This window comes from Zea mays, chromosome 2, assembly GCF_902167145.1.
Source record: "Zea mays cultivar B73 chromosome 2, Zm-B73-REFERENCE-NAM-5.0, whole genome shotgun sequence".
In the NCBI taxonomy this organism is placed as follows: Eukaryota; Viridiplantae; Streptophyta; class Magnoliopsida; order Poales; family Poaceae; genus Zea; species Zea mays.
In genome coordinates, this window is record NC_050097.1 from 165,443,357 (window position 1) to 165,515,234 (window position 71,878).

At 45.5% G+C, this 71,878-nt stretch overlaps 2 protein-coding genes and 2 pseudogenes across 5 annotated transcripts in view; 3 read left to right on the top strand and 1 right to left on the bottom strand.

Moving 5' to 3' along the window:
* Positions 1-12,311: 12,311 nt before the first annotated feature.
* LOC100191802 (dolichyl-diphosphooligosaccharide--protein glycosyltransferase 48 kDasubunit) lies at positions 12,312-17,291 on the top strand. Of its 3 annotated transcripts, NM_001137227.1 has the most exons (13): positions 12,454-12,776; positions 13,212-13,348; positions 13,445-13,570; positions 14,498-14,551; positions 14,694-14,807; positions 15,209-15,264; positions 15,340-15,381; positions 15,849-15,924; positions 16,024-16,095; positions 16,183-16,308; positions 16,402-16,506; positions 16,647-16,730; positions 16,946-17,277. In NM_001137227.1, the coding sequence occupies exons 1-13, from the start codon at positions 12,497-12,499 to the stop codon at positions 16,991-16,993; spliced, it is 1,320 nt and encodes a 439-aa protein (NP_001130699.1). In that variant the 5' UTR covers positions 12,454-12,496; the 3' UTR covers positions 16,994-17,277. The 3 variants fall into 3 exon arrangements, with proteins under 3 accessions (XP_008667056.1, XP_035820369.1, NP_001130699.1); XM_008668834.3 differs by having other exon boundaries at positions 12,312-12,776; positions 16,647-17,291; XM_035964476.1 differs by having other exon boundaries at positions 12,412-13,063; positions 16,647-17,291.
* An 8,624-nt stretch (positions 17,292-25,915) lies between these two features.
* LOC103647228 (uncharacterized) lies at positions 25,916-26,632 on the bottom strand (annotated as a pseudogene). The gene is made up of 2 exons (NR_157333.1): positions 26,340-26,632; positions 25,916-26,253 (listed from the first exon to the last, which is right to left on the bottom strand). The product of NR_157333.1 is annotated as an uncharacterized protein (transcript).
* A 1,672-nt stretch (positions 26,633-28,304) lies between these two features.
* On the top strand, positions 28,305-29,781 carry LOC103649048 (patellin-3-like; annotated as a pseudogene).
* Positions 29,782-69,139: 39,358 nt separating this feature from the next.
* The window catches only part of LOC541807 (cellulose synthase-9), a 5,793-nt gene continuing 3,054 nt past the window's right edge, over positions 69,140-71,878 (top strand). The window contains exons 1-7 of the mRNA NM_001111489.2: positions 69,140-69,534; positions 69,635-69,827; positions 70,195-70,445; positions 70,543-70,642; positions 70,732-70,921; positions 71,374-71,640; positions 71,735-71,878. The exon at positions 71,735-71,878 is cut by the window's right edge and continues 202 nt beyond it. Coding sequence (NP_001104959.2) covers positions 69,511-69,534; positions 69,635-69,827; positions 70,195-70,445; positions 70,543-70,642; positions 70,732-70,921; positions 71,374-71,640; positions 71,735-71,878 — 1,169 coding nt within the window. The 5' untranslated portion in view covers positions 69,140-69,510. The remainder of the gene's footprint in view (positions 69,535-69,634; positions 69,828-70,194; positions 70,446-70,542; positions 70,643-70,731; positions 70,922-71,373; positions 71,641-71,734) is intronic.

The following is a 71,878-nucleotide window of genomic DNA, read 5'->3' on the forward strand; positions in this document are numbered from 1 at the left end:
CTGCGTGTCGAGGGAGAGCGGAATGGGGTCACGCCTAATCGAAACTGGCAGACCCCGTACCTGCAATATCTCCACCGAGGAGAGCTACCCCTCGATAAGGTCGAAGCTCGGCGACTGGCGCGGCGCGCCAAGTCGTTCGTCTTACTAGGTGATGAAAAGGAGCTCTACCACCGCAGCCCCTCAGGCATTCTCCAACGATGCATATCTGTCGCCGAAGGACGGGAGCTATTGCAAGAGATACACTCAGGGGCTTGCGGTCACCACGCAGCACCTCGAGCCCTCGTTGGGAACGCCTTCCGACAAGGCTTCTACTGGCCGACCGCGGTGGCCGACGCCACTAGGATTGTACGCTCTTGCCAAGGGTGCCAATTCTACGCGAGACAGACGCACCTGCTCGCTCAGGCCCTGCAAACAATACCCATCACCTGGCCATTTGTTGTACGGGGTCTAGACCTCGTCGATCCCTTGCAGAAGGCACCCGGGGGCTTCTCGCACCTGCTGGTCACCATCGACAAATTCTCCAAGTGGATCGAGGTCCGACCTCTAACAAGCATCAGGTCCGAGCAGGTGGTGGCGTTCTTCACCAACATCATCCATCGCTTCGGGGTCCCGAACTCCATCATCACCAACAATGGAACCCAGTTCACTGGGAAGAAGTTCCTGGACTTCTGCGAGGACCACCACATCTGTGTGGACTGGGCTGCCGTAGCTCACCCCATGACGAATGGGCAGGTGGAGCGCGCCAACGGCATGATTCTGCAGGGACTCAAACTGAGGATCTACAACGACCTCAACAAGTTCGACAAGCGATGGATGAAAGAGCTACCCTCGGTGGTCTGGAGTCTGAGGACGACGCCAAGCCGAGCCACGGGTTTCTCGCCATTCTTTCTAGTCTATGGGGCTGAGGCTACCTTGCCCACAGACTTAGAATACGGTTCCCCGAGGACAAAGGCGTACGATGACCGAAGCGACTAGACCAGTCGAGAAGACTCGCTGGACCAGCTAGAAGAGGCTCGGGACATGGCCTTACTACACTCGGCGCGGTATCAGCAGTCTTTGCGACGCTACCACGCCCGAGGGGTTCGGCCCCGAGACTTCCAGGTGGGAGACTTGGTACTTCGGCTGCGGCAGGACGCTCGAGGGCGCCACAAGCTTACTCCTCCCTGGGAAGGGCCGTTCATCATAGCCAAGATTTTGAAGCCCGGAACATATAAGCTGGCCAACGATCAAGGCGAGGTCTACAGCAACGCTTGGAACATCCAACAGTTCAGACATCAACAGAGGGAGCAGTAGCACCCTCGGCGTCATTTCCGCCTTTGGCAGGATCTGGCCCAGCCTCGGACGGCGACACGGGCGGAAGGATCTCCACCTCGAAGGAGGACGCCAGCACCACGCTTGGGCCATCATAGCCAAGGTCTCTGCAAGGGTCCCGGCCCGAGCAGACACCTCGACGGGCCGCTCCGTAGCCTCAGCCAGCTGTCCCCCGAGGACATCAGCCCGGCTCACGGCCTCGGCAGCATGACTCCGGGGTTGGTCCCGCTAGCGGACGACCTGGCCAAGCTCCAGCCGCCGCTGCTTCACCTCCTCGGCCAGGGAAGCCACGTGCTCCCGGGCCGACGAAGCTTCTTCTCGAGCCGACTCCGCCTCTGTCCACGCTGACACCGCTGCCTCCGGCTCTGGCTCATCGCAGAGCAGCCGAGGGTTCTATAACTGAGCAAGAGAAGCCTTAAGCGGCAAGGCCGACCAAGCCGAGGGACTCCTACGCCTCCGGGATACGGATACCTCACTCGTCACCTTCTGCACAGGGCAACTCACGCTCGGTTAAGCGGTTCAGCTAGCCGACAGGCGAGTCCTAGTGCTCGAAATGAGGAAGAAACACGGTATTACACTCAAATACCCAGATGTTCAGGCCTCGACAGCCACAATGAACAAACACCGGCACTCAAGGTGCCATTACAAATGGAACTCCGGTTCCACTCCCGCGGGTATGAACAACCTCCACATCGGAGGGCCTGCGGGACAGCAAACTCCAGGTGGCTCGCCGCCGACCGCTGCACCAGCAGCGACAACGACCTCCGCTCTGGGCGGCTAAACAGCAGCGATGACCTCAGAGCAGACGCTGCTGTGACAAGGCCCTCGGCCACGTCCCCAATTGAGGGGAGAGGACAAGCTGTCAAAGCCAAAGAGCCGGAGGTCCGGCCGCAGGTGGCGCCGACAATCTTGTCGGCGGAGAAACCTCCTCTGGTGACCAAAACCTCAGCACCGACGACAGCGGCCACCTGCGCGCCGGCGCTACGCCAACGAAATGGCTATCGCCCCAGCCTGCACCGGCAGATCCCCACTCAAGTCCTCGTGGATGGGCAGGCACCGACCTCCGTGCGGAGGCGTCGTGCCGGAGTGAGGACAAGACAATCCAAGAACACGAACACCGCCCTAGCAGCGTGCGACGTCTTGGACGGTCCCCCGGTGTGCATGGCGCAACAGGCGCCCGTACGGTGGGTGGACAGCCACGCACCGCCCCAGCGGTAGGAGGTGGCACCGGAAGCAGCGCCAGTGCCAGCTGAGCCAGCAAGCCAGGCATGCTGGAGCTGGCGACGCTTGCGGCCGACCGGCCCCGCGTTGTCGAAGTCCGCCCCCTCCGCTAGGCCGGTGAGCGCCCTCTCCCCTGAATGCTAAAGGAAGAGGTGGCCCGCCGACCCATGCGGGAGGTAGAACTCCGGCTCAACTCGCTCCCCGCCACAGCAAGGACGATGAAGATCCTTGAAGCTGAGGGCGGGGCAGAGGCCACAGCCCGACTTGCTTCTCCCCACCATCGAACTGGTGGTCACCATCCTGGGTGACCGTTGGTGAGGGAATGCAGCCAGGCTGCCTGATCAAAATCTTTGAAGCCGAGCGATGGCTGAAGGGTGCCAACCTCTGTGAGGTCGCGCTCCTCCAACAACAAGACGAAGGCAACACGGGCGCTCCCCGTCCGGGGGCTCGGAAGGTGGAAGGACGCGATGCATGAGGGGAGTGCGAAGGCATGGCTACCGCCCGGGGGGTCGATCCCTTTTTAAAGGCGGCTCTCCCCACTCGCGTCCTCAGGCGTCACGGACAAAGTCTTCACCAACGTGCTCCAGGGTCCTCCCCCTACGACACGGGGGCTGGGTCCCACACGTCATGCAAGCTGACCCGGAACGGAAGAAGCCAAACCGCCGCACGCGGAGCGTGTAACCGCCCCGCGGTTACAAGCACTCCTCCATCCTCGCCGAAACCAGCAGTTGAATGGGCGGACCGCCATGCAGGTGGCGTGCAACCACACCACGGGGACGCACCCCTTCGACTTCGTCACATACAGCATGGAGGCCCAGGCCCACATGTCATGTAACCAGCGCGCCGGTTACTACGTGCGAGAAACTACACCGCCACTTGCCCCAATGCCACGCCTTCTCGACTGCGAACCAGTGCCGCGACTCGAGGCAACCCTGCGCGTGGCCCAACAGTGTCGATCGAGCACATCGGTCATGGGCCAGTCAACCGCGGGAGAAGGCGCGACGGCCGATATGGCCAAAAGTGGACCAGCAGTAATGGCGGCAGCAGACGAGCAGAAGCGGCGGTCAAATCGTCTGCAGGCTCACGTCCCTTCCTGGAGCAGCAGGAGAACCCTCTCCCATGGCGTGAAGACGACACACCCGTGTTCCGTTCCTCGAACGGCTCACGCACGCGGCCGCCCCGCGAACCACCCGTCCCGTCGCATTAACTCCGCGGCAGGGCAAGCGCCACCTTTGGCAGGCAAAGCAGGCATCGTTTCACCTCCGCCATGATGACCACGTCAAAAAAGGTGTGCCACACCATTTAAATTCATATCCTTTTCCTCTTCCCCTTTCTCTCTCTTGCTATAGGGACCGGGAAAGGGGATATTTCGAAAGGGATCCTTCTCCGCGAAGGAAGCGGGCCCTGAGTCCTCCTACTGATCAGGGGTTCGAAGGCTGGCCCCTCGGAAGGGTTCGACGGCCGCCCCAAAGCACTCAGGCTTCAAGCTCATTACTGATCAAGGGTTCGAAGGCTGGCCCCTCGAAAGGGTTCGACAGTCGCCCCAGAGCACTCGGGCTCCGCGCCCACTACTGATTAGGGGTTCGAAGGCTGGCCCCTTGGAAGGGTTCGACAGCCGCCTTAGAGCACGCAGAGCGAGGGATGACTCTGGGTACGTTCGTTACATGGCCAAGGCTCGGGCTACTCTCCCGAGGTACCCTAGGACATTTCCGAGACCAGCAGGAGCGATTTTGTAACGGAATCCCATCAGAGGGAGGCATCGAGCCCTCGGACCCTATCGAACGGGACCAGGTCCGGCAAATCACCTGCAGGTACTTTTGGAGCGCGCCTCTGGGACACTAGCCGACCCTTATCAAACGGGGCATGGGCGTCCACTCGGATCACCCGTTAGCAACTCACTGGAGACACCATGTTCGGCACCCTTCGAGGGCAACATGGCGCTTTCCCCCCTTCCTCCTTGCGGAAAGGCAACGAAGGGGCGTATGATAAAAGTCGAGACAGTCCTTGATCGTCCTCTCGCTCCGTGCAGAGGCTCGGGGGCTGCTCTCGCAAACCCGGCTACGGCCAAACCATTGACAGCGTCAACAAACCAGCCTGAAAACTCGGAACCTGACCATGCACCCAGGCTACGATCAGATCACATGAGGGAACAACCAGACCGGCCGAGGCATAACGAAAGGCATTAAGACCTCAGAGGAGTCAAACCACTCCTTCGAGGCCTCGGGGGCTACACCCGGCGGGTGCGCTCGCGCGCACCCACCGGAACAAAGTGTAACCGAGAAGGGCCGGTCCCCTCGCAAAAAAGTGCGGCAAAGCCTCCAAGCGAGTACCAACACTCCCTTTGAGGCTCGGGGGCTACTGTCGGGTACCATAATTAGGGGTACCCCCAACACTCCTAAACACGGCTGGTAACCACCATCAGCACAAGCTGCAGAGACTGATGGGCGCAATTCAGGTTAAGGCTTCGTCTACTCAAGGGACGCGATCTCGCCTCGCCTGAGCCCAGCCTCGGGCGGGAACAGTAGTCCAGGCGAATTCACGCCTCGCCCGAGGGCCTCCTCAAGCAACGGGCGCGCCCTCAACTCACCCGAAGCCCAGCTCGGGCAGGCTTCGTTGTGAAGCAACCTTGGCCTACTCGCCTTCACCAACCGACCGCATCGCAAGCGCATTCAATACGAGGATCGCTTGACGCCTTATCCTGACACACGCGGCTCAGTCGGCAAGGTCAAAGTGACCGCAGTCACTTCGCTCTTCCACTGACCGACCTGACAGGAAAATAGCGCCGCTCGCCCCTCTCCGACTGCTGTGCCACTCGCCAGGGTGAGGCTGACAACAGCTAAGTCCAGCCTCAGGCGCAACAGGAAGCTCCGCCTCGCCCGACCTTGGGCCTCAGCCTCAGGAGGAGGTCTCCGCCTCGCCCGACCCCAGGGCTCAGCCTCACCCTCAGCCTCGGAAGGTGGTCTCCGCCTCGCCCGACCCTAGGGCTCGGCCTCAACCTCGACCTCGGGAGGAATCGCGTCCTCGCCCGACCTCGGCCTCAGGAGGAGTCTCCGCCTCGCCCGACCTAGGGCTCGGACCGACCGTGCCACAGGGGATACATCATTACCCTACCCCTAGCTAGCTCAGGCTACGGGGGAACAAGACCGGCGTCCCATCCAGGCTCGCCCCGGTAACAAGTAATGATGGCTCCCCACGTGCGTCCATGACGACGGCGGTTCTCAGCCCCTACGGAAGCAAGGAGACGTCAGCAAGGTCCCAGCAGCCCCGACAACTATGCTTCTACAGGGCTCAAGCGCTCCTCCGACGGCCACGACACCGCGTACACAGGGCTCTAGCACCTCTCCGACAGCCACGTTGGCATGTACATAGGGCTCTGGCTCCTCTCTGCCGGACACGTTAGCGTATAGCTACACCCCCATTGTACACCTGGACCCTCTCCTTGCATCTATAAAAGGAAGGTCCAGGGCCCTCATGCGAGAGGGTGGTCGTGCGGGAGGGCAGGCTGACGAACATGCTCGCTCTCTCCCTCCCTCGCGAACGCTTGTAACCCCTACTGCAAGCGCATCCCCCCTGGCGCAGGATAACACGAGCCACGTTCTTCCCCCCTTGTGTTCCATCTCGCACCAACCCATCTGGGCTGGGACACGCAGCGACAATTTTACTCGTCGGTCCAGGGACCCCCCGGGGTTGAAATGCCGACAATAAGCTACCTTTGTTCCAAAGGTGGAGGTTCCTTAAGTCTCTTTGAAATCCTTAAGGGTAATTGCTTAAAATGTTTCCAACATGCTTTCATAAGTGCATAATATGTCGTGAGCATCACACCTTTATTATGACACATTGCATTTCATCGTTTCTATGTTATAGATATGTTCTCATTAACCTAATTATGCGCACTTGGCATTTAAGGCCAAAATCAGTATTCCTCTCAAGGCACATATTTAGTGGGAGCAATATATATTATATAGAACTGTTTAAGCTTAATTGACATATCCTTTTAACCATGTCTCTTTCCTTTGGTACATTTGCATATTTCCTATCTCTCTTGTGCCAAGGCTAAGACTAATATGTTTCCATAAGTATCTTGTGTATTAAGTCTTAGATTGAAACGGAAATGGAATATTCGGCAAAGACATCGCTTCCACTCTACACCATCGGTATTATCTATCCTTTTGTTGGTATTCCGCCATCTCTCAAAATTGGTATAATCTTCACTCATATTCATTTGTACCATTGGGGAGAAAGTAAAAAGGGCTCTAAAGGACTCCATTTTGGCGATTAATGCCAAAAGGGGGAGAGAGTATTAGCCCAAAGCAAAAGGACCGCACCACCACGCCAATTTCAAAAATTTTTGAAACAAAGTTTAAGTTTAATGTTTTCAATCGGTATATTTAAAATTAGTATTCCTCTAAGAAATTCTATCTCAATTGGTATCTATATTGAGAGGAGTTTTTCAAAAATTGGTACCTAAAATATTTTGGTCTTCTTTCAATTGGTAAAACCCTCTTGAACACTAAGAGGAGAATTTCATTAAGGGGGAGTTTTGTTTAAGTCAAAGGAAAAGCATTTGAAACAGGGGGAGAAAATTTCAAATCTTGAAAATGCTTCTCGAAATCTTATTCATATACCTTTGACTATTTGCAAAAAGACTTTGAAAAGAATTTCCAAAAAGGATTTGCAAAAACAAGACAAGTGGTGCAAAAGTGGTCCAAAATGTTAAAAGAAAGAAAGCAACCTTGCATATCTAGTAGAAGTAAAATATTGGTTTAACTCTAAGCAACCTTTGGACTTACCTTATGCAAACTAGTTCAATTCTGCACTTATATATTTGCTTTGGTTTGTATTGGCATCAATCACCAAAAAGGGGGAGATTGAAAGGAAAATAGGGTCAAACCTTTTCCTAAATGATTTTGGTGGTTGAATTGCCCAACACAAATAATTGGACTAACTAGTTTGCTCTAGATTATACATTCTACATGTGCCAAAGGTTCAACACAAACCAATAAAAAGAACAAGTTAGGGTTCAAACGAAAGGAGCAAAAAGGAAACCGAAGTGTTCCCTGGTCTGGCGCACCGGACTGTCCGGTGTGCCACCAGACAGTGTCCAGTGCACCAGGGGCAGTACACTCCAAACTCTTCAACTTCGGGTTTTCCAGGCGCAACTCCGCTATAATTCACCGGACTGTTCGGTGTACCACCGGACTGTCCGGTGCACCAGCGGAGCAACGACTATCTGCGCGCAACGGTCGACTCTGACGGATGAACAGTGCATCACAGTAACGCGGCAGAAGTCAGAGCAGAAGGTCAGAGGGGCACCGGACTGTCCGGTGTGGCACCGGACTGTCTGGTGCCGCATGAGGACAAAGCCTCCAACGGTTGATCAGCTCCAAGCCCTAACGACAGGGTGACGTGGCGGCGCACCGGACACTGTCCGGTGGCGCACCGGACACTGTCCGGTGGCGCACCGGACTGTCCGGTGCGCCCATCGCCAGCAGCCTTCTCCAACGACTACAATTTGGTTGGTGGCTATAAATACCACCCCAACCGACCACTTAAAGGTGTGGGAGCCCAAGCAACATTCCAAGTCATAAAGTTGGCATATCTAAGCCCTCCCAAACACCTCTATTCATTGATCGATCCTATACACAAGATTTAGACCACTACAACCAACACAAGTGCCACAAAAGAGAGATCAAGCAAAAGATTCTCATGTGAGTTTAGCAATAGAGCCTTGTGAGAATCATTGAGAGGAAGTGTGTGCTACATCTTGTGATCATTTGTGCGTGGAGTTTTGACTCCCATTGAACTTCCTTCAAAGTTTTGGAGGCTTCTAAAGCTAGCAAGAGACACCTAAGAGTGTGGTGATCCTTGCGGGATCTTAAGTGATCCTTAAGAAGAAGAAGAGCTCGCCGGTCTTTGTGATCAGTGGAGAGAGAGAAAGGGTTGAAAAAGACTTGTCCTTAGTGGACTCCTCAACGAGGACTAGGCCTTCGAGGGCTAAACCTCGGTAAAACAAATCGCCCGTGTCTCCTGTGTTTATTGCTTGTGATTTGTTTGTTCTCTCCCCTTCTAAGTTCTCTTGCGCAACTCTTTGCTAATATTATTTTTGTGTCGCTCCAAGTTAAATTCACATTTAGAGAAGCAACCCCTTGCAAGAAAGAACTTGTGTTACTCCTCTTCTTATCTAAGCCCTCTTGCATTATTCTCCACTAACATTTCAAGTAGTATTGCTATTGATTAAATTCCGCACTCTTTGAAAACAATACTCGTTGCAAACAAAGGACTTAGTTTTATACTCCGATAATTGTGAATCTTGTTCTAACCACTAACCAAGGGATTTAGTTTGGATTTAGAATTATAATTTTCAGGTTTCGCCTATCCACCCCCCTCTAGGCGACTTTCAGCACCTTCATCAGCCAAACCAAGTACATTCAAGATATACTTACCAAGTTTAGAATGAAGGATGCCAAGCCCATCAAGACACCCATGGGAACCAATGGGCATCTTGACCTCGACACGGGAGGTAAATCCGTGGATCAAAAGGTATACCGATCGATGATAGGATCTTTACTCTATTTATGTGCATCTCGACCGGATATTATGCTTTCCGTATGCATGTGTTCAAGGTTCCAAGTCGATCCTAAGGAAGTTCACCTTAGGGCCGTGAAAAGAATCTTGAGATATTTAGTTTATACTCCTAAGTTTGGTCTTTGGTACCCCAAGGGATCCACCTTTGATTTAACAGGTTATTCAGATGCTGATTGGGCAGGGTGTAAAATTGATAGGAAGAGCACATCAGGGACTTGTCAGTTCTTGGGAAGATCCCTGGTGTCTTGGGCTTCAAAGAAACAAAACTCAGTAGCTCTTTCTACCACCGAAGCCGAGTATATTGCCGCAGGCCATTGTTGCGCGCAATTGCTTTGGATGAGGCAAACCCTTAGGGACTATGGCTACAAATTGAGCAAAGTCCCTCTCCTATGTGATAATGAGAGTGCAATCCGCATGGCGGATAATCCCGTTGAACACAGCCGCACTAAGCACATAGCCATTCGGTATCACTTTTTGAGGGATCACCAACAACGGAGGGATATCGAGATAGCCTATGTGAGCACCAAAGAACAATTAGTCAATATCTTTACCAAACCATTAGATGAGAAAACCTTTACCAAACTCAGGCATGAGCTAAACATTCTTGATTCTAGGAACTTTGATTGACACTTTGCACACATCGCTCATTTATATACCTTTGATCATATCTCTTTCATATTTGCTAACTCATATGTTTTCAAGTGTATTTTATGATAAGTCATAGATTGAAAGGGAAATAGAGTCTTCGGCGAAGACAAAGCTTCCACTCCACTCTACCGGTATCATTTACCCTTCGTCGTCACTCCACACCACTCTCACTTTGGGATAATCTTCACTCATATTGTATTTGTACCATTGGGGATAAAGTAAAAGGGCTCATATTTCACTCACAAAGTATCCATTTTTGGTGATTCATGCCAAAGGGGGAGAAAGTATTAGTCTAAAGGAAAAGGACCGCACCACCACAAATTTCAAAAGTTTTTAAGGAAATTTGTAATTAGTACAAAAGAATTTCAATTGATATCTTATTTTAGAAAGAAATCTTTCAATTGGTATCTTATTTTTGATATATTTCAAATTGATATGACCACTTTCAAAAATTAGTATCTAAAACCCTCTTGAACACTAAGAGGAGAATTTTATTGAGGGGGAGTTTTGTTTAAGTCAAAGGAAAAGCATTTAAAACAGGGGGAGAAAAATTTCAAATCTTGAAAATGCTTCTCGAAATCTTATTCATGTACCTTTGACTATTTGCAAAAAGATTTTGAAAAGATTTTCCAAAAAGAATTTGCAGAAACAAAACAAATGGTGCAATTGTGGTAAAAAATGTTAAAAGAAAGCAATCCAGACATATCTAGTATAAGTATAAAATTGGTTTAATTCCAAGCAACCTTTGCACTTACATTATGCAAACTAGTTCAATTCTGCACTTATATATTTGCTTTGGTTTGTGTTGGCATCAATCACCAAAAAGGGGGAGATTGAAAGGGAAATAGGGTCAAACCTTTTTCTAAATGATTTTGGTGGTTGAAATGCCCAACACAAATAATTGGACTAACTAGTTTGCTCTAGATTATATGTTCTACAGGTGCTAAAGGTTAAACACAAACCAATAAAAAGATACAAGTTAGGGTTCAAAAGAAAGGAGCAAAAGAAACCGAAGAGAACCCTGGTCTGGCGCACCAGACTGTCCAGTGTGCCACCGGACAGTGTCCGGTGCACCAAGGGCGATCGACTCGAACTCTTCACCTTCGGGTTTTCTGCGCGGCCACTCCACTATAAATTCACCGGACTGTCCGGTGTGCCAAGCGAAGCAACGGTCGCCAGCGCAACAGTCGACTCCAACGGTCGGCTGACAACGTGAACAGTGTGCGCAGAGTCAGAGCAGCGCCATAAGGCGCACCGGACAGTGAACAGTAACTGTCCGGTTAGGCACCGGACTGTCCGGTGGCCCAAGCTGTTAGAGCTCCAACGGTCGAAATCGTCAGAACCCTAACGGTTGGGTGACGTGGGTGGTGCACCGGACAGTGTCCGGTGCGCCCATCGACAGCAGCCCTCCCCAACGACTGTTTTGGTGGTTGGGGCTATAAATACCCCCAACCACCACAACTCAAGGCATCCAAATATTCACTACTCCCCATTCAATACAAGAGCAATACACAACACTCCAAGACACAAATCAAAGCCTCCGATCAAATCAAAGTCCACAATTCAACTCTAGTTTTTAGGACTTGTGAGAAGATCGACTTGTGTTCTTTTGTTGCTTTTGTTGCTTGATTGGCTTTCTTCTTTCTCTCATTCTTACTCTCAAAGCCTCGTAAGCGAAGCAAGAGACACCAATTATGTGGTGGTCCTTGCGGGGTCTAAGTGACCCGGGAAATCAAGGAAGAAAGCTCACTCGGTCTAGGTGACCGTTTGGGAGAGGGAAAGGGTTGAAAGAGACCCGGTCTTTGTGACCAACTCAATGGGGACTAGGTTTGCAAGAACCGAACCTCGGTAAAACAAATCACCGTGTCATCCGCTCTATTTCTTTGGTTGATTTGTTTTCGCCCTCTCTTTCGGACTCGGTTTTAATTCTAATGCTAACCCGGCTTGTAGTTGTGCTTTAAGTTTGTAAATTTCAGATTTGCCTATTCACCCCCTCTAGGCGACTTTCAAAGAGGTCATGCGCATGGTGAAGTATGCTCCACAACAACAGGTCCGCGCGACAGTGGCGGACATCCGTTGGTAGGGGGTGTTCGCGGCAGAGGAGGCAGGCGAAGGGATCACGAGCGAGGGCGGAAACGCACCCGGGCGAGGGCATGATAGCGCGGAGTCACACACATTATACTTTTAATAAAGTAGTATAGATAATTAATAATATGTACGGTTGCCTGGCAGCCGTAGGTGCTGTTTGTATTACTGCAGCTACAATTTATAGAGATAAAATACCGTAATAGATTATCATCTTGTTGACCGTGACAGCGATCACCGATCATAGTGCGGCTGATGATGTAATATTTAGTTTTCAATTCCAAGTTTTTGCATATACCTGGTTCCACTTGATTTACCGTGCATTGTATCAGAAACTATGTTTCGATTATTCAATGCATTGTGTTTTTATTAGGTATTTTAATTATTATATAATCAAATTACGCAAATAAAGAAAATGAAAACAGCTACCTGTCTCACGTGGGACTGACTGTCAGAGACAGACCCTTTGCTTCGGAACCGCAGCAAAGCTCGAACTCGATCCGGGGCTCCGAGCCATTCGATCTCCAATCGGACGGCCTAGACGGCTCCCTTCCTCTCCTTGCCACACTTGCGCTCCTCTCCGAGTTGTCGTCTCCGTCGCTGCTGGCTGCTGCGCCACTCCCCCAGCCCCGAGATCTGCTCAACAATGGCGACGCGGCGCCACATCCTCCTCCTCGCCGCTGCCTTCGTGTCCCTTCTCGCGCTCGAGGCTGTGGAGGGCCTCGAAGAGGGGCCCCGCGGGCGCCGGCTGCTGGTCCTGCTGGACGACCTGGCCGTGCGGTCGTCGCACTCGGCCTTCTTCGGCTCGCTCCAGGCGCGCGGGTTCGATCTCGAATTCCGCCTCGCCGACGACCCCAAGCTCTCGCTGCACCGCTACGGCCAGTACCTCTACGATGGCCTCGTGCTGTTCGCCCCCTCCACCCCACGTAATCGTTCATTTCCTGCCTCGCCTGTTGGAGATACGATCTGTGTTTGTCGGGGTGTTCTGGTGATAGATTGGACGGGAATAGAGATCATTTGTTGCGGAGTCTGACTGCTTTTCTGATCTGATCCGTGCTCGTGGATTGGTGTGGTTCTGTGATATGTTGCGGGTAGGGGCAAATTCGGGATTTTCGGAGTACAGTTTCCCGTGACCGGAGGATTCATGCAACAAGGCTCACCTGAAAATTGACCGTGGTCAGTTTGTTCTAGTTGAAAGCAGCGGACCTTAGGGGTATCAATTACTTCCCACCGAGATTGATTAGATTATTACAGCTCTTTGTTCGACTAAACTACTGAATGTCCCTTGATCTCTGCCCATGATGATGTAGTAGTTGATTCAACCCTATTTGTTTCTAAAGCCAGTCTTTATTCCATGGCAGGTTTTGGTGGATCAGTGGACCAGAACGCAGTCCTTGAATTTATTGATGCTGGGCTTGATATGATCCTGGCGGCAGATTCCTCTGCCTCTGATCTTATTCGTGGCATTGCGACAGAGTGTGGGGTTGATTTTGATGAGGCAAGTATTTTCTGTGGCATACTGGCCTGACATCTTCCTACAGTAACATTTCTGTTGACCTCAGTGAGCCAACAGTTTGTGTCTTGATGATTTCAGGATCCAGAGGCAATGGTTATTGACCACATTAACTATGCCGCTATGGATGTTGAAGGCGATCACACCTTGATTGTTGGTGATGATCTTATTCAGTCAGATGTCATACTGGGGTCTAAAAAGATTGAGGTTAGTAGTGACGCTAAGAATCTTCATAACCCTCTAACCTTTTACACATTTTCTAGTTCATTGGATTAAACCAAGTTGAGGCTGAATCTTTGTCTGCACTCTTATTCTGAATTTATCAATAGACAGCTCTGTTTTTCGCATGGGGCTTCATTGTATCCATAATTTCATATATAAGCAATAAGCATTTACAGTTAGCAGGCCTTCTATTGATCTTTGCTACCACAACACTACAACAGTGATAATCTTGACCTAATCTTGTTGGTCATACTGCCTAATTCAGTAAAAGCGTGCATATACATTATGTCTTCAATCTGCTGCTCCGTACATCTGTGTCGACGCCTATATTCAGCCTGATCGGAATTGCTGGCTGCAGCAGTGCTGTAGCTGCTGCTGCAGCCTGCCTGCCTGCAGCTGCAGGTACTGTGCTTTGTAGAACAAAATAAGCAGCCACAGCCGATGCAGCGCTGTGAAAATCACAGCCAAGCAGACTCAGTTCACTCTTGCTTACTTTATTGAGTTTTCCCATGATTAACCAATTGGTAGTACTCGATTTCAAATTATAAGACATTTCGGTTTTTGTGGGTACATTGGTTTCATTATGTATCTAGAATTAGTGTATATCTAAATGTATAGTAAAAACTACGTATCTAGAAAAGCCAAAACATCTTATAATTTGGAATGGAGGGAGTACTAAGATAATTATATCCAAAAATCTGTCTGTTCCTATTAAGAATTGGCTAATTATATATCTGGAGTTCATTACTGACTAGAGTAGGCTTAGCTATAATGCGATTTCTTAACATTGGGTGTTCATGAGGATATGGTGTAAACTTGCCAAGTGCTCCTTCTTAGTAGTTCCTTTTGCATTCTTGGCAGTGCTTAAATGCTAATTTTTGTTCTTTTAAATATTTCTCAACATATTTCTAGGCTCCTGTATTATTTCGTGGAATTGGACACACGGCTAATCCATCAAACAGTTTGGTACGTACTTTCAATCCTGCACAGTGATATTTGCATGTGCAACTATTAGTTTCATAACTCTGGTTTATTGCTGTCAAAGATGTACCTTTTATGTTTTTTTTTCTGTAATCCCTAATTCTCCCCTCTCTTTGTGCATTCCTAGGTTCTGAAAGTCCTATCTGCCTCTCCATCAGCATACTCAGCTAACCCAAAGACTAAGTTATCGTTGCCTCCATCGCTTACTGGGTCAGCTATATCACTGGTTTCGGTTATGCAGGTAATTAAATTTGTTTTTACTTGCTTATTATTATTAGCGGGCTAGTCATTCCATTGCTCATTGTTGTGTACTCATTAAATGTATGATTGACCTGCCAGAATCCATGTATATTACTATTTAGGCCCCGTTTGAATGCGCTGAAACATCCAAACAACCCAACTAATAGTTTAGCTATTAGCTACTTTTAGTTGGAGGCATCCAAACACCCCTCGCTAATAGTCCAGCTAACTATTAGCTACACCCTCAACTACCCATTAGTTATTAGCTGATTCAACCCAGCTAAAATTAGCTAATAGTTAGCCAACTGATCCCACTAGCAACTTTTTAGCCAGCTAATCATTAGCTCTAGTACATTCAAACATGGCCTCAATCTCTATGATAAATTTTATGTTTTCTTGCAGGCAAGAAATAATGCTCGGGTGCTGCTATCTGGATCACTTGATCTTTTTAGCAACCGGTATGCTCTCATATATGCACTGAAGTAGCATTCCCTGGTTTTCCATAAAGTGTTTATGTTGTTCCATCGATTCAGGTTCCTGAAGTCTGGTGTTCAAAAGGCTGGTAGCAAAACGAGGTTAGCTTACTTTGAAGCTTTTGTTGAGATTAATATAGATTTCTGCTAGAAAATATCAAGATCTTTTGGCTGCTATTTATGTTGGCTAATGTCTTCAATTATTTTGTAGTTAGGCCTCATCTGATTGTTAGAAGAAAAAAAATTCCACCTTTCTAAGTTCTATAAAACCTAACGTAATGCCAAATTTGAAGTTTTTATCTTGTGATTAACTCTCGGTAAGGCAACAGAGAAGCACTTGATAAAGGGGTAAACGATAACATGAGATGTTGGATGATGGCATGTTAAAAAGAATCTTTGAGCATGTTATACTGCTGTGCGCTGAAGCGTAGATTGCAAATAAGTTTCGTATTGCTGAATTTTGGATATTTGCAAATTACAGTACCACATATCCTGGAACAGAACATAACCTTCTCATACTATTATTTTTACATGTTTCTGGAGATCATTTATGATATGCTATTGTACAGATACGAGAGAGCTGGAAATGAGCAATTTGTGACAGAGACAAGCAAATGGGTCTTCCATGAGAGGGGGCACCTTAAGGTTATATTGCCATATTTTTCCATTGTAATCTTGTGAAGGGGATTGATGTTTTTTCAAATAAAATGGATGGTGTAACCTTTGTCATGTTCAAATTCACAGGCTGTTAATGTTAAGCACCACAAGGTTGGGGAGACCAATGAACCAGGCATGTACCGCATTAACGATGACCTGGTAATTCTTTTTTTTTTTGCCTTGATGTGTACTTGCTGTTGAGCTGCGACGAGGTAGAGCGTGCTAATAATAAATTTCCCCATCAAGGAATACTCTGTTGAGATCTATGAATGGTCTGGAACAAGCTGGAAGCCATATGTTGCTGATGATGTGCAACTCCAGTTTTTCATGATGAGTCCTTATGTTCTGAAAACTATGTCGAATGACAACAAGGTCCACACACTATTACAGATCTGTTCTGCATTAAAATACATTGTGAGATTGACGGATCGCTGCGGCTAAAACCACCATGTTCTCCAAATGTAGGGTTTATACTCAACATCCTTCAAAGTTCCTGATGTCTACGGAGTTTTCCAGTTCAAAGTTGAGTACCAGAGGCTGGGATATACTGGTTTGTCTTTTACAAAGCAGGTTAGTCTCATGGCATGATTTCCTTTGTAGTTTGTAAGGTACAAGGATTGCTTTAGTCAACACGCGTCCACTTGTATATTTGTTTTTGTTTGGGTGACTTTTCACATTCAATAATAATAATATGCTTTTGTCTGCTCCAGATTCCAGTGCGCCCTTACAGGCATAACGAGTATGAGAGGTTCATAACATCAGCGTACCCATACTACACTGCCTCATTTTCAACGGTAAGATCTGCCTCCATATGCTATTCAGTAGACGTGATGAAGATGTTCTTGCACCTTTTACAGCTTCACCTCCATATGAGCTTTATCATTAAATTCACTTGCGTAGAATGTGTTATAGGTAGCCTTGTTTTCCTTACGGCCTAATTTCAATATGCATTGGGAGCTTTCAATCCACATGTACTATGTATCAGCACGTCGTTTCTTCCTCGTTGCAGATGTGTGCTTTCTTCATATTCTCGCTTGTGTACCTGTACCACAAATAAAGGACTCACGGGAGCGCACAAGTTTCTGGAGGCTGCTGATGCGACCTAGATCTGTGGCCAAGTGTTACCCGGTGCAATTTTATGGAATCATATATTTGTAGTAGGCCAACTTAGCTAGAATTAGACGACCGTGACCGCAATCATGGGAAATTTACTCGTGCTAGTAGGATGTTCGATCTGCCCCACAAATTTTTTTTGTTCGGATCCTTCTGATCAGCACTTGTGAAAACGTTTACAGTCTGTAGCATTGAAAGGATGACGAAGCATGTAGTGATTTTGAAACTACTGCTCTTGCTCAGTTCTTCCTCGTTGCACGTGTTTTTTTTTTTTTGCCGTGATGAGGCCGTGAAGCCTTCTTGCGCTGAACAGGGACGGGAGGAAATTGTCCAAACGCAGCAGAGGGTTCTTCACTTCCCTTCGAATTTCAGTACACGCCGTATGCTAACTTAACTGGCGCGTCGGTGGGTCGCATTCCACCGCGTCGGCGCCATATGTTCCGTACTATTGAAGACAGAACCGCCGGGTGCCGGTGAAAGTAGGGCCGGAGGTAGCGTATATCGCCTGCCGGTGAAAAAATAAACTAATTTCTCTTACGCCCCGTTTGAATCATTGGAATTGAATTCCATTCTAATAATAGTAATTTAGGCATATATCAATTAAGCTAATTCGGTTTTATGCAAAATATATTTGTATATTATTATTAGCAAGATGTCGGAGATATTTATGTGCTACATTTTTACTATAGAGGAGTGAGACGAATAATGTCATGTAAGTTATAGATTAGAAATCAATTCTAGTAATGCATAAAATCATTTCCCACCCTCCACCCCATGAATTTTAGATAGGCTTATATCTAAACTTTGGAAAGTGGTGGAATATCAAATTCCAAAATAAATAAGTTACTTTATTGAGTGAATTCCAATTCCTCTAAAATGAAGGGATCCAAACGCCCCGTTAAGAAAATGAAAATTCTTTAGGAAAAATTGGTTCCTAAATTAGCCTTACATAAGTAACTATTAGGGATGTTTTTTTTTCTTCCTAAAATAAAGAACCGGAGTCTAAATAATAGCACAAAAGCAAACAAATCTAGTCAAACATAAAATTCCCGTTTATAAACTCTAACGCCATTACAAAAGAGTTCGTACGTAACAAGACTTCGCTAAGTATAAAAACAATAATATTTATTTGAACGAAATACAGTCTAATTAAGGGCTTGTTCAGTTAGAGAGAGATTAAAAAGGAATCAGAAGGGATTGAGGCATAATACACGCCTCACGTGTAACTAGGCCCACCACGAGATCACGTTGACCTGCATGGTCTAAATCTGTATTTGGCAATTAGGTATGAGTGTGGACATTGGGCCGATACACTCGCCGTCCTCGCGTGCAAGCGCCGCCACTGCGCTCTTCCAACTCCTCCCCCTCACGCTGCCTCCCCTCCCTCTCACCGGCATGTACGAATGGGGGAGCATGGCTCCAACGCGCACAAGGATGGAGCTCTAATCTCCCCCTTGCGTTAATTAGTGGTATAAACTATGAAATTAATCATTTTCGAGTGTAATTACCCGATAACAATATGTATTATGGTACTTCAAATATGGTAATATTTTTTAAAACTTCAAAAACTGATGTATAAAAGTCAAATAACTCAGTTAAACGGTAAAGGAGAGCCGAATATGGGGGAATGGTTGGAGAAGAGATGAAATAGAGGGAAGAATAGTTGATGGAGAGATATTTAAATATGAATAGAAATTACGAATAGGGGATTTGAATAGAATGTTCTTATATTCTTCTTCTCCAAACATCCATTATGTAAATTTTTTGTTTTTTATCTGTTGTTTTTTTGGCTGCAATTATTTTCTATTCCTATGTTTTCTTTTTTTTCCCTCTGTTTTTATTTGTCCGTTCCAATTAATTAAACATGCCTACATGCTTATGCCTTGTCTAAGTTCAGTTCTTTAATTTAGCTTAGCAACCTTAAATAAAGTTGTAGCGCTGAGGGAGCCTGGACTGTGAGTGTAGCTCAGATCTTGAGCAAGGACATGAAGTAAATGCAGAGTTTATAGAGTCCTGTGAGTGCAGCTACAAGTTGTGAAACAATTATTTGCTCATACTAGTTAGCAAATAATAATTAAGCTATAAGTTGTGAAACAGTTATTTGCTCATACAAGTTAGCAAATAATAATTAAGTGGTGAAACAGTTATTTCCAAAACCCTGAGCAAGTGATGCCCCCCTGTTCATACATGTTAGCAAAATAGCAGTAATAATTAAGTTTTGCATATACAATGGCTCTTAGCCTTTGTCTTGTTATATTCTAAAATTTATTAGTCCATTTCTTTGTTTAAGATCTACTCTTTATCCGTGATAAGTGTAATATTGGTCAGTTGTTATCTAGAAATGTTTTTAAAGAGACAGACATTGCACGAACAACTCTAATCCATTATTTAAGATCTACTCTTTATCCATGATCAGTGTAATATTGGTCAGTTGTTACCTAGAAATATTTTTTCCTCGAAATGTTTTTAAAGAGGCGGTCAATGCATGAACAACTCTAATCCATTATTTAAGATCTACTCTTTATCCGTGACTAGTGTAATATTGTTCAGTTGTTACCTAGAAATGTTTTTAATGAGGAAGTCATTGCACGAACAACTCTAATCAATTATTTAAGACCTACTCTTTATTCGTGATCAGTGTAATATTGGTCAGTTGTTGAGTTGTGAATTGTGATCTATGTAGTAGTGGCGAACTGGTGATCTCTGATCTGTGTACTGGTGCTTATTAACTGCTTATATTAATGTGTTATAGTTCTACGGTTAAGTGATCGAGCTTAACCATGACGCAGGCTGAAACGGGCCAGGCTGAATCGTGCTCGTGCCGGACCGGTTCGTGCCACCCGTTTTAGATGCGGATGGCGTGCATGGTGGTTCGCTGGGTGAACTTCGCTGTGGGCCTATGGCCACGGTAACAGATTCATATGTGAACAAGATGTTCGGATGTCAGTAGGACCTGCTGGGCTTTGAAGAAGCTGCAAGACATTGAAGGAGTCTTGGGCCACCTGCTCTCCCAGATTCACGGGCCATGGAACATTTCTTTTTCTTTAGTTAGGGACTAGTTTAGGGAACATTTGTTCTCCAGCTCTCTCTCTCTCTCTTTTATTTTTTGCCCGCTCTCTCACCTCACTTCTCAATATTTTGTTCTGAACATCTTTGCCATTCTGATTCCCTCCTCCCCACGCACAGCCTATTCTCATTCCCATTCCCCCGTACAACCGGCGCCTAGCTAAAATTTAAAAAATACACATGGCACCAAGAAGATTTGAACCCACAACCTCTCAAGCAAATGCTAGCAGTAGCTACCACTACACCACATGTATGTTTATATCTACATCTATAACAGAAAACACATCTACTACATCTCTTTCCAAGCCCACCTGCTATTATTGCACAATGCGTAGTATTAGATAAGTATCACCGAGATTCTTGAACTATATTTTTGGATGGAGTGAGTAGTATTTAAAGAAGAGTCTTACATGCAATTTCTTTTGTTTGAATAATATTTTCAACTTAAATTCCTTTTTTGTATGTGTGATATTTATTCTTTGTAATATTTTTTTCTATGGATCTGACTTGTGAGTCATTTTTATAAACCAACGCCAAACATGAATCCATGTTTCTTACTTGAAAACCCCGAACAAACATCATTAGCAGGAGGCACTCGCGTTGGGGTCGCTCATCGACGACAAGAAGAAACTTGGCGACTGCCAGTTCGACCTCTAGAAACAGCCCTACGTGACCACATGTGCCGCTATGTACGACAAGCTCTGGCGCCGCCACCGCTTGGACGCGCGGTGCAAAGCGGCTGCTCCGCGCTGTCCATAGTCAAGCAGGGGGACCTCATGGTCGTCGCCAACATCGGTGACTCTCGGGTTGTTCTGGGCACTGCATTCAACGACGACGCCATCACGCCGTCCAGCTCATCGTCCACCTGAAGCCCAACCTGCAACGTAAGTCGCTACTGACTGACCATGAATTCTGTGCGCTGAGACGATGGTCGTTGCTGACGTTGTATGAGTGTCCTTGAACACAATGTATGTAGAGGAGTAGCACATCCGGTGGTGCAACGGTTAGGGGTACTACCTTGCTGATGAGCCTGGGGTGCACTTCGTTTTACAGCCCAGCCAAGAGTCATCAGTACTCGGTATGTCGCGCGCGTTCGATGACTACTATATCGAGGACTGTGGCATCATCTTGGAGCCAGAGATGACGCAGAGGAGGACCGACAACAATGACCAGTTTGTCATCCTTACCACCGTTGGATAGCTTTTGTGTCGGCTTGCCTTTAATTCTCTTCGCAAACACACACTTGCCTTTTTGTTTAAGCAAAAGCGTATGGTGGTATGTGTCTGATGACTAACGATGTACGATGTAATTTATTCCGATATGTGTGGAACGTGCTCTATAATGATGAGACCATGCAAATCGTGACATATATCGAAGTCGGCATGATACTGATGGTTGCAATGTAGTGGTGAAACAGATAGATTATAAATAACAAAATTTATGTATGGTCAGAATCACAAATTAATTATGAAACATTTTCTCATAACGGTATAACACACATTTTGTATATAAGTTATCGTAGTATACTCGTATTATATATTCCCGTTGCAACGCACGGGCATTCAGCTAGTTTTTTTATAACGAATAATTACTTCAACAGCTCTTTAGGAGCGTGGCGTGGGCCAAAAAAATGTAGTAGTCGCTAGTGTTGCTGCATACGAATACTGTACATCATATCGACTACCAATTCGCGCCAAAATGTCAAGTGCGACAGCAGGACCTAATTGGTTTACTTGGTGGGTCCTTTTAAGCTCCTCTGTTAGTTTGTTCTGTTGGACACAGATTATTAGCGTAAAAAAGCTCAGATTTCAGCGAGTCGTGTTCAGATTTGTTGGTAGAATAAAGTATACGAGTCTATACCCTGCAACTGCTTGCATCCTACGAAGAAGATTGTCCTGCTCAGTTGCTCATCGTCATTGCCCGTTATATCCGCTGGATCGTTGGTAAATCGTCGTCATCACGACAAGCAACGGATGGATCGATCTCTATAACGGAGGGAAGAACTGCTAAATTAAATTCACCCTAAGCCCTTGACTGCGCATGCATGCAGGGCCAAGAATCTGTCAAAGATGGATGATTCGCCGTTTGATTAATTCATTTATTATTCAGCTTCTATGTTGCGTGATGTCGACGTTGCAGCGTCGGTCACCTCTCTCTCTCTATATGGGTCCTGGGATTCTAAATGGTGGAGGAAGGCCTCGCCGATCCTTCACTTTCTTTTTCCCTAATCAGTATTCCCTTCGATTTATTTTAGTTATTACTGGATAGTGCAAAATTAAACTATTCAGCGACAACTAAAAAGAAACGGAGTGAGTATATATCTTCTGACGCTTGCAGGCCGGCAACGTATGAAATCTGACGGAGAGAACAATCTCTGGCTATGGCCCTGTTTGGCACAGCTTATTTTCAGCTTCTTCACAAATTTAAGCAGAGGTTCTGCCAAACAGACAGCTTATCAGTTCAGCTGCTTCTTAGAATACACTAAAAGCAGCCAACAAGCAGAAGCTGCTTTTCACCAGCTTCTCAGATAAGCTGCTTTTTCAACAAGCACCAGCTGTGCCAAACAGGGCCTATATCTTTTTCAGGCACATGTGTATGATGGGGTCATTGGGGGTGGTTAGGAACCCAATCAACCATTTCTTAATTATTTGACAGGAAAACAAACAGGCAAATGAATCATGCACATGAGTCAGGCAGGCGCTGCCCCTCTGATTCTGAGCTGAGCTGTCCCATGCATAAAGTTACCATCAGCTTGACACACGCTGCCGTTCAGGCATTCCAATCAACTTTGGGTTTTTTACATTGGTCCCCTTAGTATCGCCACACTACTTGTTACTACCCTTAGTTTTTCTTGTTACTCAGTTTTACCCAACACTTTCCCTTTGCTCACAAATGCGCCTGGACGCCGTCTCCGTCCACTTTAACGTTACTTACAGGATGGACCCACTACAAACTTTCACTATCTTCTGCGCAGCAGCCTCTTCTTCCCCGATCCCGACTCCAACTCTCCCTCTCTCCTTCGCCTCGGCGGCACGGCAGCCTGCTTCTTCACTGGGGTGGCTGCTTCTTCACCGGCGCGTTTCAGCAATGCTCAACAAAACTATTTGTATGTAGCCAGTTTCAGCAATGCTCAAAAGTTTTGTTTGTTTTCTTCCTTGAAATTTGTAAAATTTATTCATCTAGCCTCTACAAACTTACTTCATGCATAGATGTCCCTTTTTGGAATATTTACTATTTTTGTGCTTAAATGCCTTCCTAGCCAAAAATAAATAAATAAATAAATAGCAAATTTGGTCAAAAAATAGTGAAACTTGGTATGGACTCATGTTTTGGCCTTATTTGTTTAAGGTAAAAAATCCAAAGGATTATAAAAAAGTGTGAATATAGGTGTTTCACAAACGGACACATATCTCACTAAGTTTCATGACATTGAACTACAACTACATGGTTTGAGCTACATTTCTTAGTTTTATTTGTTTTCTTCCTTGAAATTTGTACTATTTGTTCATCTAGCCTCTACAAACTTACTTCATGCATAGATGTACCTTTTTTGGACTATTTACTACTTTTTTGTGGGTTAAATGCCTTCCTAGCCAAAATAATAAATAAATAGCAAATTTGGTCAAAAAATAGTGAAACTTGGCATGGGCTCATGTTTTGGCCTTATTTGCTTAAGGTAAAAGATCTAGAGGATTATGCAAAAGTTTGAATATAGGTGCTTCACAAACGGACACATATCTCACTAAGTTTCATGACATTGGACTACAACTACATGGTTTGAGCTACATTTCTTAGTTTTATTTGTTTTCTTCCTTGGAATTTGTACTATTTGTTCATCTAGCCTCTACAAACTTACTTCATGCATAGATGTCCCTTTTTTGGACTATTTACTTTTTTTGTGGGTTAAATGCCTTCCTAGCCAAAAATAAATAAATAAATAGTAAATTTGGTCAAAAAATAGTGAAACTTGGCATGGACTTATGTTTTGGCCTTATTTGCTTAAGGTAAAACATTCAGAGGATTATGCGAAAGTTTGAATATAGGTGCTTCACAAACAGACACATATCTCACTAAGTTTCATGACATTGGACTACAACTACATGGTTTGAGCTACATTTCTTAGTTTTATTTGTTTTCTTCCTTGAAATTTGTACTATTTGTTCATCTAGCCTCTACAAAGTTACTTCATGCATAGATGTCCCTTTTGGACTATTTACTATTTTTGTGTGGGTTACATGCCTTTCTAGCCAAAAATAAATAAATAAACAACAAATTTGGTCAAATAATAGTGAAACTTGGCATGGACTCATGTTTTGGACTTATTTGCTTAAGGTAAAAAATTCAAAGAATTATGCAAAAGTGTGAATATAGGTGATTCACAAACGAACACATATCCCACTAAGTTTCATGACATTGGACTACAACTACATGGTTTGAGCTACATTTCTTAGTTTTATTTGTTTTCTTCCTTGAAGTTTGTACTATTTGTTCATCTAGCCTCTACAAACTTACTTCATGCATAGATGTCCCTTTTTGGAATATTTACTATTTTTGTGTGGGTTAAATGCCTTCATAGACAAAAATAAATAAATAAATAGCAAATTTGGTCAAAAAATAGTGAAACTTGGCATGGACTCATGTTTTGGCCTTATTTGCTTAAGGTAAAAAATTCAGAGGATTATGCGAAAGTTTGAATATATGTGCTTCACAAATGGACACATATCTCACTAAGTTTCATGACATTGGGCTACAACTACATGGTTTGAGCTACATTTCTTAGTTTTATTTGTTTTCTTCCTTGAAATTTGTACTATTTGTTCATCTAGCCTCTACAAACTTACTTCATGCATAGATGTCCCTTTTTTGGAATATTTACTAATTTTTGTGGCTTAAATGCCTTCCTAGCCAAAAAATAAATAAATAAATATCAATTTTGGTAAAAAAAAATAGTGAAACTTGGCATGGACTCATGTTTTGGCCTTATTTGCTTAAGGTAAAAAATTCAGAGGATTATGCGAAAGTTTAAATATAGGTGCTTCACAAATGGACAACAACTACATGGTTTGATTTACATTTCTTAGTTTTGTTTGTTTTCTTCCTTGAAATTTGTACTATTTGGTCATCTAGCCTCTACAAACTTACTTCATGCATATATGTCTCTTTTTGGACTATTTACTATTTTTGTGGGTTAAATGCCTTCCTAGTCAAAAAATAAATAAATAGCAAATTTGGGCAAAAAATAGTGAAACTTGGCATGGGCTCATGTTTTGGCCTTATTTGCTTAAGTTAAAAAATCCAGAGGATTATGCAAAACTGTGAATATAGGTGCTTCACAAACGGACACATATCTCACTAAGTTTCATGACATTGGACTACAACTACATGGTTTGAGCTACATTTCTTAGTTTTGTTTGTTTTCTTCCTTGAAATTTGTACTATTTGTTCATCTAGCCTCTAAAAACTTACTTCATGCATAGATGTCCATTTTTTGGACTATTTACTATTTTTTTGGGTTACATGCCTTCCTAGCCAAAAATTAAATAGATAGAAAATTTGGTCAAAAAATAGTGAAACTTGGCATGGACTCATGTTTTGGCCTTATTTGCTTAAGGTAAAAAATTCAGTGGATTATGCAAAAGTTTATATAGTTTAATCGGACCTCTGATTCGGTGAATATAGTTTAATCGGACAAAATGCAAAAAATAGACCCTAGAAGGATCGAACCCAGCACAGCAAACACCTTACCACTGACACAATCCACTGCGCCATATGTAAGTGACATATGTTCTGACAAAGAAAATTTATTTGACCAATCACATGTGTGCGGATTCAAGGAGCAAGCAACAGCGCGAGACGGCCGGAGCTCAGGACGCCGAGCAGCAGAGGCACGGATCCGCTGGAGACACAGAGCAGCAGAGGCAGCGGAGTCGCTGGGCCGCGGATCCGTCCGCCCGGAGCTCAGGCCGCGGAGCAGCAGAGGCACGGAGCAGCTGGAGATCGACCGGATCCGTCCGCCCGGTAGGCCGCCGCGCCGGTGAAGATCCACCCGCCTGGAGAAGACCGGCACGCCTGCCTGCTCCAGCTCGAGGAGCGCTGGAGATCCACCCGCCTGGAGAAGACGCTGCCGCGTCTGCCTGCCTGGACAAAACCGGCAGGCCGCCGTGCTTTCGAAGAATCAGACCGCGGCGCCAGTGAAGAAGCAAGCCGCGACGTCGAGGATATACCAGGGCACCAGGCAGCGGAGATCCGTCCACAACCGGTAGGCCGCGCGCCGAAGATCTGCCAGGCGCCGGAGATCCGTTCGTCCGTGGACCCGTCCGCTCGGTAGGCCGCCGTAGGCCTCCGCGTCGTCGAAGAAGCAGGCCGCCGCGCCGGTGAAGAAGCAGGCTGCCGCGCCGCCGAGGATGTGCCAGGCGAAGGAGAGAGGGAGAGTTGGAGTCGGGATCGGAGAAGAAGAGGCTGCGCAAGCGCAAGAGAGAGTGAAAGTTTGTAGTGGGCCCATCCTGTAAGTAACGTTAAAGTGGGCGGAGATGACGTCCAGGTGCATTTCTGAGCAAACGGAACGAGCGTTGGGTAAAACTGAGCAAGAAGAAAAACTAAGGGTAACAATGAGTAGTGTGGCGATACTAAGGGGACCAATGTAAAAAACCCATCAACTTTTGCCACTGCACAGTACAGTACTGTTGTTTTTTTTCTCTATTTCTCTTCTGGTTTTTACCGTACGTATGCAAATACTTCTAAATTCATTTGGTCGAGGTCACGTATATATATATGATAGTAAAAGTCAAAAAATTTAACTTCAAATAAAACTAACATGCCATGTAAAAATAAGGGTTAAAGGATAGATTGCATTTAAAAATGTAATAAACACAACTTAGACATTAGTGCAGAGACCCAAGTTTAAGGTACTCTCTCCCCTTCGCCATTTTTATTTAGCGTGTACAGGAAAAGCTAAACTTCATAAATTTAAACAACGGCCGGCCAAATTAAATATGGTTACCTTTTGAGGGTACCATATGCTACTCCATAAATTTGACCAATGGCTAGCCCGATCAAGCTAGGTCAAAGGAAAGCTAAACTTTTAAAGTTTCCCTGATGGTTAGCCAAATCATATGCACGCGCGTTCACTAATAATGTGGAACTGCTACAAGCATTTTTAGGGGGTGTTTGAATGCACTAAAACTAATAGTTAGTTAGCTAAAAATTGTTAGTGAAATTAGCTAGCTAACAAATAGTTATCTAACTATTAACTAATTTACCAAAAATAGCTAATAAACTGAAATATTAGCTAGGTTGTTTGGATGTCTCAACTAATTTTAGCCACTAACTATTAGTTTTAGTGCATTCAATAGCCTAATGCCTCCTTTTGAAGAGAATTGAAGCCTGAATTTCTCATTATCTAAAAAACAAGCACATCTTTACTACTCTATAAGGCCTTATTGTAGGCGTCCACAACTCCACACTCGCGCCGTGTTCTGCCTCTGTACAGCTGTCTGCCCGCGCCCCCCTCTCCTCCGCGATCCTCCCCCAACGCGTAGATCCCGGCTCCGCGACGGACGCCTCTGTCCCCACCCTCCTCCCCACGCCATCCGCGGCCCTCCTCCCCACGCCATCTGCGGCGCCATCAAAGGATCTCCTACCACCAGCGCGTAGATCCCGTCTCCACAATGGACGCCTCCGCCCCACGCCCCCACCCTCCTCCCCATGACATAATAAGTCTCCGTGACGGCCACAACGACGTAGTCGGAGAGGCTGTCCGCGTCAGAACCGTGCGAATAGCGCGGGGTAGCGTTGCCCAGCGCGGCGCGGGCGTCGAGGGAGAGGCGGTGGCATCGACCTCCATCCAGTGCGAGCAGGCGAGGGAGCAGGCGTTGCGGTCGGTGGGCGAGAGCGACGCGAAGACGAGCGCGAGGATCTCGTCGGGGCAGGTCCTGGGTGTAGTCCCGGGCTGGCGGCGGAGGAACTACCACTGTCGTTGTCCTCCACAGCGATCTGCATCGGCGCGGTTAGCCGCAGTGGCAGACCCATCGGCGAGAGCGACCTGCTGCGGCGAAGAGGAGAGGCTGGATTTGGAATGCGAGGAGAGAGTGGCCCATGCTACGGAACCCTAGGGCGGGCAGAGGAAGAAGTGGCCATCCTGGACGCGTGCGAGGTAGATGCGGGCGGATTTGCATATCTGGGCAACTATATTGTTCCTCCGCGCGCGCGAGTTCAAGGTGAAAGAGGCCATGGCGATGCTCAAGTCGGTGGTGCTGTGGCGCAAGCGCTTCGGCATCGACGAGCTCCTGGGCGTCGACCTCGGCCTGCCGGAGTTGGAGAAGGTGGTGTTCTACCGTGGCGCCGACCGCGAGGGCCACCCCGTCTGCTACAACGTGTACGGCGAGTTCCAGGAAAGGAGCTCTAAGAGAAGGCCTTCGGCAATGAGGGGAAGCGGGAGCGCTTCCTCAGGTGGCGCATCCAGCTCCTGGAGCGCAGCATCCGGGAGCAGCTCGACTTCTCGCTCAGCGGCATCTGCTCCATGGTGCAGGTCACCGACCTCAAGAACTCGTCGCCCATGCTCGGCAAGCACCAAGGCGTCACGCGCCAGGCTCTCGCACTGCTCCAGGACAACTACCCCGAGTTCGTGGCCAAGAAGGTATGTATGATTTCTCTCTTCTTTTACACCAGATCGAATTGTTAAAAAAATCCTAGAATCATAGTCCAAAATTCTACACTTTCAACTAAGAACTCGAGAAGTCCCGCGTATTCAGTTCTGTGCTTAATATTAAAAATGGGATCTCTGAATTCTCTACGTTGTCGTCATGCTTGTTTTTGTTAACAGTAAAAGTTACGTAGCTAACTCGGAATAGCTGTGCAAGCAAAGCTGGGAGTTTTTACGCCCTTCCTGCTTCATCTTAATGTTCCCCTGCTACACATGCTTCCTTTGTGAGAGCACTGTGGTTTCAGCTCTGCCAGGCGCAGAATGATTTTCTGAACTGGGGAAGATCGATTGATCTGGTCGGACCATTGATCAAAATGTAGGTGTTCATCAATGTGTCGTGGTGGTACCTCGCGACAAACAAGGTGATGAGCCCGTTCCTGACCCAGCGCACCAAGAGCAAGATCGTCTTCTGCAGCCCCGACAGGTCCGCGGAGACCCTCTTCAGGTCGGCACAAGGGATTCACAGCACCAAATCAATCAGCACGCTGTTGCTACCATACACATTCAGGTCTCACATACATCCATCCTCACACGTTTGATAACAGATACGTCGCGCTAGAGCAAGTCCCCGTCCGGTTCGGTGGCCTGTACAAAGAGGACGACACCGAGTTCTCCGCCTCTGACGTCGTCACCGAGCTCACCGTGAAACCATCCTCCAAAGAAACCATCGAGGTCCCTGTCACCGAGGGCTCCACGGTGGTGTGGCCGTGTGGGAGCTCCGTGTGCTAGGATGGGAGGTGAGCTACGACGCGGAGTTCGCCCCGGATGCAGAGGGCGGATACACCGTCATCGTAGAGAAGATGAGGAAGGTGCCGGCGCACGAGGAGCCGATCATGAAGGGCAGCTTCAAGGCCGCCGGGCCCAGCAAGGTGGTGCTGGCTGTGGATAACCGAGCGTCGAAGAAGAAGAAGCTGCTGCTGTACCGGTTCAGGGTGAAGAGCACCGCAGCGGAACCCGCCGCCTGAGGCTGAGGTGTGTGGTTCTCAGGCCACAGCAAACCGATTGATTATATAATCTGAACGGCAGCCCTGTCGTCCATACCGCCATCATTTGAACATGTTGCATGATAGAGTTCTTGCTTGCTTTTTTGTCGGTTCTTTGATTATTTGTTGGCTTTGCTATTCTTTTTTAGGGGTCGCATTTTTACGCGTTTGTTACATGGAAACCATATGTGAGCTAGCGATGGCTTCTATGAGATAGCCAGGGTCACTGGGGATGAAGGTCCTGAACAATATAGTTACTGCTATGTACATGTGCCAGTACATTTCATCCATAGATTCTCCCTTACATCAACATGTTGATTTTAGAAAGTTGTGTCTGCCATTGCCAGCGCCGTGTGCCTAATCCAATGTTCTTCTGCTGATTCCAGTTTGTCGTTTGCCCTGGGGCTTTTGCGTCGGATTCGGCATAGATGAGGACGAGCCATGGACGTCAGGATCTTCACTCCTCTCCATGCTTGTCTAGGGGTATTGTTGTCTCGGTCCTAAAACAGACGATGTTTTTTTGTTTAACTATTTATTTTCTGCATTTTTTAAATAAAACGAATAGTCAGGTAATATGTCTAAAAAGCCAAAAAAAACACCATGCACAGCAAAGCATGCAAGCTGTAGATATAGATAGACGGGCAGCTGCGGAATTGTAGTCAAAGCATGCAAGAGATTTTGGTCAGAGAAAAAACTTGAGTCTGCTTTCAGTTATTCTTTCTCCAGTTTCACATAAACTTGAGTCAATACTTTATTACCATCATTGTTATGTTTTTGGGGGAAAACGAGAGAGATAAGCAATGTCTAAATATACTTGCTTACAAAGTGCACAGATGTTTAGTACAAACATTAAAATTACAAGGCTATTTTCCCCGGTAGATGATACAGACCGCTTCATCACTAGATGACATGGTGACGATCCTCCCTGTCCTTGTCCTTAGTGAAGGGAATAGAAGAAGTGAGGGATGTAAGGACTAATGGGTTGGTGAGTCTGGTGGCATTAGCAATTGAAATGAGGCCAGGAGGGCATGAGGTCGGAATGGCCTCATCAGTGTTTTCTGCCAAAAACTGATTAGATGGAGCTGCCTGCTTTGTCACTCTATTCTTTAATGGTTTCTTTTCGTGCAGGTATCCGTTGGCTTTTCAGTAAGAATTTTTTCATAAGACTGAGATACTGTATATCAGTATATGCTCGGACTTAGAGCTAAAGATCCAGAAATGAGGAAGCAATTCTTCAAGCTTTACCATGATACAGTTTTGTAAACATTCTTAATCTTTAAAAGATGCTAACAAGAGTATAGAACAATAATTAATGCTTCTGCATTTCAACGTATCTTATCATAACATATTTACTCCGTAGCAACGCACGGACATACACCTAGTAGGTTCATATTTACACATCTCCCAATATGCACTCGCTCTGTATCTTTTAAAATGTCATTTTCATATTATCTAAAAGGCAAATATACTTAGTTTTTTCAAAATTTTATACAACTACAAAAACCGAAAATTCAAAATTTTTGGGTGTCATATTTGGTAGGGGGGGTGTTAAGGAAAATAAAGGAGATATAACAAAGGGAGAAAGTGGATTATGAAGTTAGAAGGAGTCTTAAGTCCATAATACCACACAAATGGGTACATTGGCAAGCGCAAGATAAGTTTCATCTATGCATTAATGAACCCTTTTTATATCATTAAATTGCTATATTTTAAGAGGTAGATTGTGTTTTTTGGTATCTATTATTTGCTTGCTTTAAACGTGTTACCATCAATCACTTAAAAGTGAGAGATTATAAACAAAATAGACTGGGGCCCATTTAAAGTAAGGTATTGGTGTTTGATGACCAACATGACCATTTGGACTAATATTATTTGCTAGTGTTTTTGATATAGTCCAAAAGATGCACAAGTGGACTTAGACTAAGACAAAACATGCAAGACATTAGAAGAAATAATGAAGACCTACTAACACGTGCAAGAGTCTAAGACATAAGATGAACGAATCCCAAATAAAGAAACACAAAGAAACAAAGAGGAACATGTGCTGCCTAGAGCATCAGGCATGATGGTGTCACACCAGACACCACACCGGACAACGCAACGCTATGTCAAAGAGGAGCAATTGTGACCAAGGGCACTAGGCATGCAAGTGTGCATCAGATCATAATAAGATTTGGACATGTCTGATGAAACAATAGATTCCCCCCACACCGGACATGGTACTTAAAGAGGGTTGCAACATGACTAGAGAGGGCATAAGGCACGAGACCTATTCGGTGACAACCAGATAAAACATCGGTCGCCTAATATCCAATAGTCAACAATGGCTAGATATCCAATGACAAAGCTGACATGAACCCACATGATATGCTTGGTGAGTGCACCGAGCATGTTCGATGCCTACGTAGAAAGTCTATGCAGCCTCCAACAGATAGATTTGGAGTGGGATATATATACCCATCCATTTAATAGGCGTGGGAGCCGAGAAACATATCAAGGGAGTTGGTGCTCTTCGCTATTAGCTCTAGACACCCAAGTTCTTAAAGAATTACATGATGATTAGTGTAAATACTTTGTGAATTGCTTAGATTGGTTAGACCATCGTTTATGCACTTGATCTAGGCCTATGCATGGTGTTTAGTGAAGTTATATACCTCTTACCACCCGATGCTTGTGTGCACCATTGTTCTACATCAGGCATGCATGCATTTTTGTGAGATCACACCAACTGTGTTGGTGGAGTGATTGCCACCGTGCACTAGAGGGAATGAGGCCCAAGTATTTTGATCAAAATTTTTGATAGTGAAGATGGCGAGGAAAGGTCTAGAAGCGGCTATTCCATGATCCACTTGCACATGGGAAAGACCCGAGACTATCACCCTGACTTTCCTAACTGAGAGCTTGACCCTTGCCTGGGTATTCTTACGAGGGGCTTCAACGAGGACTAGAGGGAAGCTTGTGTGCTTCTCGATGCCTCAGTAAAGATACTAGAGTCGTCAATTTGCGTCTCTATATCAATCAAGCTTCAACGTTTATTTATTGTGTATCTTGGTTATGTGCTTTACCTTCTTAACATAGTTGATAGACTAATCAATAGGTTTAGAATCTAACTTGTATAACTATTTGCAATAAAGATAGCAAGATATTTAGTCAAAACCCGAGTTGTATATAGATATAATCTATTTGTTGTATATGTTTTGACTAGGAAAAAATTTAGAAGCCTTAGATTTTATGTTTCTTGACGTCACTGTCACTACACTACGATACGTAACCGATCCTCTCAAATTGAACATTCTTCGAACCAAAAACTAGATAATGCTCGATTATTCTATCCACTTGTTTTATTGTAACATTAGCTAATTTTCTATGCCATAACTAATCCGTGCTTGACTTGACAAATAAATGTATTGCAAGATTAGTTTAACTAGCACCACTAGATTAATCAACCAATAAGTAGCATTAGATTAATAACTGAATGTAAATGCTACTATTGTTTTTTTATAAACATAGTCGAACTTTATAGAACAAGTTCCATTTGATTAGTAATTGGATATAAATGTTACTAATACTCTCTATAAAATATAGTCAGACTTAAGAGAACTTAACTATCTAAGAGATATTTAGAAATGTACGAGAGGAGTATATACTAGAATCATTAGTGAATGGGCAATTTTTTTAGTTTTGAATAATTTATTTTTGAGATACTGTTCGAAGCCAAAAAAGGCCTCGCAGACGGTTGCATGCATTTTTGTGAGATCACACCAACTGTGTTGGTGGAGTGATTGCCATCGTGCACTAGAGGGAATGAGGCCCAAGTATTTTGATCAAAATTTTTGATAGTGAAGATGGCGAGGAAAGGTCTAGAAGCAGCTATTCCATGATCCACTTGCACATGGGAAAGACCCGAGACTATCACCCTGACTTTCCTAACTGAGACCTTGACCCTTGCCTGGGTATTCTTACGAGGGGCTTCAACGAGGACTAGAGGGAAGCTTGTGTGCTTCTCGATGCCTCAGTAAAGATACTAGAGTCGTCAATTTGCGTCTCTATATCAATCAAGCTTCAACGTTTATTTATTGTGTATCTTGGTTATGTGCTTTACCTTCTTAACATAGTTGATAGACTAATCAATAGGTTTAGAATCTAACTTGTATAACTATTTGCAATAAAGATAGCAAGATATTTAGTCAAAACCCGAGTTGTATATAGATATAATCTATTTGTTGTATATGTTTTGACTAGGAAAAAAATTTAGAAGCCTTAGATTTTATGTTTCTTGACGTCACTGTCACTACACTACGATACGTAACCGATCCTCTCAAATTGAACATTCTTCGAACCAAAAACTAGATAATGCTCGATTATTCTATCCACTTGTTTTATTGTAACATTAGCTAATTTTCTATGCCATAACTAATCCGTGCTTGACTTGACAAATAAATGTATTGCAAGATTAGTTTAACTAGCACCACTAGATTAATCAACCAATAAGTAGCATTAGATTAATAACTGAATGTAAATGCTACTATTGTTTTTTTATAAACATAGTCGAACTTTATAGAACAAGTTCCATTTGATTAGTAATTGGATATAAATGTTACTAATACTCTCTATAAAATATAGTCAGACTTAAGAGAACTTAACTATCTAAGAGATATTTAGAAATGTACGGGAGGAGTATATACTAGAATCATTAGTGAATGGGCAATTTTTTTAGTTTTGAATAATTTATTTTTGAGATACTGTTCGAAGCCAAAAAAGGCCTCGCGGACGGTCCGGCCCTGAGGCCGGACGGTCCGCGGTGGCGGCGCGGACGGTTCGCACGTGCGCAGAGTCAGTTAGGGTTCCTAGTTTCTCGCGGGGTTTGTTACCTAAAACCGTATGATTGACTCGGAAATCAGATCGAAGCGGATCCAGACCTCCCCCTTTATATAGATGAAGGCCTACAGCCGATTAAACCCCCGAACAATCGATCAAATCAAATCTATCTCTCATTTTTACCTTACACATTAGGAAGTAGTTCTAGTTTTGTATTCCAACCCCCAAATTCTCCGCTTCTTTTCGGCTCTACGTCGATTAGAGGAGCCTAGGTCGGCCTGACGAGCCTAGACAACCCCTAGGATCTCTCCTCCCCGACGGGGTCCCTCCCGGGAGCGAGATCCAGGCGCCGCCGGCGACCTTCGCCGTCCCCTGCGCACGCGCGGACCGTCCAGCCGTCAAGCAGGGAACGCCAGCCCCTGTACCAGGTCGCGGACCGTCCGGCCCCTGGCCGCGGACCGTCCGCGCCTCTGCAGAGGGCACCGCCACCGGTTCTCACGCAGTGTTTGGCGCCCAAAAAAAGGCACCAACATACTTTTGGCGACTCTGCTGGGGAATAGGTGTCTAGACCTGCTAAAAATCGGCCCATAGATGGTCGGTTCTAAGGATCACACCAAGATCTCCACCACCAACATCATCAAGCCGGCCATGGAGGCGCTCCCGGCTGATGACCAAAGACCCTTTGAAGACCTCGTAATGCGCGATGAGAAGGAGGTGATGCGGCAATGGAACGAACAACGCGACAGGGAAGAGGCGGAACTACTGCATAAACTCTCCGAACGACGCAAGGAGGCGACAGAAAAGTACTTGTCACACTTCACGGTGGATCGCCACTAGAAGGTCATCCGTCAAGGGGAAATCGATATGGAATCTCTCCTACCTCCACTTCAGGGTCCCACTGTAAGTACTCTAGATCTATCTCTTACGACTTTCATGGATCAACGAGGAGATCAGTTAAAGCAATATGTAGATGAATCTGTTAAAATGTATCTACGTGCATACGAGAAATCAGCTGCTCCTAGCTTTCCATCGCGAGAGTCTAATACAGAGCCACCCGCGTCAAACACATCGGCTATAAACGGGTCACCCTTGACCCAACCATCATATGGTATGCTGATGCACGCTTTCGTGTCACCATCACAGCCGCAACCACTAGGCACGCGGCAGGTACTGGACGTGACCGGACCATCCGAGCATCATCTCAGACAGTCTGGTTATACCGCGGACCGTCCGGCGTATTTCGTCGGACCGTCCGACCCGATGCAGGCCCGCACACAAAACACTCAGGTCGCACCGTACATGGCCGAACCATCAGGGTATAACCCCGAACAATTCGGCCCCATCACGAACCGTCCGGTGCATCACGCCGGACAGTCCGGATATGTTGCAGACCGTCCGCCATCTTACGCCGGACCGTCCGGATATGGCATGAACCGACCGACGTATTACGCCGAACCATCCGACTTTACACGAGTCCACGCGCAGACTGCCCAAGTCGCGCCATACATGACCGATCCGTCCGAGTATAGCCCTGGACCATTCGGCCCGATCGCGGACCGTCCAGTTCTTTACGACAGACGGTCTGGGTACGAGACTACCCACGTAGCACCATATACGGCTGGACAATCCGGGTATACCTTCGGACCATTTGGCCAGGTCGTGGACCATCCGACCTCTTATGCCGGACCGTCCGGATATGCGTACGCAGAGCCGAGAGCTGCGCAATACTGAGAGCACCTAGAGGGGGGGTGAATAGGTGATCCTGTAAAAACTTGAAACTTAAAGCCACAAACTTGATTAAGTGTTAGCACAATGAAATCAAGTGGCTAAGGAGAGCTCTTGTGAACCACAATTGACACAGTGAGAACAAGCACAAGAGACACAGAGATTTATCCCGTGGTACGGCCAAGTACAACACTTGCCTAGTCCACGTTGTGGCGTCCCAATGGATGAGAGTTGCACTCAACTCCTTTCAAGTGATCCAATGATCAACTTGAATACCACGGTGTTCTTTTTCCTTTACTCTTTCCCGTTTGCGAGGAATCTCCACAACTTGGAGCCTCTCGCCCTTACAATGAGATGATCACAAAGAAGCACAGATGTAAGAGTGGGAAGAGCAACACACATAAGCCTCAAAGCACGAGCACAAACACGCACACAAGTCACAACTTGAGCTCTAGGATCACACACGGAGTTCTCAACTCAAGAGGAGCTCAAATTGCTATCACAACAAATCAAATGCGCTAGAGAGATGTCTTGGTGCTAAGAGATGATCAAAGAATGCTTGGTGTTCTCCTTCATGTGCCTAGGGGTCCCTTTTATAGCCCCAAGGCAGCTAGGAGCCGCTGAGAGCAATCCAGGAAGGCAAATTTTGCCTTCTGTCGACTGGTGCACCGGACAGTCCGGTGCAGATTTCTTTCATGTTCTGGCGCAGCCGACCGTTGAAGTTTTGGAGCCGTTGGCGCACCGGACACTGTCCGATGCACACCGGACAGTCCGGTGCCCCCATCAGACCGTTGGCCCGGCCACGCGTCACGCGCGGATTGCGCGGCCGACCGTTGGCTCACCGGACAGTCTGGTGCACCACCGGACAGTCCGGTGAATTATATCCGTACGCCGCCGTCGAGACCCGAGAGCAGGCAGTTCACTAGACGCCAGCCTGGCGCACCGGACAGTCCGGTGCACCTAGACTGAGCATAGCCTTGGCTGCTCGAGCCAAGTCTTTTCCATTTGTCTTTTCTCTGATTCTAGCACTTAGACAAGTATATTAGCACACAAAAACCAATGTACTAAGTCTAGAATCATACCTTTGTATTGATTTGCACTTTGTCCACCATTTGGCATAGTTTAACACATAACCATTTGTGTTGGTCACTTAATCACCAAAATACTTAGAAATGGCCCAAGGGCACATTTCCCTTTCAATCTCCCCCTTTTTGGTGATTTATGCCAACACAACAAAAAGCAACATGTAGAAGTGCAACATCAATGCAAATAAGAACAAGAATTTGTTTTTATTCAAATTTGGCATATTTGGATCATTCTTTGCCACCACTTGGTTTTGTTTTTGCAAACCAAACTCAATTTCCTATCTCTAAGTCAAATTCACTTGTTGAGGCATAGAGAAAGGTATTCCAAGAGAAATTGATTAAAGATTCAAAAACTCACCCTTTTCCCATAATCAAACAATCTCCCCACAAGAGACCAATTTTTGACAATAAGAGACCATAAGAGTATTTTGACGAAACAAAAACTCTAACTCTACTATTTTCAAAATTCTCAAGTGGTAGCTGATCCATTTCTTGCTTTTGCCTTATTTTCTCCCCCTTTAGCATCAAGCACCAAAACGAGATCAATCTTGGCCCTTTGAACCTCATTGCCTCACCAAAATTGTTAATTAAGAGCAAAAGGCAATAAGAGACATGGAGATGAACTTGGAGTAAGTTACCCTCTCATCGGAGTGCAGTGGAAGTCTTTCATGGTCCAAGTTCACATTTTCCGTTCAATCCACCTTTGAGACTAAATCAAGCAAGCTCAAACACATGGTTAGTCTCAAAGGGTCAAGTTGTAGCACATCTCCCCCTAAATATGTGCATCACTTGCAAATGGACTTGTGAGGTCCGGGGAGTGCTTGTACAACTTGAGTACCATAAATAAACAACAATGTGCATAAAGGAACATGATCAAAGGCATAAAACACATGTATGCTATAAATCAATCCAAGTTCCGCGAATCTAAGACATTTAGCTCACTACGTAGTCTGCAAAAGGTTGACTCATCTAGAGGCTTGGTAAAGATATCGGCTAGCTGATTCTCGGTGCTAACATAAAACACTTCGATATCTCCCTTTTGCTGGTGGTCTCTCAAAAAGTGATGCCGGATGTCTATGTGCTTTGTGCGGCTGTGTTCAACAGGATTATCTGCCATGCGGATAGCACTCTCATTATCACATAGGAGTGGGACTTTGCTCAGATTGTAGCCAAAGTCCCGGAGGGTTTGCCTCATCCAAAGTAGTTGCGCGCAACACTGTCCTGCGGTAACATACTCGGCCTCAGCGGTGGATAGGGCAACGGAAGTTTGTTTCTTAGAACTCCAAGATACCAGGGACCTTCCTAAGAATTGGCACGTCCCTAATGTACTCTTCCTATCAACCTTACATCCAGCATAATCGGAGTCTGAATATCCAATCAAGTCAAAGGTAGACCCCTTTGGATACCAGATCCCTAAGCAAGGCGTAGCGACTAAATATCTAAGAATTCGCTTCACGGCCACTAAGTGACACTCCCTTGGATCGGATTGAAATCTAGCACGCATGCATACACTAAGCATAATATCGGGTCTACTAGCACATAAGTAAAGCAAGGAACCTATCATAGACTGGTATGCTTTTTGATCAATGGACTTACCTCCTTTGTTGAGGTCGACATGTCCGTCAGTTCCCATTGGAGTCTTTGCGGGCTTGGCGTCCTTCATCCCAAACCGCTTGATCAAGTCTTGCGTGTACTTCGTTTGGGAGATGAAAGTGTCGTCCTTGAGTTGCTTCACTTGGAACCCAAGGAAGTAGTTCAACTCGCCCATCATCGACATTTCAAACTTTTGAGTCATCACCCTGCTAAACTCTTCACAAGACTTTTGGTTAGTAGAACCAAATATTATGTCATCGACATAAATTTGGCACACAAATAAGTCACCATCACAAGTCTTAGTGAATAAAGTTGGATCAGCTTTCCCAACCTTGAAAGCATTAGCAATTAAAAAGTCTCTAAGGCATTCATACCATGCTCTTGGGGCTTGCTTAAGTCCATAGAGCGCCTTAGAGAGCTTACACACGTGGTCGGGGTACCGTTCATCCTCAAAGCCAGGGGGTTGCTCTACGTACACCTCCTCTTTGATTGGCCCATTGAGGAAAGCGCTCTTCACATCCATTTGGAACAACCTGAAAGAATGGTGAGCGGCATAGACTAACAATATGCGAATTGACTCTAGCCTAGCCACAGGAGCAAAAGTCTCCTCAAAGTCCAAACCTGCGACTTGGGCATAACCTTTTGCCACAAGTCGTGCCTTGTTCCTTGTCACCACCCCGTGCTCGTCCTGTTTGTTGCGGAACACCCACTTGGTTCCCACAATGTTTTGCTTGGGACGTGGCACCAGTGTTGAAAGTCGCCTAGAGGGGGGGTGAATAGGGCGAAACTGAAATTCTCAAAAATAATCACAACTACAAACCGGGTTAGCGTTAGAAATATAATAGAGTTCGCGAGAGAGGGTGCAAAACAAATCGCAAGCGAATAATGAAGTGAGACACGCGGATTTGTTTTACCGAGGTTCGGTTCTCTCAAACCTACTCCCCGTTGAGGAGGCCACAAAGGCCGGGTCTCTTTCAACCCTTCCCTCTCTCAAACGGTCCCTCGGACCAAGTGAGCTTCTCTTTCTCAAATCACTTGGGAATCAAACTTCCTGCAAGGACCACCACACGATTGGTGTCTCTTGCCTGAATTACAAGTGAGTGTTTGATCACAAGAAAGAATGCCAAGGAAAAAGAAGCGATGCAAGCGCAAGAGCTCAAATGAACACTACAAATCACTCTCTCTAGTCACTAAGGCTTTGTGTGGAGTTGGGAGAGGATTTGATCTCTTTTGGTGTGCTTTGCAATGAATGCTAGCTCTTGTATAGTGGTTGGAAGCTGAAAAACTTGGATGACTTGAATGTGGGGTGGTTGGGGTATTTATAGCCCCAACCACCAAACTAGCCGTTTGGTGAGGCTGTCTGTTCGATGGCGCACCGGACAGTCCGGTGCACACCGGACATGTCCGGTGCGACAGCCACGTCACCAAAAGTCGTTGGGGTCGACCGTTGGAGCTCTGTCTTCTGGGCCCGCCTTGATGTCCGGTGGCGCACCGGACATGAACTGTAGATTGTCTGGTGCGCCAGCATGGGCGTGCCTGACCTCTGCGCGCGCTGCGCGCGCATTAAATGCGTCGCAGGTAGCCGTTGGTGCCGAAATAGCCGTTGCCCCGCTGTTACACCGGACAGTCCGGTGAATTATAGCGGAGTGGCCGAAGTGAATTCCCGAGGCTGGCGAGTTCCGGAGGCCGCTCTTCCTTGGAGCACCGGACATGTCCGGTGTACACCGGACAGTCCGGTGAATTATAGCGGAGTTGCCTCCGGAAATTCCCGAAGGTGAGCAGTTCGGAGTTGGAGTCCTCTGGTGCACCGGACATGTCCTGTGGCACACCGGACAGTCCGGTGCGCCAGACCAGAGGTGCCTTCGGTTGTCCCCTGCTCCTTTGTCGAACCAAATACTTGGTATTTTTTATTGGCTAAGTGTGAACCTTTGGCACCTGTATAACTTATACACTAGAGCAAACTAGTTAGTCCTAAGATTTGTGTTGGGCAATTCAACCACCAAAATTATATAGGAACTAGGTGTAAGCCTAATTCCCTTTCAATCTCCCCCTTTTTGGTGATTGATGCCAACACAAACCAAAGCAAATATAGAAGTGCATAATTGAACTAGTTTGCATAATGTAAGTGCAAAGGTTGCTTGGAATTGAGCCAATATAAATGCTTTACAAGATATGCATGGATTGTTTCTTCATTTTTAGCATTTTGGACCACGCTTGTACCACATGTTTTGTTTTTGCAAAATCTTTTGTAAATCTTTTCAAAGTTCTTTTGCAAATAGTCAAGGGTAAATGAATAAGAGTTTGCAAAGCATTTTCAAGTTTTGAAGTATTCTCCCCCTGTTTCAAATGCTTTTCCTTTGACTAAACAAAACTCCCCCTAAATGAAATCCTCCTCTTAGTGTTCAAGAGGGTTTTGATATATCATTTTGAAATACTACTTCCTCCCCCTTTTAGAACATAATAAGATACTAATTTGAAATTGACCAATTTGAAAATCTCAAAAAAAATTTTAAATTGGGTGGTGGTGCGGTCCTTTTGCTTTGGGCTCATATTTTCTCCCCCTTTGGCATGAATCGCCAAAAACGGAATCATTAGAGCCCACCGAAGAACTTTCTTCTCCTTTGGTCATAAAATAAATGAGTGAAGATTATACCAAAGTTGGAGAGAAGCTCGGAGTGACGGCGAAGTATGAGTAGTAGAGTGGAGTGGAGGCCTTTGTCTTTGCCGAAGACTCCAATTCCCTTTCAATATACCTATGACTTGGTTTGACATACACTTGAAAACACATTAGTCATAGCATATATCAAAGAGACATGATCAAAGGTATACTTATGAGCTATGTGTGCAAGTTTTAGCAAAAGAAGTTCCTGGAATCAAGAATATTGAGCTCATTCCTAAGTTTGGTAAAGGATTGTTCATCAAGTGGCTTGGTAAAGATATCGGCTAATTGATCTTTAGTGTTAATGTATGAAATCTCGATATCCCCCTTTTGTTGGTGATCCCGAAGAAAATGATACCGAATGGCTATGTGTTTAGTGCGGCTATGCTCAACGGGATTATCCGCCATGCGGATTGCACTCTCATTATCACATAGAAGAGGAACTTTGGTTAATTTGTAACCATAGTCCCGCAGGGTTTGCCTCATCCAAAGCAATTGCGCGCAACAATGGCCTGCGGCAATATACTCGGCTTCGGCGGTAGAAAGAGCGACCGAATTTTGCTTCTTTGAAGCCCAAGACACCAAGGATCTTCCCAAGAACTGGCAAGTCCCCGATGTGCTCTTCCTATTAATCTTACACCCTGCCCAATCGGCATCCGAATAACCAATCAAATCAAATGTGGATCCCCGAGGGTACCAAAGCCCAAACTTAGGAGTGTAAGCCAAATATCTCAAGATTCGTTTTACGGCCGTAAGGTGTGATTCCTTAGGGTCGGCTTGGAATCTTGCACACATGTAGACGGAAAGCATAATGTCCGGTCGAGATGCACATAAATAAAGCAATGAACCAATCATCGACCGGTATACCTTTTGATCCACGGACTTACCTCCCGTGTCGAGGTCGAGATGCCCATTGGTTCCCATGGGTGTCTTGATGGGCTTGGCATCCTTCATTCCAAACTTGGTTAGAATGTCTTGAGTGTACTTCGTTTGGCAAATGAAGGTGCCCTCTTGGAGTTGCTTCACTTGAAATCCTAAGAAATACTTCAACTCCCCCATCATAGACATCTCGAATTTTTGTGTCATGATCCTACTAAATTCTTCACATGTAGATTCGTTAGTAGACCCAAATATAATATCATCAACATAAATTTGGCATACGAACAAATCATTGTCAAGAGTTTTAGTGAATAAAGTAGGATCGGCCTTGCCGACTTTGAAGCCATTAGCAATAAGGAAATCTCTAAGGCATTCATACCATGCTCTTGGGGCTTGCTTGAGCCCATAAAGCGCCTTAGAGAGCCTATAAACATGGTTAGGGTACTTACTGTCTTCAAAGCCGGGAGGTTGCTCAACATAGACCTCCTCCATGACCGGTCCATTGAGGAAGGCACTCTTCACGTCCATTTGGTAGAGCTTGAAGCCATGGTAAGTAGCATAGGCCAATAATATACGAATTGACTCAAGCCTAGCTACGGGTGCATAGGTTTCACCAAAATCCAAACCTTCGACTTGTGAATACCCCTTGGCCACGAGTCGAGCTTTGTTCCTTGTCACCACACCATGCTCATCTTGTTTGTTGCAGAAGACCCACTTGGTTCCTACAACATTTTGGTTAGGACGTGGAACCAAATGCCATACCTCGTTCCTCGTGAAGTTGTTGAGCTCCTCTTGCATCGCCATCACCCAATCCGAATCTTGTAGTGCTTTCTCTACCCGGTTAGGAGTTCATATGATGTCTTCTTGAGGATTCGGTGTAGATATAACCGGTTGATGGCGTAGCAGGCGATGTTGACCGCCTCGGCCCAAAACCGATCCGGTGTCTTGTACTCATCAAGCATGGTTCTTGCCATGTCCAATAGAGTTCGATTCTTCCTCTCTACTACACCATTTTGTTGTGGGGTGTAGGGAGAAGAAAACTCATGCTTGATGCCTTCCTCCTCAAGGAAGCCTTCAATTTGAGAGTTCTTGAACTCCGTCCCGTTGTCGCTTCTAATTTTCTTGATCCTTAAGCCGAACTCATTTTGAGCTCGTCTCAAGAATCCCTTTAAGGTCTCTTGGGTATGAGATTTTTCCTGCAAAAAGAACACCCAAGTGAAGCGAGAATAATCATCCACAATAACTAGACAGTACTTACTCCCGCCGATGCTTATGTAAGCGATCGTGCCAAATAGGTCCATGTGTAGGAGCTCCAGTGGCCTGTCGCTTGTCATAATGTTCTTGTGTGGATGATGAGACCCAACTTGCTTTCCTGCTTGGCATGCGCTACAAATCCTGTCTTTCTCAAAATAAACATTTGTTAGTCCCAAAATGTGCTCTCCCTTTAGAAGCTTATGAAGATTCTTCATCCCAACGTGGGCTAGTCGGCGATGCCAGAGCCAACCCATGTTAGTCTTAACAATTAAGCATGTGTCGAGTTCAGCTCTATCAAAATCTACCAAGTATAGCTGACCCTCTAACACACCCTTAAATGCTATTGAATCATCACTTCTTCTAAAGACAGTGACACCTACATCAGTGAATAGACAGTTGTAGCCCATTTGACATAATTGGGATACAGAAAGCAAATTGTAATCTAAAGAGTCTACAAGAAAAACATTGGAAATAGTATGGTCAGGTGATATAGCAATTTTACCCAAACCTTTGACCAAACCTTGATTTCCATCCCCGAATGTGATAGCTCGTTGGGGATCTTGGTTTTTCTCATATGAGGAGAACATCTTCTTCTCCCCTGTCATGTGGTTTGTGCACCCGCTGTCGAGAATCCAACTTGAGCCCCCAGATGCATAAACCTACAAAATAATTTTACTTCTTGATTTTAGGTACCCAAACGGTCTTGGGTCCTTTGGCATTAGAAACAAGAACTTTGGGTACCCAAACACAAGTCTTGGAGTCCTTGTGTTTGCCCCCAACAAACTTGGCAACTACCTTGCCGGATTTGTTAGTTAAAACATATGATGCATCAAAAGTTTTGAATGAAATAGCATGATCATTTGATGCACTAGGAGTTTTCTTTCTAGGCAACTTAGCACGGGTTGGTTGTCTAGAGCTAGATGTCTCACCCTTATACATAAAAGCATAGTTAGGGCCAGAGTGAAACTTCCTAGAATGAGTTCTCCTAATTTTGCTCTCAGGATAGCCGGCAGGGTACAAAATGTAACCCTCGTTATCCTGAGGCATGGGAGCCTTGCCCTTAACAAAGTTAGACAAGTTCTTAGGAGGGGCATTTAGTTTGACATTGTCTCCCCTTTGGAAGCCAATGCCATCCTTGATGCCAGGGCGTCTCCCATTATAGAGCATACTTCTAGCAAATTTAAACTTTTCATTTTCTAAGTTATGCTCGGCAATTTTAGCATCTAATTTTGCTATATGATCATTTTGTTGTTTAATTAATACCATGTGATCATGAATAGCATTGATATCAACATCTCTACATCTAGTACAAATAGAAACATGCTCAACATTAGATGTAGAGGGTTTGCAAGATTTTAGTTCTATAACCTTAGCATGCAACATATCATTCTTAGTTCTAAGGTCAGAAATAGTAGTATTGCAAACATCAAAATCCTTAGCCTTAGCAATCAAATTTTCATTTTCTATTCTAAGGCTAGCAAGAGAATCATTCAATTCCTTAATCTTAGCAAGCAAATCATCATTATCATTTCTAAGATTGGGAATTGAAGTATCACAATCATGAGAATCAACCTTAGCAATTAATCTAGCATTTTTATTTCTAAGGTTGTCAATAGTCTCACGGCAGGTGCTTAGCTCACTAGACAATTTTTCACATTTTTCAACTTGTAGAGCATAAGCATTTTTGACCTTAACATGCTTTTTGTTTTCCTTAATAAGGAAGTCCTCTTGAGAGTCCAAGAGATCATCCTTCTCATGAATAGCACTAATCAATTCATTTAATTTTTCTTTTTGTTGCATGTTTAGGTCGGCAAAAAGGCTACGCAAATTATTTTCCTCATCACTAGCATTATCATCACTAGAGGATTCATATTTAGTGGAGGATCTTGATTTTACCTTCTTCCTTTTGCCGTCCTTTGCCATGAGGCACTTGTGGCCGACGTTGGGGAAGAGGAGTCCCTTGGTGACGGCGATGTTGGCGGCGTCCTAGTCGGAGGAGGAGTCGGTGGAGCTCTCGTCGGAGTCCCACTCGCGGCACACGTGGGCATCGCCGCCCCTCTTCTTGTGGTACCTCTTCTTTTCTTTCCTCTTTCCCTTCTTGTCGTTATCCCTGTCACTGTCACTTGATAATGGACATTTAGCGATAAAGTGACCGGGCTTACCACACTTGTAGCAAACCTTCTTGGAACGGGATTTGTAATCCTTCCCCTTCCGTTGCTTGAGGATTTGGCGAAAGCTTTTGATGATTAAAGCCATCTCCTCATTGTCGAGCTTGGAGGCGTCAATTGGTTGTCTACTCGGTGTAGACTCCTCCTTCTTCTCCTCCGTCGCCTTAAATGCCACCGGTTGTGCTTCGGACGTGGAGGGTTCATCAAGCTCGTTGATCTTCTTGGAGCCCTTGATCATACATTCAAAGCTCACAAAATTCCCGATAACTTCCTCGGGGGTCATTTGAGTATATCTAGGATTACCACAAATTAATTGAACTTGAGTGGGGTTAAGGAAAATGAGTGATCTAAGAATAACCTTAACCACCTCGTGGTCATCCCACTTCTTGCTCCCGAGGTTGCGCACTTGGTTCACCAAAGTCTTGAGCCGGTTGTACATGTCTTGTGGCTCTTCCCCTTGGCGAAGTCGAAAGCGACCGAGCTCCCCCTCGATCATTTCCCGCTTGGTGATCTTTGTTAGTTCATCTCCCTCGTGCGCGGTCTTGAGGAGGTCCCAAATTTCCTTTGCATTCTTCAACCCTTGCACCTTGTTGTATTCCTGTCTATTTAGAGAGGCCAAGAGTATGGTTGTGGCTTGGGAGTTGAAGTGCTCGATTTGAGCCACCTCGTCCTCATCATAATCCTTATCCCCTACGGATGGTACCTGTGCTCCAAACTCAACAACATTCCATATACTTTTGTGGAGTGAGGTTAGATGAAATTTCATTAAATCACTCCACCTAGCATAATCTTCACCGTCAAAAGTTGGCGGTTTGCCTAATGGAACGGAAAGTAATGAAGTATGTCTAGATGTACGAGGACAGTGTAAGGGGATCTTACTAAACTTCTTGCGCTCTTGGCGCTTAGAAGTTACGGACGGCGCATCGGAGTCGGAGGTCGATGTTGATGAAGTGTCGGTCTCGTAGTAGACCACTTTCCTCATCCTCTTATGCTTGTCGCCTTTCCGATGCGACTTGTGAGAAGAAGAATTTTCCTTCTTCTCTTTGTGGTGAGAAGAGGAAGATCTTTTCTCCTTCCGTTTGGAGGAGTCCTTCTTCTTCTCCTTCCTCTTGGTGCGGGACTCTTCCGATGAAGTGCTCCCTTGGCTTGTAGTGGGCTTGTCGCCGGTCTCCATCTCCCTCTTGGTGTGATCTCCCGACATCACTTCGAGCGGTTAGGCTCTAATGAAGTACCGGCCTCTGATACCAATTGAAAGTCGCCTAGAGGGGGGGTGAATAGGGCGAAACTGAAATTCTCAAAAATAATCACAACTACAAACCGGGTTAGCGTTAGAAATATAATAGAGTTCGCGAGAGAGGGTGCAAAACAAATCGCAAGCGAATAATGAAGTGAGACACGCGGATTTGTTTTACCGAGGTTCGGTTCTCTCAAACCTACTCCCCGTTGAGGAGGCCACAAAGGCCGGGTCTCTTTCAACCCTTCCCTCTCTCAAACGGTCCCTCGGACCGAGTGAGCTTCTCTTTCTCAAATCACTTGGGAATCAAACTTCCCGCAAGGACCACCACACGATTGGTGTCTCTTGCCTCAATTACAAGTGAGTGTTTGATCACAAGAAAGAATGCCAAGGAAAAAGAAGCGATCCAAGCGCAAGAGCTCAAATGAACACTACAAATCACTCTCTCTAGTCACTAAGGCTTTGTGTGGAGTTGGGAGAGGATTTGATCTCTTTTGGTGTGCTTTGCAATGAATGCTAGCTCTTGTATAGTGGTTGGAAGCTGAAAAACTTGGATGACTTGAATGTGGGGTGGTTGGGGTATTTATAGCCCCAACCACCAAACTAGCCGTTTGGTGAGGCTGTCTGTTCGATGGCGCACCGGACAGTCCGGTGCATACCGGACATGTCCGGTGCGACAACCACGTCACCAAAAGCCGTTGGGGTCGACCGTTGGAGCTCTGTCTTCTGGGCTCGCCTTGATGTCCGATGGCGCACCGGACATGAACTGTAGATTGTCCGGTGCGCCAGCATGGGCGTGCCTGACCTCTGCGCGCGCTGCGCGCGCATTAAATGCGTCGCAGGTAGCCGTTGGCGCCGAAATAGCCGTTGCCCCGCTGTTACACCGGACAGTCCGGTGTACACCGGACAGTCCGGTGAATTATAGCGGAGTGGCCGAAGTGAATTCCCGAGGCTGGCGAGTTCCGGAGGCCGCTCTTCCTTGGAGCACCGGACATGTCCGGTGTACACCGGACAGTCCGGTGAATTATAGCGGAGTTGCCTCCGGAAATTCCCGAAGGTGAGCAGTTCGGAGTTGGAGTCCTCTGGTGCACCGGACATGTCCGGTGGCACACCGGACAGTCCGGTGCGCCAGACCAGAGGTGCCTTCGGTTGTCCCCTGCTCCTTTGTCGAACCAAATACTTGGTATTTTTTATTGGCTAAGTGTGAACCTTTGGCACCTGTATAACTTATACACTAGAGCAAACTAGTTAGTCCTAAGATTTGTGTTGGGCAATTCAACCACCAAAATTATATAGGAACTAGGTGTAAGCCTAATTCCCTTTCAAGTGTCCAAACTTCATTTCTCTTGAAATTGTTGAGCTCCTCTTGCAAGGCCAACACCCAGTCCGGATCTAGCAAGGCCTCTTCTACCCTGAAAGGCTCAATAGAAGAGACAAAAGAGTAATGCTCACAAAAATTAACTAATCTAGAGCGAGTAGTTACTCCCTTGCTAATATCACCCAATATCTGGTCGACGGGATGATTCCTTTGAATCGTCGCTCAAACTTGAGTTGGAGGGGCATGTTGTGCTTCTTCCTTCAACACATGATCATCTTGTGCTCCCCCTTGATCACACGCCTCTTCTTGATGACCCTGTTCATCGTCTTGAGTTGGGGTTGCACCGTTGTTGAAAAAGAAGGTTGATCTTGCTCCTTTTGTTCCTGTGGCCGCACATCTCCAATTGCCATGGTGCATATTGCGGTCGTTGGAACGTCTTCTTCATCTACATCATCAAGATCAACAACTTGCTCTCTTGGAGAGCCATTAGTCTCATCAAATACAACGTCGCTAGAGACTTCAACCAAACCCGATGATTTGTTGAAGACCCTATATGCCTTTGTATTTGAGTCATAACCTAACAAAAACCCTTCTACAGCTTTGGGAGCAAATTTAGAATTCCTACCTTTCTTCACTAGAATGTAGCATTTGCTCCCAAATACACGAAAGTATGAAACATTGGGTTTGTTACTGGTTAGAAGCTCATATGAAGTCTTCTTGAGGAGGCGATAAAGGTAGACCCGATTTATGGCGTGGCAAGCCGTGTTCACGGCTTCCGACCAAAACCGCTCGGGCGTCTTGAACTCTCCAAGCATCGTCCTCGCCATGTCGATGAGCGTCATGTTCTTCCTCTCTACCACACCGTTTTGCTGTGGTGTGTAGGGAGCGGAGAACTCGTGCTTGATTCCTTCCTCCTCAAGGTACTCCTCCACTTGAAGGTTCTTGAACTCGGACCTGTTGTCGCTCCTTATCTTCTTCACCTTGAGCTCAAATTCATTTTGAGCTCTCCTTAGGAAGCGCTTGAGGGTCCCTTGGGTTTCAGATTTATCCTGCAAAAAGAATACCCAAGTGAAGCGGGAAAAATCATCAACAATTACTAAACCATACTTACTTCCCCCGATGCTAAGGTAGGCGACGGGTCCGAAGAGGTCCATATGCAGCAGCTCCAGGGGTCTTAATGTGGTCATCACGTTCTTGCTGTGATGAGCATTTCCCACTTGTTTACCTGCTTGACAAGTTGCACAAGGTCTATCTTTTTCGAAAGTCACATTTGTTAGACCTAACACATGTTCTCCCTTTAGAAGTTTGTGAAGGTTCTTCATCCCCACATGTGCTAAACGGCGATGCCACAACCAGCCCATGCTAGTCTTAGCAATTAAGCATGCATCTAGACCGGCCTCCTCTTTTGCAAAATCAACTAAATAAAGTTTGCCGTCTAGTACACCCTTAAAAGCTAATGAACCATCACTTCTTCTAAAGACAGACATATCTACATTTGTGAATAAGCAATTATAACCCATATTACAAAGTTGACTAACGGACAACAAGTTATACCCGAGCGACTCAACTAAAAACACATTAGAAATGGAGTGCTCGGATGAAATAGCAATATTTCCTAGTCCTTTAACCTTGCCTTGATTCCCGTCACCGAATATGATTGAATCTTGGGAATCCTTGTTCTTGACATAGGAGGTGAACATCTTCTTCTCCCCCGTCATGTGGTTTGTGCATCCGCTGTCGATAATCCAGCTTGAGCCCCCGGATGCATAAACCTGCAAGGCAATTTAGGCTTGGGTCTTAGGTACCCAACTCTTGTTGGGTCCTGCAAGGTTAGTGACAATAGCCTTAGGGACCCAAATGCAAGTTTTATCTCCCTTGCATTTTGCCCTTAATTTCCTAGCAATCACCTTCTTATCCTTTCTACAAATTGCAAAGGAAGCATTGCAAGCATGATAAATTGTAGAAGGTTCATTAATTATTTTCCTAGGAACATGAGTAACATTTCTCCTAGGCATATGATGAATGATATTTTTCCTAGGCATATATCTACCATGCACATAGGAAGAACTTGAAGCAAACATGGCATTTGAATCATAAGCATTACAACTCCTATCATGATGAACATTTCTAGAAAATTTCCTATCATAAATAAATGCATGATTCTTTTGAGCACTATTAGCCATAGGGGCCTTCCCTTTCTCCTTTGTGAAGGTGGGAGTCCTTTGGCTTGTTAAGTTCTTGGCTTCCCTTTTGAAACCAAGCCCATCCTTGATTGAGGGGTGTCTACCAATAGTGTAGGCATCCCTTGCAAATTTTAGTTTGTCAAATTCATTCTTGCTAGTCTTAAGTTGGGCATTAAGACTAGCCACTTCACCATTTAGTTTTGCAATAGAAGTAAGGTGTTCAACACATGTATCAACATTAAAGTCCTTACACCTATTGCAAATCACTACATGTTCTACACAAGAACTAGATCTATTTGCTACTTCTAGCTTAGCATTTAAATCACCATTAACACTTTTTAAACTAGAAATAGTCTCATGGCAAGTAGATAATTCACAAGAAAGCATTTCATTCCTTTTGACTTCTAAAGCAAGAGATTTTTGGACATCTACAAATTTATCATGCTCTTCATACAAAAGATCCTCTTGCTTTTCTAACAATCTATTCTTGTCATTCAAGGCATCAATTAATTCATTGATTTTATCAATTTTAGTACTATCTAAACCTTTGAATAAACTTGCATAGTCTATTTCATCATCTCTAGATTCACCATCACTTGAAGAAGCATATGTAATAGTATTCCTAGTGCATACCTTCTTTTCCTTTGCCATGAGGTAGGTGTGATGCTCGTTGGGGAAGAGGGATGATTTGTTGAAGGCCGAGGCGGCAAGTCCTTCGTCGTCGGATGAAGAGCAATCCGAGTACCACTCTTTGCCAAGGTGTGCCTCACCCTTCGCTTTCTTGTAAGCCTTCTTCTTTTCCCTCTTCTTTTCTTGATCCTGGTCACTATCATTATCAGGACAGTTAGCAATAAAGTGACCAACCTTACCACACTTGAAGCAGGAGCGCTTCCCCTTCGTCTTGCTCTTGTTGGGATGCTCCTTGCGACCTTTGAGCGACATCTTGAAGCGCTTGATGATGAGGGCCATTTCATCTTCATTTAGCCCGGTCGCCTCAACTTGCGCCACCTTGCTAGGTAGCGCCTCCCTGCTACTTGTTGCTTTGAGAGCAACGGTTTGAGGCTCATAGATTGGGCCATTCAACGCCTCATCAATGTATCTCGCCTCCTTGATCATCATTCGCCTGCTTACAAACTTTCCAAGTATTTCCTCGGGCGTCATCTTGATGTACCTAGGATTCTCACGAATAGAGTTTTGATCAAGGACAGTGAAGGACCTTAGCATGAGTCGGACAACGTCGTGGTCCGTCCATCTCGTGCTTCCATAGCTTCTTATCTTGTTGACCAAGGTCTTGAGCCTATTGTACGTTTGAGTTGGCTCCTCTCCCCTGATCATTGCGAACCTTCCTAGTTCACCTTCCACCAACTCCATCTTGGTGAGCATGGTGACGTCGTTCCCCTCATGCGAGATCTTGAGGGTGTCCCAGATCTGCTTGGCGTTGTTCAAGCCGCTCACCTTATTGTACTCTTCCCTGCACAAGGATGCTAAAAGAACAGTAGTAGCTTATGCATTTTTATGGATTTGTTTATTGATAAACATGGAGTTATCCGAACTATCAAATTGCATCCCATTTTCTACTATCTCCCATATACTTGGATGAAGAGAAAACAAGTGGCTACGCATTTTGTGACTCCAAAATCGTAGTCCTCTCCATCAAAGTGTGGGGGTTTACCAAGTGGAATGGAAAGCAAATGAGCATTTGAATTATGCGGAATACGAGAATAATCAAAAGAAAAGTTTGAGTTAACCGTTTTCTTTTTCTCCTCGTATTCGTCGTCCTTTTGAGAAGAGGAAGATTCGTCGCTTGAAAGGGAATTAGGCTTACACCTATTCTCCTAATTGATTTTGGTGGTTGAATTTCCCAACACAAATAATTGGACTAACTAGTTTGCTCTAGTGTATAAGTTATACAGGTGCCAAAGGTTCACACTTAGCCATTAAAAAGACCAAGAATTGGGTTCAACAAAGAGAGCAAGGGATAACCGAAGGCCACCCTGGTCTGGCGCACCGGACTGTCCGGTGCACCACCGGACAGTGTTCGGTGCTCCAGGGAAGAGCGACTCTGAACTCGCCAGCTTCGGGAATCCGCTCCGCTATAATTCACCGGACATGTCCGATGCACACCGGACTGTCCGGTGAGCCAGCGGAGCAACGACTACTTCGCGCCAACGGTCGACTGCAACGCATTTAATGCGCGCCAGCGCGCGCAGAGGAGCAGTGCACGCGCGGGTGGCACACCGGACAATCTACATGACTTGTCCGGTGCACCACCGGACAGCCAGGCGGGCCCACAAGTCAGAGCTCCAACGGTCGGAACCCAACGTCCTGGTGACGTGGCTGGCACACCGGACACTGTCCAGTGGCGCACCGGACTATCCGGTGCGTCATGCGACAGCAGCCTCCACCAAACGGCTAGTTTGGTGGTTGGGGTTATAAATACCCCCAACCACCCCACATTCAAGTCATCCAAGTTTTCCACCTTCCAACCACTTACAAGAGCTAGGCATTCAATACAAGACACACCCAAGTGATCAAATCCTCTCCCAATTCCACAAAAGCTTTAGTGTTAAGTGAGAGTGATTTGTTGTGTTCTTTTGAGCTCTTGCGCTTGGATTGCTTTCTTTCTCATTCTTTCTTGAGATCAAACTCACTTGTAATCGAGGCAAGAGACACCAATCGTGTGGTGGTCCTTGTGGGAACTTTGTGTTCCAAGTGATTGAGAAGAAAAGCTCACTCGGTCCGAGGGACCGTTTGAGAGAGGGAAAGGGTTGAAAGAGACCTGGTCTTTGTGACCACCTCAACGGGGAGTAGGTTTGCGAGAACCGAACCTCGGTAAAACAAATCCGTGTGTCTCACTCTTTATTCGCTTGCGATTTATTTTGCACCCTCTCTCGCGGACTCGATTATATTTCTAACGCTAACCCAGCTTATAGTTGTGATTAATTTTGTAAATTTCAGTTTCGCCCTATTCACCCCCCCTCTAGGCGACTTTCAATTGGTATCAGAGCCCGGTGCTTCATTAGAGCCTAACCGCTCGAAGTGATGTCGGGAGAACTCGCCAAGAAGGAGATGGAGACCGGCGACAAGCCCACTACAAGCCACGGGAAAGCTTCATCGGAAGAGTCCCACAACAAGGGGAAGGGGAAGGAGAAGAAAGCTTCTTCCCACAAGTCGCATCGAAGTGGCGACAAGAAAAAGAATACGAGGAAGGTGGTCTACTACGAGACCGATACTTCATCACCTTCCACCTCCGGCTCCGACGCGCCATCCATCACTTCTAAGCGCCATGAGCGCAAGAAGTTTAGTAAGATACCCTTACACTATCCTCGCACTTCTAGACATACTCCATTACTTTCCGTTCCATTAGGCAAACCGCCAACCTTTGACGGTGAAGATTATGCTAGGTGGAGTGATTTAATGAAATTTCACCTAACCTCACTCCACAAAAGTATATGGAATGTTGTTGAGTTTGGAGCGCAGGTACCATCCGTAGGGGATGAGGATTATGATGAGGACGAGGTGGCCCAAATCAAGCACTTCAACTCGCAAGCCACAACTATACTCCTCGCCTCTCTAAGTCGAGAGGAGTATAACAAGGTGCAAGGATTAAAGAGCGCCAAGGAAGTTTGGGACGTGTTCAAGACCGCGCACGAGGGAGATGAGCTAACCAAGATCACCAAGCGGGAGACGATCGAGGGGGAGCTCGGTCGCTTCCGGCTTCGCAAAGGAGAAGAGCCACAAGACATGTACAACCGGCTCAAAACCTTGGTGAACCAAGTGCGCAACCTCGGGAGCAAAAAGTGGGATGACCACGAGATGGTTAAGGTTATTCTTAGATCACTTATTTTCCTTAACCCTACCCAAGTTCAATTAATTCATGGTAATCCTAGATATACACTAATGACTCCCGAGGAAGTAATCGGGAATTTTGTGAGCTTTGAGTATATGATCAAGGGCTCAAAGAAAATCAATGAGCTAGATGATCCCTCCACATCCGAGGCACAACCGGTTGCCTTCAAGGCAACAGAGGAGAAGAAGGAGGAGTCTACATCAAGTAGACAACCAATCGACGCCTTAAAGCTCGACAATGAGGAAATGGCGCTCGTCATCAAGAGCTTCCGCCAAATCCTCAAACAAAGGAGGGGGAAGGACTACAAACCCCGCTCCAAGAAAGTGTGCTACAAGTGTGGTAAGCCCGGTCACTTTATAGCAAAATGTCCTATTTCTAGTGACAGTGATAGGGGTGACGACAAGAAGGGGAAAAGAAAGGAGAAGAAGAAATACTACAAGAAGAAGGGTGGCGACGCTCATGTATGCCGCGAGTGGGACTCGGACGAGAGCTCCTCCGACTCCTCCTCCGACGAGGACGCCGCCAACATCACCATCAACAAGGGCCTTCTCTTCCCCAACGTCGGCCACAAGTGCATCATGGCAAAGGACGGCAAAAAGAAGAAGGTTAAATCTAAATCCTCCACTAGATATGAGCCCTCTAGTGATGATAATGCTAGTGATGAGGAAGATAATTTGCGTACCCTTTTTGCCAACCTAAACATGCAACAAAAGGAAAAGTTAAATGAATTAATTAGTGTCATCCATGAGAAGGATGACCTCTTGGACACCCAAGAGGACTTCCTAATCAAGGAAAACAAAAAGCATGTTAAGGTTAAAAATGCTTATGCTCTAGAAGTTGAAAATGTGAAAAATTATCTAGTGAGCTAAGCACTTGTCATGAGACGATAGACAACCTTAGAAATGAGAATGCTAATTTGTTAGCTAAGATTGATTCAAATGTGTGTAATGTTTCAATTCCCAATCTTAGAAATGATAATAATGATTTGCTTACTAAGATTGAAGAATTAAACATATATCTTGCTAGCCTTAGGAATGAAAATGAAAAATTAATTGCTAAGGCTAAAGATTTTGATGCTTGCAAAGCTACCGTTTCCGACCTTAGAAGTAAAAATGATATATTGCATGCTAAGGTTGTAGAATTAAAATCTTGCAAACCCTCTACATCTACCGTTGAACATACTTCTATTTGCACTAGATGTAGAGATGTTGATATCAATGCTATACATGATCACATGGCTTTAATTAAACAACAAAATGATCATATAGCTAAACTAGATGCTAAAATTGCCGAGCATGAACTTGAAAACGAAAAATTTAAATTTGCTAGAAGCATGCTCTATAGAGGGAGACACCCTGGCATTAAGGACGGCATTGGCTTCCAACAGGGAGGCAATGTCAAACTTAATGCCCCTCCTAAGAAATTATCCAACTTTGTTAAGGGCAAGGCTCCCATGCCTCAGGATAACGAGGGTTATATTTTATACCCTGCCGGTTATCCTGAGAGCAAAATTAGGAGAATTCATTCTAGGAAGTCTCACTCTGGCCCTAACCATGCTTTTATGTATAAGGGTGAGACATCTAGTTCTAGGCAACCAACCCGTGCTAAGTTGCCTAAGAAGAAAACTCCTAGTGCATCAAATGAACATAGCATTTCATTTAAAACTTTTGATGCATCATATGTGTTAACTAACAAATCCGGCAAGGTAGTTGCCAAGTATGTTGGGGGCAAACACAAGGGATCAAAGACTTGTGTTTGGGTACCCAAAGTTCTTGTCTCTAATGCCAAAGGACCCAAAACCATTTGGGTACCTAAAGTGAAGAACTAAACTTGTTTTGTAGGTTTATGCATCCGGGGGCTCAAGTTGGGTAATCGACAGCGGGTGCACAAACCACATGACAGGGGAGAAGAAGATGTTCTCCTCCTACGAGAAAAACCAAGATCCCCAACGAGCTATCACATTCGGGGATGGAAATCAAGGTTTGGTCCAAGGATTGGGTAAAATTGCTATATCACCTGACCATTCTATTTCCAATGTTTTTCTTGTAGATTCATTAGATTACAATTTGCTTTCTGTTTCTCAATTATGCAAAATGGGCTACAACTGTCTATTTACTGATGTAGGTGTCACTGTCTTTAGAAGAAGTGATGATTCAATAGCATTTAAGGGAGTGTAAGAGGGTCAGCTATACTTAGTAAATTTTGATAGAGCTGAACTCGACACTTGCTTAATTGCTAAGACTAACATGGGCTGGCTCTGGCATCGCCGACTAGCACATGTTGGGATGAAAAATCTTCATAAGCTTCTAAAGGGAGAGCACATTTTAGGACTAACAAATGTTCATTTTGAGAAAGACAGGATTTGTAGCGCATGCCAAGCAGGGAAGCAAGTTGGTGCTCATCATCCACACAAGAACATCATGACTACTGACAGGCCACTAGAGCTCCTACATATGGATCTATTCGGCCCGATAGCTTACATAAGCATCGGTGGGAGTAAGTACTGTCTAGTTATTGTGGATAATTATTCTCGCTTCACTTGGGTATTCTTTTTGCAGGAAAAATCTCATACCCAAGAGACCTTAAAGGGATTCTTGAGACGGGCTCAAAATGAGTTCGGCTTGAGGATCAAGAAAATTAGAAGCGACAACGGGGCGGAGTTCAAGAACTCTCAAATTGAAGGCTTCCTTGAGGAGGAGGGCATCAAGCATGAGTTCTCCTCTCCCTACACGCCATAACAAAATGGTGTAGTGGAGAGGAAGAACCGAACTCTTTTGGACATGGCTAGAACCATGCTTGATGAGTACAAGACAACAGATCGGTTTTGGGCCGAGGCGGTCAACACCGCCTGCTACGCCATCAACCGGTTATATCTACACCGAATCCTCAAGAAGACATCATACGAACTCCTAACCGGTAAAAAGCCCAACATTTCATATTTTAGAGTCTTTGGTAGCAAATGCTTTATACTTGTTAAGAGAGGCAGAAAATTTAAATTTGCTCCTAAGACTGTAGAAGGCTTTTTACTAGGATATGATTCAAACACAAGGGCATATAGAGTCTTTAACAAGTCCTCTGGACAAGTTGAAGTTTCTTGTGACGTTGTGTTTGATGAGACTAATGGCTCTCAAGTAGAGCAAGTTGATCTTGATGAGATACGTGTTGAAGAGGCTCCATGCATCGCGCTAAGGAACATGTCCATCGGGGATGTGTGTCCTAAGGAATCTGAAGAGCCTCCAAATGCACAAGATCAACCATCCTCCTCCACGCAAGCATCTCCACCAACTCAAAATGAGGATGAGGCTCAAGTTGATGAAGGAGAAGATCAAAGAGATGAGCCACCTCAAGATGACGGCAATAATCAAGGGGGAGATGCAAATGATCAAGACAAGGAGGATGAAGAACCAAGGCCGCCACACCCAAGAGTCCACCAAGCAATCCAACGAGATCACCCCGTCGACACCATCCTCGACGACATTCATAAGGGGGTAACCACTAGATCTCGTGTTGCACATTTTTGTGAGCATTACTCTTTTGTTTCCTCTATTGAGCCACATAGGGTAGAGGAAGCACTTCAAGATTCGGATTGGGTGGTGGCGATGCAAGAGGAGCTCAACAACTTCACTAGGAATGAGGTATGGCATTTGGTTCCACGTCCTAACCAAAATGTTGTAGGAACCAAATGGGTGTTCCACAACAAGCAAGACGAGCACGGTGTGGTGACAAGGAACAAAGCTCGACTTGTGGCCAAGGGATACTCCCAAGTCGAAGGTTTGGATTTCGGTGAAACCTATGCACCCGTAGCTAGGCTTGAGTCAATTCGCATATTATTGGCCTATGCTACTTACCATGGCTTCAAGCTTTACCAAATGGACGTGAAGAGTGCCTTCCTCAATGGACCAATCAAGGAAGAGGTCTATGTTGAGCAACCTCCCGGCTTTGAAGATAGTGAGTACCCTAACCATGTTTATAAACTCTCTAAGGCGCTTTATGGGCTCAAGCAAGCCCCAAGAGCATGGTATGAATGCCTTAGAGATTTTCTTATCACTAATGGCTTCAAAGTTGGAAAGGCCGATCCTACACTCTTTACCAAAACACTAGAAAATGATTTGTTCGTATGCCAAATTTATGTTGATGATATTATATTTGGGTCTACTAACGAATCTACATGTGAAGAGTTTAGTAGGATCATGACATAGAAATTCGAGATGTCAATGATGGGGGAGTTGAAGTACTTCTTGGGATTTCAAGTGAAGCAACTCCAAGAAGGCACCTTCATTAGCCAAACGAAGTATATTCAAGACATTCTAACCAAGTTTAGGATGAAGGATGCCAAGCCCATCAAGACACCCATGGGAACCAATGGCCATCTCGACCTCGACGAAGGAGGTAAATCCGTCGATCAAAAGGTATACCGGTCGATGATAGGCTCTCTACTATATTTATGTGCATCTCGACCGGATATTATGCTTTCTGTATGCATATGTGCAAGATTCCAAGCCAACCCTAAGGAAGCTCACCTTACGACCGTAAAACAAATCTTGAGATATTTAGTTCATACTCCTAAGTTTGGGCTTTGGTATCCTAGGGGATCCACTTTTGATTTGATTGGTTATTCGGATGCCGATTGGGCGGGGTGTAAAATTAATAGAAAGAGCACATCGGGGACTTGCCAGTTCTTGGGAAGATCCTTGGTGTCTTGGGCTTCAAAGAAGCAAAATTCCGTCGCTCTTTCTACCGCCGAAGCTGAGTACATTGCCGCAGGCCATTGTTGCGCGCAACTACTTTGGATGAGGCAAACCCTTAGGGACTACAGTTACAAATTAACCAAAGTTCCTCTTCTATGTGATAATGAGAGTGCAATCCGCATGGCGGATAATCCCGTTGAGCATAGCCGCACTAAACACATAGCCATTCGGTATCATTTTCTAAGGGATCACCAACAAAAGGGAGATATCGAGATTTCATATATTAACACTAAAGATCAATTAGCCGATATCTTTACCAAGCCACTTGATGAACAAACTTTTAACAAACTTAGGCATGAGCTAAATATTCTTGATTCTAGGAACTTCTTTTGTTGATTTTCACACATAGCCCATTCATATACCTTTGATCATGTCTCTTTCATATGCTATGACTAATGTGTTTTCAAGTCTATTTCAAACCAAGTCATAGGTGTATTGAAAGGGAATTGGAGTCTTCGGCGAAGACAAAGGCTTCCACTCCACTCCATAACTCATCCTTCGCCGTCGCTCCGAGCAACTCTCCGTCTTTGGAATAATCTTCACTCATATGTTTCATTTGCCAAAGGGGAGAGAGTAGTTATAAAAGGGCTCTAATGACTCCGTTTTTGGTGATTCATGCCAAAGGGGGAGAAAGTATTAGCCCAAAGCAAAAGGACCGCACCACCACCTAATTTTAAAACTAAGGATTTTCAATTGGTAAATTTCAAATTAGTATCTTATTGTGTTCAAAAGGGGGAGAAAGTAGTATTTCAAAATTGATATCTTAAAACCCTCTTGAACACTAAGAGGAGGATTTCATTTAGGGGGAGTTTTGTTTAGTCAAAGCAAAAGCATTTGAAATAGGGGGAGAAAATTTCAAATCTTGAAAATGCTTCGCAAAATTCTATTCATTTACCTTTGACTATTTGCAAAAGGACTTTGAAAAGGATTTACAAAAGAATTTGGAAAAACAAAACAAGTGGTGCAAATGTGGTCCAAAATGTCAAAAATTAAAGAAACAATCCATGCATATCTTATAAGTATTTATATTGGCTCAATTCCAAGCAACCTTTACACTTACATTATGCAAACTAGTTCAATTATGCATTTCTATACTTGCTTTGGTTTGTGTTGGCATCAATCACCAAAAAGGGGGAGATTGAAAGGGAATTAGGCTTACACCTATTCTCCTAATTGATTTTGGTGGTTGAATTGCCCAACACAAATAATTGGACTAACTAGTTTGCTCTAGTGTAGAAGTTATACAGGTGCCAAAGGTTCACACTTAGCCATTAAAAAGACCAAGAATTGGGTTCAACAAAGAGAGCAAGGGATAACCGAAGGCCACCCTGGTCTGGCGCACCGGACTGTCCGGTGCACCACCGGACAGTGTCCGGTGCACCAGGGGACTTCACGTTGAACTCCTCACCTTCGGGAAAATCCAGAGGCGCTCCGCTATAATTCACCGGACTGTCCGGTGCACCACCGGACAGTGTCCGGTGCTCCAGGGAAGAGCGACTCTGAACTCGCCAGCTTCGGGAATCCGCTCCGCTATAATTCACCGGACATGTCCGGTGCACACCGGACTGTCCGGTGAGCCAGCGGAGCAACGACTACTTCGCGCCAACGGTCGACTGCAACGCATTTAATGCGCGCCAGCGCCAGCGCGCGCAGAGGAGCAGTGCACGCGCGGGTGGCACACCGGACAGTCTACATGACTTGTCCGGTGCACCACCGGACAGCCAGACGGACCCACAAGTCAGAGCTCCAACGGTCGGAACCTAACGGCCTGGTGACGTGGCTGGCACACCGGACACTGTCCGGTGGCGCACCGGACTATCCGGTGCGCCATGCGACAGCAGCCTCCACCAAACGGCTAGTTTGGTGGTTGGGGTTATAAATACCCCCAATCACCCCACATTCAAGTCATCCAAGTTTTCCACCTTCCAACCACTTACAAGAGCTAGACATTCAATACAAGACACACCCAAGTGATCAAATCCTCTCCCAATTCCACAAAAGCTTTAGTGTTAAGTGAGAGTGATTTGTTGTGTTCTTTTGAGCTCTTGCGCTTGGATTGCTTTCTTTCTCATTCTTTCTTGAGATCAAACTCACTTGTAATCGAGGCAAGAGACACCAATCGTGTGGTGGTCCTTGTGGGAACTTTGTGTTCCAAGTGATTGAGAAGAAAAGCTCACTCGGTCCGAGGGACCGTTTGAGAGAGGGAAAGGGTTGAAAGAGACCCGGTCTTTGTGACCACCTCAACGGGGAGTAGGTTTGCGAGAATCAAACCTCGGTAAAACAAATCTGTGTGTCTCACTCTTTATTCGCTTGCGATTTGTTTTGCACCCTCTCTCGCGGACTCGATTATATTTCTAACGCTAACCCGGCTTATAGTTGTGAATAATTTTGTAAATTTCAGTTTCGCCCTATTCACCCCCCTCTAGGCGACTTTCATCGCTGTCGTAGTAGACAACCTTCTTGATGCGCCTCTTCTTCTTTCCATCCTTCTTCTTTTGACTTGAGCCCGAGTCAGTGGGCTTGTCGTCTTTTGGCTCATTGATGAAGGATTCCTTCTCCTTGTCGTCGATCACCATCCCCTTTCCCTTAGGATCCATCTCTTCGAGCGATTAGTCCCTTTCGTGAAGAGAACGGTTCTGATACCAATTGAGAGCACCTAGAGAGGGGGTGAATAGGTGATCCTGTAAAAACTTGAAACTTAAAGCCACAAACTTGATTAAGTGTTAGCACAATGAAATCAAGTGGCTAAGGAGAGCTCTTGTGAACCACAATTGACACAGTGAGAACAAGCACAAGAGACACAGAGATTTATCCCGTGGTTCAGCCAAGTACAACACTTGCCTAGTCAACGTTGTGGCGTCCCAATGGACGAGAGTTGCACTCAACTCCTTTCAAGTGATCCAATGATCAACTTGAATACCACAGTGTTCTTTTTCCTTTACTCTTTCCCGTTTGCGAGGAATCTCCACAACTTGGAGCCTCTCGCCCTTACAATGAGATGATCACAAAGAAGCACAGATGTAAGAGTGGGAAGAGAAACACACACAAGCCTCAAAGCACGAGCACAAACACGCACACAAGTCACAACTTGAGCTCTAGGATCACACACAGAGTTCTCAACTCAAGAGGAGCTCAAATTGCTATCACAACGAATCAAATGCGCTAGAGAGATGTCTTGGTGCTAAGAGATGATCAAAGAATGCTTGGTGTTCTCCTTCATGTGCCTAGGGGTCCCTTTTATAGCCCCAAGGCAGCTAGGAGCCGTTGAGAGCAATCCAGGAAGGCAAATCTTGCCTTCTGTCGACTGGTGCACCGGACAGTCCGGTGCACCACCGGACACTGTCCGGTGTAGATTTCTTTCCTGTTCTGGCGCAGCCGACCGTTGAAGTTTTGGAGCCGTTGGCGCACCAGACACTGTCCGGTGCACACCGGACAGTCCGGAGCCCCCATCAGACCGTTGGCCCGGCCACGCGTCACGCGCGGATTGCGCGGCCGACCGTTGGCTCGGCCGACCGTTTGCTCACCGGACAGTCCGGTGCACCACCGAACAGTCCGGTGAATTATAGCCATACGCCGCCGTCGAGACCCGAGAGCAGGCAGTTCACCAGACGCCAGCCTGGCGCACCGGACACTGTCCGGTGCACCACTGAACAGTCCGGTGCACCCAGACTGAGCAGAGCCTTGGCTGCTCGAGCCAAGTCTTTTCCATTTGTCTTTTTTCTGATTCTAGCACTTAGACAAGTATGTTAGCACACAAAAACCAATGTACTAAGTCTAGAATCATACCTTTGTATTGATTTGCACTTTGTCCACCATTTGGCATAGTTTAACACATAACCATTTGTGTTGGTCACTTAATCACCAAAATACTTAGAAATGGCCCAATGGCACATTTCCCTTTCAAATACGCACAGTTTCCACATTCATCGCAGCAACATTATGGTGCCCCACCAGGAACACATTATAATCATACCATACCACCTCATGGACATAGGGCTGAATATTGTTCGGCCACAAGAGAGCCTCAGAGGTATAGGGCAGGAGCTGGTGACATTAATAGGACACCTAACACACACCTCAAACATCCCTAGGAGGAAAGTCGACAGAGTGATGTCAGGCAACCTGAGATTTCCACCCACAAACTCTATGGATGGTCGCCAGACATGGTGGAGAGGATCAGAGACGAAGTAGCTGGGGTGTTCAGGGACAAACTTGGTGTTAGTGTGTCAGGTACAGGGCAATCGTATCGGAAGCCTTATAGCCACCGATTCGACACCATGTCGTATCCACAGGGAACTAGAATACCAGACTTCTCTAAATTTTCTGGTGAAGGTGGGAAAAGCACACATGAACATATAAGCCAATTCATAGCACACTTGGGAGAATTGGCTGATGGGGAAGCCTACCGCGTTCGTTTATTCTCGTTGTCCCTTACTGATACCGCATTCGCATGGTACACAGCTTTGCCACCAAACTCTATTAACTCTTGGGAAGAATTAGAGCGGAAATTTCATGAATACTTCTTCTCAGGAGAACATGAATTAGAATTCGCTGACTTAGCCTCAGTCCGACAGGGTCCTGAAGAATCGGTTAATGACTATATCTGGAGGTTCCGGGACACTAGAAACCGATGCTTTCAGATCCATGTCGCAGAAAAACAACTAACAGGGCTTGCTTTCAATGGGTTGTGGCCCTACTTAAAAGAAAAATTAGATGTCACCCAATTCTTTTCGCTAGTGCACTTGCACCAGCGGGCTATGACCTGTGAAAGCCGAAGTAAGGAAACATCAAAATCGGCTAATCATAAGATGCATCTAGTGGCATACGATAATTCGGACGATGAATCCACAGATGTATACGTCGCCAAACTAGTTTGGCCAGGACAGGCTAAACCTTCCGCATGTTCTGCTTTACAGTCGATTCGAAAGAATCGACAAGAAGAAGTTAAGTTTACTTTTAATGTTGCCAAATACGATAAAATATTTGACGAGTTACTAAAAAATGGCAACATTAAATTGACTCATACTATTCCTCCTCCTGATGAACTAAAGAGGCGTGCTTATTGTAAGTGGCATAATTCCTTTTCTCATGCCACCAATGATTGTAATGTTTTTCGCCGACAGATACAATCGGCCATAAATGAAGGTCGATTGGCTTTTCAGGAGATGCAAGTAGACACACAACCTTTTCCTGTTAATACAATAGAACTCACATGCAAAAAGGTCTTGGTTCGGCCCGAAATGGCCGATAAAGGCAAAGGCAATGGCATCGTCATTGGCAATCCTCGCATGTCAATTATATCACAAAAGGAGATTGCTCGAAAGGCTTCGGACGAGAAGGCTAAAAGGTCCGAAGACATCGGGGGGCAGGCACAATTAATGAACCAAACACATCAGTCTAGCCCGAGCATCGCAAATGGTCCGGCACCTACGTGCGGACGGTCTGGTGCTCAGACAAACGGTCCGACTAACTCAGCCGGACAGTCCACCTATGACCAAAGGCGTCAGCCTCTACACGAAGCAAGGAAAAAGACGCAAGGTCAAAGCACATATAGTCGGCTGATCAAAGTGGACCCTACTTTTGATCAGTTGCTCTCCAAAAATGATAGCAAAAAGACTGTTCCACGTGATCGGTCAACAAAGAAACCTCGGTCACCTGCCAAAACGAAACGGCCGAACAAAACGGCCCAAAAGGCAACACGACAAGCATTGCCTGTTCATCCTATGAGACCAGGGTATTTTCCACCTTTTTATTCATCGTCGGTATATTGTCCTACTCAAATGTGGAATGGCACGATGATGAATCCATGGAACATGTATAGTCCCTTTGTCTATCCAGGCTGGGGGGCACCTCCATTCTATTCATTCTGATGTATCGATCAAATGGTCGTGGCCGAGAAAGATACAATCCAAAACAGCCTTTATACATTGGTGCTTTATTGAATGATCTCTATTTTGAAAATCCGGTGACTTACATCAGGTTTAGTTCATATGCTTTTGGTTCGTCAACCTTCACCAAAAGGCAGGGGGGTATATGTTCGAAGCCAAAAAAGGCCTCGCGGACGGTCCGCGCGTGCGCAGAGTCAGTTAGGGTTCCTAGTTTCTCGCGGGGTTTGTTACCTAAAACCGTGTGATTGACTCGGAAATCAGATCGAAGCGGATCCAGACCTCCCCTTTATATAGATGAAGGGCTACGGCCGATTAAACCCCAAACAATCGATCAAATCAAATCTATCTCTCGTTTTTACCTTACTCATTAGGAAGTAGTTCTAGTTTAGCCCTAGTTTAGTATTCCAATCCCCAAATTCTTCGCTTTTTTTGGATCTACATCGATTAGAGGAGCCTAGGTCGGCCTGCCGAGCCTAGACAACCCCTAGGATCTCTCCTCCCCGACGGGGTCCCTCCCGGGAGCGAGATCCAGGCGCCGCCGGCGACCTTCGCCGCCCCCTGCGCACGCGCGGACCATCCGGCCGTCAGGCAGGGAACACCAGCCCCTGTACCAGGTCGCGGACCGTCCGCGCCTCTGCAGAGGGCACCGCCACCGGTTCTCACGCAGTGTTTGGCGTCCGAAAAAGGCACCGACAGATACCTATATCCTAGTACGAAAAAGGAAGGAATCATAATCACAATTATTATGACTTTATGAGCGCACGACAAAGCAAGCGGCTAGTCTCATCAAATTATTGAATACTCCATCCGTTCCAGAATATAAGGCGTAACCATTTTTTGTTCTTGTCCAACAATATAAAACGTTCTCTCTATGCGCACGTACATCGATATAGTGGTATAAATAGAATTAAATGTATTTTTTGGTCTTCGAACCAACGACGGTTCGCCTTATATAATGGGACGGAAGGTATTTTTTTTTTGTTGGCGGACAAATAGTTTCTAGTTTTTGAAATACTACTGTCCATCAACGATAACCATTGAAGGTGTCCGAAATGCTAAGTACCAGTACGGTCGCAATCTGGAAACCATGGCGCGGCATTCCTGACCTGTGGCGGAAGGAGTAGGTTGTCTTGTCTCTCTCGCCGGTAAACTAAGAAAGCGGCAGCCCCCGAGGGCGACGAGAGTGAGCCAGCCAGCAATTCGCAGGAGCTGTTTCCTCAGCCTGGTCCCACCTGCCAGCCTGTTCTCGAAGAGAGGAATGGGCGATCGCTTTGGGGGCAGGTAGCCCGTCACTCCGTACCGCCGGTGTCCCTTGCTGGCTCTACCTCGACGCACGCGTCCCGGTGCAGCAGAAGCCTCGAACTGCACGTAAGGATCGTGTCGGAATGCCCCTGCCCCCCTGGAGGCTCCAGTGCTCCACCTCCTCCACCCACGCCACGCCGACAACCGCGGCGGCAGAGGGGTGTGTGTCGGTGACAGGAGGCTCGGTTACCCGCGGGCTACAGGATCCTACAGCAGCTATTCACATATTTATCTGTTCACCTCATCTAATATCCTCAATTTTGCATTGTGTTAAACCTTTATATGATTCTCACTGTCATACTGAAGTATATCCTTTATACTTAGCTTTTATGTTCAACACTTAGCAAATTGGTTAGCACTTTAATATTGTTGTCATTCAATTCACCAAAACCCACAAAGGAATAGATGCACTTTCACCCACAAACTCTCTGTGTTACCACCACACTCTCAATCGCCACCGGCCCATCTAGGTGATGCCGATCACTAATAGCAACAAGCACTAGACACTCACTTGACCATGATAAGCCTAATGTGGGTGGTGAATGCACATAAGCCTCTCTCTATATGCACTAATGAGGTTGCCAATCACAAGATTACCACTTCTCTTAATTCCTCATTATGTAAAGGATCTTTCTTTCTATCAAAGGGTTGCTTCAATTATTTGAAGGGACAAGACACCTCAGGAAGCTGATAGGGGGGGGGGGGGTTATAAATAGCCCCAAGGGATCAAACTACCATTACAAAACCACTCAATTTTTTTGGGGCACCGAACGTATCCGATGCCAACGTTTCCACTACACTAGACACACCATTGCCCCTCCAACGACTAGTTTTCAAACTAGCCTTTATTGTGTCTCACATCTGATGTGAGCATCGGTGCTACATCGAACGTGCCCAGAGTACAAACCAAATTGGTACGATAAACATGCTCTCTGAGTACCCTGTCTGGTGGCACACGAACATGTTAAGCGAGTACTCGACCACTTCTACACACTTTACATGCTCTCTGAGTGCCTTGTCCGACGCTATGTCCAATGGAGCACCTTACATGATGGTGAGTGTAAATTGTTTTTTGGACTTGTTTGTAGGCTCTCCAGATTTCTTGTCTAGTGCACTATACCTAGTGCACACCGAACACATTATTAGTGCATGTATGAAGTTTGCATAGGCACAACTTCTATCTGATGTGGTATCTACTGAAGCACTAGACATGTCTGGTGCTACTACAAGCTGTCCAACTTGTATTTTTATTTGTTTTTATTTTATTTTTCTCTCAAATGTTTTGTGTAGTGCCTTGGGTTTACCTAGCACTAGTTTTGCACACTTGTTTCTCGCCACACCTAACTAGACTCAACTAGGTCAAACCACCCATCTCATGCCTCCTTTATAGTGCGACTAAAGGAAAATAAAGGTACTATCACTAAGTGTGCAACAACTTCAATGACACTTATAACTAGTTGATCTTTAATTTTTTGTATATTCTTTTTAAAAACTGACCATTGGTCTCCATCAATAAGGACATGAATATCTCTTAAACCTAAACATTTTGCATTATTATGATCTAATTTATCTTATCTCTACAAAACATATGATAGTCACTATAATCTTACATTATCAATAGTTACCAAAACTAAACTCTTTTACTCAATTAGAAGACGTTAATGTAACATAATGCTATACACATATTTGATGCCACTATTAATCAATGGTTAATCACATGATAACTTTGCAATAATTATTGTTCACATGTCTTTATATTTATTGGGGATCCTAAAATGTTTAACCACTGAAAAATGTGAAAAACCATAGATTTTTTGGTAGTTGAGAGATTTACGGAAGAGAACAATAACTATTACTACAATCAAAAGAATACGAAATCTTTTGTGTAAGGCTGACTCCAACTAGCCCCATAAAAGCCCCCCAGATTATCCATAGAGGGCACCAAACGCCTCCAACAATGTCTTCTAAAAGATCCCCATATGTGTAGGGAGATGGAATCTCTCTGTATATATAAGGAGAGCACTATGCTTCGCTTATTTTCAGTTACATTGTTTCTTATGTTATTAATTTTGTTTAAGCCCTGTAATTTGATAATAATATGTATTACGGTAGAGGAATGATCAGAGACGGACTATATGTAGGAATTTGTGTAGAGAGATTTAGTAAAATATATTAAAAATATAGATAAGAAAGGATATATATATATATATATATATATATATATATATATATATATATATATATATATAGGGGATGGTTGAAGATAGTCTAAGATCCCATGTAATAACAATATTGTTGTGTATGTTACATATAATAACCCTAGCAGAGTAGCAGTCTTGCACCGCATAACCTGTTACCCGTTGCTTTTGCAGTAGAACCTGCAGTAGAAAATTAATTGCTCCTATGTTATCATTGTTCTATCTAAAATAATCATAGCTCATTAATGACGAGCCGTTGGGCTTATTTTATAGGAACACATGCCACATTTCACACTTGTACACCTAACAATTAGACCGACCCCAGCATATCCTCCGTCGGTGCTCAGGACCGACAGTGAGCACTCACTGCCAAGCGGGCCCTGCACGGCCCCCAGTTCACCCTTCTTCCACCTCCCGCCTCACTGGCACACTCTCCCCGACACAACTCGGCTTAAACTAATCCGAACCCATCCCACCAGACGCGCGCAAATTAACTAGAATCAAAATCGTCTCGCTGCTGCAATAATCTTTTATCAATTCTTAATCCCTCGCGTCGAAAGCGACAGCGGAACCAACTCACGTTGCCGCGGCTTCCTCCATCGGTGCGGTGCCCTGTCCTTTTCTCTCCTCCACCTCCCTAGTCCCTCCTCCCCCCCGCATACATAGCTACTACTAGTAGCACCACGCTCGCAGCGGGAGATGCGGTGCTGATCCGTGCCCCTGCTCGGATCTCGGGAGTGGTGCCGACTTGTGTCGGCTCGGCTCTGCCTAGGCCAGCTCCTTGTCGGTTCTGGGCGAGCTCGCCTGCCATGGAGGGCGACGCGGACGGCGTGGTGAGCGGCGGGAGATCTCTCAGCTGCATTCCGTTTCGTGTTGGCGGTGCATCTTGGGAGTGAAAGACTGAATCTTATGATCCGCTGCGTGTGTGTGCAGAAGTCGGGGAGGCGCGGGGGAGGGCAGGTGTGCCAGATCTGCGGCGATGGCGTGGGCACTACGGCGGAGGGAGACGTCTTCACCGCCTGCGACGTCTGCGGGTTCCCGGTGTGCCGCCCCTGCTACGAGTACGAGCGCAAGGACGGCACACAAGCGTGCCCCCAGTGCAAAAACAAGTACAAGCGCCACAAGGGTAATTTACAGTCCCTTTCTCCATTCCATTTGTTTGATCTAGCTGTCTCTGGACCCGATTTTGAAGTGGCTAGGAAAGTTAGGATCTTTTATCAGAAGCAACAAAGATGTTATTGTTTCTATTTGTGATAGATCTCATGGCATTTTCGGTTAGAGAGGGCGTATTAGATCTGTCGCTATCACTGGATAATATTTTAGCTTGTAGCATGCCTAGTCTTGTCTTTGTGTGCATTCTGTTAGATTGTAGTAACTAGTAAGGGGGAAAAATAATAACTGGAGTTCCATATGATGTGACATCGTGGACTTATGCTCAAGAATAGCAAACAGGATTTGCTAATCATTCTCTGAACTGTGTACGAATCCTTCAGGGAGTCCAGCGATCCGAGGGGAGGAAGGAGACGATACTGATGCCGATGATGCTAGCGACTTCAACTACCCTGCATCTGGCAATGACGACCAGAAGCAGAAGATTGCTGACAGGATGCGCAGCTGGCGCATGAATGCTGGGGGCAGCGGGGATGTTGGCCGCCCCAAGTATGACAGTGGTGAGATCGGGCTTACCAAGTACGACAGTGGTGAGATCCCTCGGGGATACATCCCGTCAGTCACTAACAGCCAGGTTGGTGCCACTACTACCTGGTGGCATTACTATTAAGACATTGTGCCAAAAGGTTTTTGAATATGCAATGATGCTTACTTTCTGAATTTATCTGCAGATTTCGGGAGAAATCCCTGGTGCTTCCCCTGACCATCATATGATGTCTCCTACTGGGAACATTGGCAGGCGCGCCCCATTTCCCTATATGAATCATTCATGTATGTTTATTTCTCAGAATGATTTCTCATGTTTGAGATTGCACCTGTTTGATGTGAAGATCTAATGATTGTTTCTTGCTCCTTGCCAGCAAATCCGTCGAGGGAATTCTCTGGTAGCGTTGGGAATGTTGCCTGGAAAGAGAGGGTTGATGGCTGGAAAATGAAGCAGGACAAGGGAACAATTCCCATGACGAATGGCACAAGCATTGCTCCCTCTGAGGGCCGGGGTGTTGGTGATATTGATGCATCAACTGATTACAACATGGAAGATGCCTTATTGTGAGTTCCAACACCCTCCTTCAGCTCACTCATGTTTTACAGGATGTTATGTTGTTTAGTTCTAATGTTTTCTTTAATTAGCATAGTTATATTCACAAAAAAGGAAAAAAAAGTTTGAGTTATTTCCTCTATGCAGATGAATGTAAGAGTTGGAAGTTTGCCTTTATATTCCCAAATTAATGACCCGTCTACACTTTTATGGAAGCTCATACACCATATTATGTTATCAAGATCAGTATAAAATCAAACTGATGGGTGTACTTTAGCCTAGAAAGCGGTACATTATATTTGTATCTTAGAATTGTTAAATGTATATAACTTCAGCTAAAATGCACAAACCTGTCATGCTCAAACCACTGTAACGATGGGCAATTGTGTGAATCCAACCATTATATTGCTATGTTTTTTTCAACACATATTTGAACATTAATTTTGTGCCATCTGAATTGCAGAAACGATGAAACTCGCCAGCCTCTATCTAGGAAAGTTCCACTTCCTTCCTCCAGGATAAATCCATACAGGATGGTCATTGTGCTACGATTGATTGTTCTAAGCATCTTCTTGCACTACCGGATCACAAATCCTGTGCGTAATGCATACCCACTGTGGCTTCTATCTGTTATATGTGAGATCTGGTTTGCTCTTTCCTGGATATTGGATCAGTTTCCAAAGTGGTTTCCAATCAACCGCGAGACTTACCTTGATAGACTCGCATTAAGGTGATCTCTTTTCCAGTTCTCTAGTACGTTGTTCAACACAAACTAAATTTGTTCATGTCACTTATGTTTGTTATTGTTCCATTTCCTCTAACAGGTATGACCGGGAAGGTGAGCCATCTCAGTTGGCTGCTGTTGACATTTTTGTCAGTACTGTCGACCCAATGAAGGAGCCTCCTCTTGTCACTGCCAATACCGTGCTATCCATTCTCGCTGTGGACTATCCTGTGGATAAGGTCTC

Bases quoted from the DNA above. Each gene is read 5' to 3' on its own strand.
- LOC100191802 (XM_008668834.3), top strand. From the start codon at position 12,497: ATGGCGACGCGGCGCCACATCCTCCTCCTCGCCGCTGCCTTCGTGTCC. The intron at 13,349-13,444 runs GCAAGTATTTTC...TGATGATTTCAG, and splicing joins GTGGGGTTGATTTTGATGAG to GATCCAGAGGCAATGGTTAT. The intron at 14,552-14,693 runs GTACGTACTTTC...GTGCATTCCTAG, and splicing joins CTAATCCATCAAACAGTTTG to GTTCTGAAAGTCCTATCTGC.